This window comes from Apium graveolens, chromosome 3 (assembly GCF_009905375.1).
Source record: "Apium graveolens cultivar Ventura chromosome 3, ASM990537v1, whole genome shotgun sequence".
Classification (NCBI taxonomy): Eukaryota; Viridiplantae; Streptophyta; class Magnoliopsida; order Apiales; family Apiaceae; genus Apium; species Apium graveolens.
Window position 1 is genome coordinate 117048742 of NC_133649.1, and position 72089 is coordinate 117120830.

At 36.4% G+C, this 72089-nt stretch overlaps 1 non-coding gene across 1 annotated transcript; it reads right to left on the reverse strand.

The window, feature by feature from the left end:
- Window positions 1-31434: 31434 nt before the first annotated feature.
- On the reverse strand, window positions 31435-31541 carry LOC141716056 (small nucleolar RNA R71). Its single transcript, XR_012572788.1, has one exon. It is a non-coding gene; the product is annotated as a small nucleolar RNA R71 (small nucleolar RNA).
- Window positions 31542-72089: the final 40548 nt, after the last annotated feature.

Below are 72089 nucleotides of genomic sequence, written 5' to 3' on the forward strand. Positions count from 1 at the left end.
AGCAGCGAAGACTGAATCCCATCATGAAGGAGGTGGTGAAGAAAGAAATTTTGAAATGGCTAGATGCAGGCATCATTTATCCTATTTCTGACAGCTCGTGGGTGAGCCCCGTACAATATGTACCTAAGAAGGGAGGTATCACTGTGGTCGCAAATGAAAAGAATGAGCTCATCCCTACTCGAACAGTTATAGGATGGAGAGTATGCATGGATTATAGAAAATTGAACAAAGCCACAAGGAAGGATCACTTCCCTCTTCCATTGATTGATCAGATGCTTGACAGATTGGCGGGTCATGAGTATTTTTGTCTTCTGGATGGTTATTCAGGGTATAATCCGATTTGTATTGCACCAGAGGATCAGGAAAAGACTACCTTCACTTGTCCATTTGGCACGTTTGCTTTTCGCAGAGTTTCGTTTGGGTTATGTGGCGCACCGGCCACCTTTCAGAGATGTATGATGGCTATATTCTCTGACATGATTGGAAATAACGTCGAAGTGTTCATGGATGACTTCTCCGTCTTTGGACACTCATATGATGAATGTTTGAATAATCTGCGCGCCGTACTCAAAAGATGCATGGAAACTAATTTGGTGCTCAATTGGGAGAAATGTCATTTTATGGTGCGTGAAGGCATTATCCTTGGGCATAAGGTCTCTAGACAGGGTCTGGAGGTGGACAAGGCCAAGGTGGGAGTCATTGAAAATCTTCCCCCACCTAATTCTGTGAAAGGAATCCGTAGTTTTCTTTGTCATGCGGGTTTTTATCGGCGATTCATCAAGGACTTTTCAAAGATATCTAAGCCGTTGTGCAATTTGCTTGAGAAAGATGTGCCTTTCAAATTTGATTATGAATGTTTGGCAGCATTCGAGACTCTCAAGAAGAGTTTGATCACTGCACCAGTTATTATAGCACCAGATTGGACAGAACCGTTTGAGATGATGTGTGATGCAAGTGATTATGCGGTACATGCAGTTCTGGGACAGCACAAGAAAAATCTCTTCCATGTGGTCTACTATGCGAGTAAGACCTTAAATGATGCCCAATTGAACTACACCACTACTGAGAAGGAGCTTTTGGCTATAGTCTTTGGTTTTGAGAAATTTCGATCTTATCTGCTTGGTACGAAAGTAACAGTATTCACTGATCATGCAGCGATTCGTTATCTAGTTTCCAAGAAGGATTCGAAGCCGAGACTCATTCGTTGGGTGCTTTTACTTCAGGAATTTGAGTTAGAGATCAAAGATAGAAAAGGTACTGAGAATCAAGTAGCTGACCATCTCTCTAGGTTGGAGAATCCCGATTCTAATTCACAAGATAGGACGTTAATCAATGAATCTTTTCCGGATGAGCAGTTGTTTGCAATTTAGGAGGAAGAACCATGGTTTGCAGATATTGTAAACTATCTCGTCAGCAATATAATGCCTCCTAATTAGACATCCGCTCAAAAGAAGAAGTTTCTGTATGAGGTGAAGTGGTATATATGGGATGAACCATATTTGTTTAGACAGGGAGCTGACCAGATCATCAGGAGATGTATCCCGTTCTGTGAGACGGAGGGGATATTACGAGACTGCCATTCCACGATTTATGGTGGACACTATGGTGGTGAGAAAATGGTAGCTCGTATTCTGCAAGCAGGTTTTTTCTGGCCTACTTTGTTCAAGGATGCTCATCAGTTTGTTTTAAGGTGTGATCGTTGCCAAAGAGTGGGAAATTTGTCAAGGAAGGATGAAATGCCATTAAATGTGATGCTTGAAGTCGAGGTCTTTGATGTATGGGGAATCGATTTCATGGGGCCTTTTATCTCATCTTGCAATAATCAGTACATCTTGCTGGCAGTCGATTATGTCTCAAAATGGGTCGAAGTTAAAACTTTACCGACAAATGATGCAAAGGCAGTGCTAAATTTTCTTCATAAGCAAATTTTCACAAGGTTTGGAACACCTCGGGTAATCATAAGTGATGAAGGATCGCATTTTTGCAACCGTAAGTTCACTTCTATGATGCAGCGTTATAATATGAATCATCGAGTAGCTACTGCCTATCATCCGCAAACAAATGGTCAAGCGGAAGTGTCTAACAGAAAGATAAAGCGCATTCTAGAGAAGGTTGTTTGTCCGTCGAGGAAGGATTGGTCTTTAAAGCTCGATGAAGCTGTTTGGGCTTACAGAACAATATACAAAACTCCACTTGGAATGTCACCGTTTCAGTTGGTGTACGGTAAGGGATGTCATCTACCTGCGGAGCTTGAGCATAAGGCCTACGGGGCATTAAAGAAGTTGAACCTGGATTTAGATGCAGCTGGTAAGAAAAGAATGCTTCAGCTTAATGAACTTGATGAATTTCGACTGCAAGCGTACGAAAATAACAAAATATATAAGGAAAAGGTGAAGAGGTGGCACGATAGGAAGCTACATCCAAAGTTATTTGTGCCAGGGCAACAAGTTCTCTTATTCAACTCTCGGCTCCGACTTTTTCCTGGGAAGTTGAAATCAAGGTGGTCTGGACCTTTTATTGTCAAAACTGTGTTTCCATATGGAGCGGTGGAAATTTTTGAGAATGATCCGGACCAAGCATTCAAGGTTAACGGTCAGCGGTTGAAGCACTACTATGGGGGGCAAACCGAGAAGTGGTTAGTGCCATTTTGTTGACTACTTGAGAAGGGTACGAAACGTCAAGCTAATGACGAAAAAGAAGCGCTGCGTGGGAGGCAACCCATGAATTGTTGTTACAGGAACCCTTAGAAGTTAATAACCTATCCAAAAACACAAAAAAATCAGAAAACAGGGGCTAGAAAATTTTTTTTCCCAGTGACCCCCTGAGCGCCCGCTCAGCTTTGCTGAGCGCCCGCTCAGCTTTGCTGAGCGACCGCTCAGGGGTCGAGTACCAGAAATTTTTTTTACAGTTCAGAAAAAAAAAAACACACACAAAAAGAGTTTTAGCCCATAAACCCACGATTTGTTCCCACTACCCCATCATTTTACTCCTTAATTCCCAAACCCTAATCTAATCCACACCCTATATATACATACACCTATCCTACATATCTCCCACAAAACTTCCTACACTTAAACCCTCTCACAAACACCAAAAATCAGTTCTTACACACTTTTATTCACGAATCAATGGCACCCAAGAGAGCACGCACTATTGACAGCAGCAGCACAGTTCCTACTGCTGATTCATCGAGGGGTACTGCTGTAAGGCCTCGGTTAACTGACAGAGCTGCGGAGGAGGAGTACACTAGGCTGTTGGGGAAGCCGATTCTGAAGGAGAGGGGGTTTTTACCATCGGGGAGGGATGGTGAGTTGCTGCCCATGATTGCAGAGAAGGGGTGGATAGCTTTTTGTGAGTCGCCCGAAGCAGTATCGATGAGCGTTGTTCGCGAGTTCTACGCGAACGCGAAGGCCGAAAAGAATGGGTTTTCTGTGGTCCGTGGGCTGACGGTTGATTATCAACCTGCGGCGATTCGCCGTGTGATTGGACAGCGAGAAAGGAAGCCCGAGGAGGAGAACTGGAATGAAAAGACTGCTGAGGATTTTGACTTGGATTTGATTTGTGCGACTCTCTGTCGACCGGGCACAGTTTGGACCTGCAGAACCGGCACTAATGAATATCGTCACTTTCCGGTGATCGCCATGAACAGGTATGCCCGTGCATGGAATACATTTATTTGTGCTAATATTTTGCCTTCTTTGCATGCACACGAGGTCACAGTTGAGAGAGCACAGTTATTGTGGGGAATTATGAATGAGGAATACTATGTAGACCTTGGTGAGTTTATCTACCAAGGAATTCTGAAGTTTTTGAGGGGAGCAAAGCATATGAACATCCCTTATGCATCTACGGTTACGAAGCTATGCCGAGCAGTGGGAGTGAACTGGCCGACTCATGAGCAGTTGCAGTTGCCAGCAGCTTCGATTGATTCTGGCACTCTGAATGGGATGCAGGAGTGGACCGGTGGTGAGCCTGAGGAGCATGGGCTGGGTTATCATCTTCCAGGAGGGCGTCCAGCACGAGGTGCTACTATGGCTAGGCCAGGGCGTGATGAGGCTGGTTCTTCGAGAGCTCAGGAGGGTGCTGGGATGGTTGATGCCCAGTATAGGAGGCTTTCACGGCGGATGGATGCCATGTATGAGACGCAGAGCAGGTTTGCTCAGGAGCTCACCCTTGCGTTAGGGACTGCTTTTCGAGGCCTTGGAGCTGATATCCAGTGGCCAGTTTTTGGTGAGGACTCTGCATACCCGCCGCCTGATACTCCACCCACTGAGGGTGATGATGATGATGACTCCGAGTAGGTATACCCTGTGTTCCTTTCTACTACTTTCACTGAGGACAGTGAAGATTTTTAGTTTGGGGGTGGTAGTTAAGGAATATTGTGTGTGTGTCATTTAGTTGCATATTCATGATAGTTTAGTTCATATAGTTGCATAATTTATGCCATATAGTTTTTTTTTATGAATGTCATGTAGCTCATGCATTTACCATGATCTCGTTTGCAATGATTTATCGACTGAATTGTGATATTGATGCGAGTGTAGTGATAGCATTAAAGTGATATTAAGTTATGTAGGTTGATATGCATGCTAGAAACAATTGTAAGTCCACTAAGTCTTAGAGAATGCGTAAGGGCTAGATTGTTGTAGTGATTTGGTTGTTTTCAAGGGCAATCTACTTATTATGCTTATAATTCGATTATAGGTTCTTAGTGATAAAGACATGAAAAAGAAAAAAAATTTGGAGAAAAAAAATATGGAAGTTGTTGCTAGTTGTGGCTAGGCGTCAAATGGCTAGTAGCCAGCTCGCATATGGTGCGAGTAGTCTAGGGTTGAGCAAGATGGAGCGAAACGCACTTGCTCAGAAGTTAAAAAAAAAAATTGCATAATTGATCAAGAGTGGGCTCTTTGGTATTCGAGTTATTAAGTTCTTAGGGGACTTTGTGCCTAGTGACCTAAGGCTTTTAGAGTCTGGGATCCGCTAACCTAACGCTCGTTACATGGATATCATTGTATAAGTCTTTTGTGGACCTCACTCATTGCACGGTCAAATAAGCATTTGAGTTGTAAATAAAAAGCACGATTCCGTAGTAAGCTCCAGAGTTCTTGTAGTGTTGTATATCACTTTGTGCCTAGAATTTTTTATTCTTTGTATAATCGTAGGATTGCCTTGAGGATAGTCTAGTCATAGTAATTGGTCTAGTTCCGAAGCATATCTGTTAAGCATTTGCACACACCACGTTTCTGGCTGTATGTCCGTTTGCATGAGTTTATTGATCTTTAGTTGTCTAACTGCATTCGTTGAGATGTGACAATTTGGTTGGTTAATTGTAGTAAGGGGGATCGCTGCATTTTCATATAGATTGCATTCATGCATGTTTTTATTTGTTTTTGAGTCTGTGACGCTTGAGGACAAGCATCGATTTAAGTTTGGGGGTGTGATAAGTGGCATTTTATACCACTTAGAGCGTCTTAAAATGGCTTAAATTGGTGTCTTGAAATCAAGTATTTTGTGTATTTGATGCGTTTTTCTAGTGTTTATGCATTTCAGGGTTTTAGTTACATTTCGGGGGAGGAATCATCAAGAATAAGCCTTGGCATATGTTCACCATTGCGAGAGGAAAGAAACGGGAAGATTACGGCGAAGAAACGGAGCGAAATCAGAGTGTTTCCAGTAGAGGTCTGAGCGCCCGCTCAGCATTGCTGAGCGGCCGCGCAGTAAGCTGAGCGCCCGCTCAGCTATGCTGAGCGGCCGCGCAGGGTCGGGAAAAAAGGCAAATTATTTTAGGACTTCTACTTCTGTTTGGTTTCCACTTCTATGTAATCTGAGTTTTATGGGACTATTATATAAGTAGATTTGAGATGTTTTCACAAGTGTGGATTGAAGAAGATTGTGTTTTTACGCAAGGAGCGAAGGAGATAACGAAGAAGACCGATTTAGCACACCGCAATGAAGAGGAAGCATATATTCTTGTGATTCTTGTTTCGTTGTAACGTTGGATGCTAGTTTTCTTGCTTTGAACTTATTTACTCTTGTGACGTACTCTGTTTTAATATAATTAGTTTAGTTATTATTTTCTTATGTTTGTTATCATGATTTCATATGAACCCATGATGACGATAAGTGCTATTATGGGCTAATCGTGATCATGGGGTTGCAACGGATTTATTATGGAATTCTTTAGTTAATTGTTTAATACTTTAGTGTGTGATGATTGCATGATATCTAGTATTGGTTGTGCATATTCGTCTTATGTGCGTCGCGAACATATAAGATAGGGTGTTAATCTCTTGTGAAGCGACGGTGGATCTTGAGATTTAGAACTTGCCATGCTAGCATAGGTTCATGTACGTTGTGCATGATTAGTGGGTAACTCTAATAGTTTTATTTGCCCTATGTAATCAAAAGGAATAACTTGTGCTTAAATCGTTGTGTTGTCAATTTCTGTAGACATATGGGAACTCAACATAATTGATGACTATTCAACTTCTATCTTAATTGTGGATGCTTGGTAGAATGGTATTAGTACAATGAAAGTTGGCTTTTATCAGTTTCGTGTTATTCGATTAATATCATCACTGTCACATGCTAAAGGTAATAACAATGGCTATAGAAGGAAGTAATAATGAAGTTGTGATCTCATGAGTGTTTTATTATTGATAAATTGAAGTGTTAGTTTAGTGATTAATTAAGTAGTTAATTATAGTTAATATTTAATCAACAATTTTAAGTGTTAGTGTCTTAACATTGAGAAGTAATCATACATTGGTGAGTGAGTTTAATTAGACAATAATTTAGTCTGAGTCTCTGAGGGAACAAACTAGAAAGTATTCTATATTACTTGCGAACGCGTATACTTGCGTGAATATTAGCGCGTGTTTTCGCCCTAACATAACCTCTGTCACATATTTGACTCACACTGATCAGATTATGCTTAAGTCCAGCAACTAGAGTTAAATTTTCAATGATGACATTTCCAACTTTGATTTTGTCATATCCCAAGATTTTTCCTAAGTTGCCATCTCTATAAGAAACACTTGGGCCAGCCTTCTCCTCAAATTCTCATAGCAGGGATTTATAAGCAGTCATATGTCCTGAGCATCCACTGTCCAAGACTAGAGCATTCCTCTTGTCACCCTGCAATCAGTAATTTGAATCAGTTAGTGTTTTTAAGGACCCAGACTTGCTTGGATCCTTTGGCCTTTTTAAGTTTGTTAACATATGCAGCAGAAGACTTCATATTAGAGTTTATGTTAACATTCTTACTATCAGTATTTATACATGCAAAAAAAGATTTTACTTTAACTAAAGAGGGTTTCAGTTTAGAAAAATCATAATACAAACTGTGATACTCTTTACATGTATAAATAGAGTTCCAAACACTGCCACAATGAAAGCAAGGATTATGTGGTTTATATCTAGATGTTCTATTCCTAAACTCTGATTTAGAAGGAACAACTTCTATCTCTTTATTCTTCCTGCAAGAATTAGCAAGATGATTAATTCTACCATAGTTTGAACAGGTCTTTCTAGGTGTATTAGGTGGGGTTACATAGTTTCCATTCTTATTAACACCTACATTTCCATTTCTATTTTTCCAAGACCTTTTCCTCTTATCTTTCATGTGTAAATCCTTCAGCTTTTGCTTAAGCTGCTTCTGAGTCATTGAACCAATATTTACTGAGTTTATGTGAAATTGTTCACTCATTTCAGTAGTTAATTTTGATCTAGGTGCTGAGGTAGTATATTCCTCATGAATTGTCTTAACAAAATTAGCACTAGGATTAAATTTAATTGTCTTTATTTGAACCTTGTTCAATTTGACCTCGCTATCAGTTTTTATTGTTTCTGTTTTCTCAGTTTCTTTTCCACTTTTCTTATCATAATTAAATCTAGCTGAATATCCTAATCATGATCCCCAACAATCCTTTTCTAAGATTTCCTGAGTTGTCTTTCCTGAGTTAGTCCGAAATTTAATGACTTCTCTCTCTTTAGCTAGCTCCTTTTCTAGATAGGCTTCTCTCTCTTTAGCTAGCTCCTTTTCTAGATAAGCATGTTTTTCAAACAATTTTTCTTTAACATAAACATCATTATCTCTTTCTTTTTGAATTCTTAGCATGAAAAGCAACTCGATTTCTAGGTAATCATTCGTTTTCTTAAGCACAGAGTTTTCACTCTTAATTCTATTATTATCTAAGGTTTGATCCCTAACACTAACATGCAGAGTCTTAAGAAATAATCTTAATTTATAGATATCATCAGTATCAAATGCAAGAGTAGACCGAGGTACCTTTAATTTAGCATTATCGGTCTCAATATTAGCATTTTCTATGAGAGCATAATTGATCCCATCATCTGAGTCTGATAAATCATCCCAGTTTCTTTTTTTTGAGATTAAAGCTTGATTCTTCTCAGCTCGGGGTTTTCTGCAGTCAGCTGTAAAGTGTCCAATCCATCACAGTTGTAAAATCTCTCTTTTGACTTGTCAGATTTTCCAGATCTAGCTTCTTTCCAATTAGTATCTCTTATGTTGTTCCTCTTATCAGAGTTTGAGGAACTGGAACCTTTTTTGGAAAATCTTCTCCCTTTCTTGAAGTTTCTGTAGACCATCTTCTTGAAACTTTTAACCAGTAGGGCATCCATTTGATCAATATCTTCATTGTTGTTGTGATCACTATCAGTATCTTATTCAGTATCAGGATTTGAGTCATCATTAGAGTTTGATGATCCGGTATCTGACTTAGTAATCACGGCTTTCCTTTTGGAGTAGCTTTTCCTTCTAGCTTTCTCTTTTGGCTTCTCTTCAACTTTGAGTGTAACTGGTCTAGCTTTTGATTCTTTCCTCTTGCTTCTTTGCTCCATCTCTAGTTCATGAGTTTTTAGAACTCCATAGATCTCATCTAGAGGTGTCATGTCAAGTTGATAGTTATCCCTGATTGATGTGACTTTAAAGACCCACTTTTCAGGAAGATCAAGTAGGAACTTCAAGTTTGAGTCCTCCAAATCATATTCTTTATTGACAAGGGCTAAGTCATTCAGCAACTTCTGAAATCTATCATAGATCTCAGTTAGGGATTCATTGTCCCTCGAGTCAAAGTGCTCATATTCTTGAGTAAGTATTGTCCTCTTGTTCTTCTTGATAGCAGTTGTACCTTGACACTTTACTTCTAAAGCATCCCATATCTCTTTTACTGTTTTACATCCAATGACTCTATTGGACATAACACTATCAAGCTGTTGTGCAGGATATGTCTAACCTTAGCATCCTTCATGATAGACGAGATATTTTCAGGAGTATAGTCCTTCCTATCTTTGTCTATCATCTTCTCTGGTTCTCCTGCAACCGAAATAGCTACCTTCATTGGTTTATGAGGACCATCATTGTAATATCTGGGATATATCGTCTAATTATTTTGGTTAATAAATAAATATTATGCATGTTCACTATGTATTTTGTGAATTATTTGTTAAGTGGTATATGTGTTTGGGTGATTAAAAATAATATAAATTGAGTATTTTAATTTTTAAATGTCCAAAATAAAATATAGATAGTTGTCATATCTTTTTATTTATTTTTATGTTGATTTATGATTTTATAGAAAATTTATGGATTTATTAAATTCTTTTTCCGAGTATTTATAAATCATTTTATATAATCGGGAACCAGCCGAATTCACCCGTTTTTACGTTTTTATAACCCGAAAATCTTCCGAGAACTCCTTCCTAACCTAATTGCAATATTTCGAGCATTTTCCATGTTTTGACTTCTTCGATCGGGCGTACGGTTTGTCCTGTGCGGGTCCCGGCGCAATATTTTCGATACAAAATTTGTTCCGGTAAATCAATAAAACTCGTATATTCGATAAAAGGGATCATTTTATTAAACTATTGTAATTATCACCTCGTAATATGTGTAACCAGGCGCTGAGACCAAGATCGCGGTACAAATTGTACAGATATGGATAATTATCCTGAAACCGGTACCATTTTTGATCTGTTTTTATAAATAAACGTACTATTTTATATTTGGTATGATCCAACGGGGTACCAATATTCCGTAAATATAAATAGTCCTTACCGTATTTTATTTTGTACGGAAAATCATTTGCAACCAGTAATTGTATAATTTTACAGAGAAAAAACCCCAATTTCTTATAACGTTCTGAGAATCAAACTATAATTTTGAGGTGTTATTGAAATCTGCTGGGGAAAATCTAGTAAACAAAGAGAAGGATTTAAGGAGTACTATCAAATTCTTCAAGTTTCAGAACTGCAGAAATCAAGGTTTATTTTCTATATTTTTATTTATTTTCAAATTATTTTGATTAAAATTATGAATTTTTGTTCGGATGATTATTTGGATGATTTGATGGTTGCATGTTGTAGAGGTTTTCTTCCTGATGAATTTGATATATTATATGACTGATTTGTAGTTCAATAACATGTTCAAAATTCGGTTTAATTTTCGAAATTCAAAATTAGGGTTTATAACCCGTATGAATGTTTTTAATTGAAATTTGGGCCTTTTTGTTTTAGGGGTTATTAGATGTTTTTGTTGATTGTATCGTGTTCCTTGTCGAATTTACAATCGATTTATGTATATTACAACAACTCATGATTCTTGGTTTGCTCGAATCGAAGCAAACAAAGTTCACCGGAACCGGCGAACTTCTCGGCCAATTACCGGCCAACTTCGGGGTTGTTAGGACGATTTGATTGTTGGGTTGTGTTCCTGGTGATTAGGATAAGTGATCTGGAGCTTCTGGAGGTGTGAGGATCACGGGAACGCCGTCCCCAGCGAGACAGGGCGTTTTCTGGCGACGGGGTTGTAAAATTGCACTTTAATCCCTGTACTTTTGAAAACGATGAAGTTTGGTCCCACAACTTTCCAGGATTTGCAAAAATAGGATTATTTTTTATAAATTATTTAAAAATCATATTTTCTTTTATTTTAATTACATAAATTCATTTTTAATTATTAAAAATTCTAAAAATTATTATTATAATTCCAAAAAATTATTTTTAATTCAAAAATAAATTTGTATTAATTAGTTAATAATTAATTAGTTAATTGGTCAATTAATTCAAAAATTAATTGATTAATTGATTTAATTAATTATTAATTGATTTTAGTTAATTATTTAATTAGATTTAATTATTTATTTTTTATTTAAAAATTCCGAAAAAATAGTTTCGAGCTTTAAAATTTTATTCTAAATTGTTTTCACGGCTCGATAATTATTATAAAATTATTTTGAAGCCAGAATCGGCCAACCGAACCCTGTTTATTGTTTTAAAAATGGTTCAACGACCTGTTTAAATTCCGAAAAATATTTTAAAATCCATATTAAGTATCTGAAAAATCCTTTTAACATCAAACCTTCTTTGAAAAGTATTTTCAATCAAACATCTTACGTGTTATGTGTTATATGTGCATTGATTAACGTGTTAAATGTGTATGTGTACGTTATATGACTGTTTTGGTCGTATCTTTCAATCTGTAAATCGGATTTGGGTAAAACGAAGGGTAGATAAAAGCTTATATCGAGTAGAATCATATGAGTTAAGTATTGATAGATACTTATACTATATGAGTAGAAGAGGCAAGGTGTAGAAAAGGGAAGCAAGTAGTCGAGGAGTAAGAGGTTGTGATTGAAAGCTAATAGAGTGTAGCAAGCTAATACAAGGCAAGTGTTCTGAACTTTCTCGAGATATATTGTGAATAGTTGATAGTTCTGTTTTATATTGCAAGTGCTTTGAAGCACTGAACCCTAAACCTTATTTCCAGTTATTGATCTTTGAGCCGTAAACCTTATTCTTTCTGAACCATTGATTAATGAATACCCGAATACGAACCATATATATACGATACTACTCCACAAATAGATACAAACTAAATATTGAACACATGAACCAGGATTACTTACATACTCAAACCATTGTACCTTATACATTGAAAGACCAAATCCTTGTAACTCTGAACCTTTGATTCTTTTGTTATCCAATTCTTTCACCACCTGATATCCATTCTTTGTAATTGCCATATTGTTTCCTTGTAAAGATTGAAACCATCTCATGATTGGAAATCCAATGTTGTTTATGATTTTGTTTATTGCTTTACATTATTTATTATGTTATTGTGATAAAATTGGATTTTTTTATAAAATTATGGACCAGATTCGTGGTCAGACCAGATTGTTGGTCAAGTTAGGCCAATGTGTGCCTTGGATCCAGTAATTAGAGCAGAGTTGGTGCCTTGCTCAGGGTTAGTGCGTGACTGATTAGCAGCCTAACCTTGGTTTTTAAAATAAAAATCTAATATCCAATTCTAAATCATTATTCATTTTTCACTTGATACCTTAACTCATTTCACTTGATCATCATTTATTCTCAGTATTTTCAATGTGACTTACTGAGCTTGTTAGCTCATTTGTGCGATTTTGTTTATACTCTTTTCCAGTTAAGAAGGAACCGGTTGGTAGCAAGCACTACGTGAAAAACTGGAATAGACATCACACTTTTTACATCGGTTACAAAAAAACCAATGTAAAAACAATTTTTGACATCAGTTGCTCTCAAACCGATGTGAAACAGCATTATTCAAATCAGTTTCATGGCCGACCGTTGAATATAACTGCTTTTTAAAAAATTAAAAAAGACGGAACAAATTGTTCCTTTTTACAACTACAAAAACACGGGGGAAATTTTTACTTAAAAAAAAAATTATTTCCCCCCTTCTCTCTCACTGTTCTCCCTCCCCGACCTCTCTCTCTCGGTACACTCTCCCTCCCCGACTTCTCTCTCTCTCTCTCCATCTCCTTCTCCGTCTCTCACCTGTCAACTATCACCCTCCCCTCTCTTTCACCTCTACCCGTTACAAGCCCTAAAACAAAGTTAAACCCTCTAATTACAGATCGAGCAAGAAGGTTGACATGGAGCCCTGAGAAGTGTTCATACAACCCGAATCAAGCAAGTTTTATACAAATCGAGCTCTGTTTCACCGAAATCGAACCCTAATTTGTAAGTGTATTTTCAATTAAATTTGATTTTTTGGGACTTTTGATTGGTGTGTGTGTGTGTCTTACAGTCAGACTATTACTGAATTTGTGTATCTTTGTGAATTAATGTGTATGCACTATTTTTACTTGTGTGAAATGGGGCTTTGTTGATACATTTGTGCTAATGTTATTTAAAATGATTGTAATCCTCTTTCTTTTTTGATTGTATATCTTAAATTGTGTATGTATTTTAGTAATCCTCTTTCTTTTTTTTTATTGTCTATTTGTGCTGATATGGGGCTTTATAATTTTTTTATTTATATAAACTGTGCAATTTATGGAAGGAAGTTATGTTGTATATGAGCTTGTGTACAAGTTCACAAGCTTAATTAGATATTTGTTAAAAAGGTATAAAATTAGTGAAATACAGAAGAGATGTTAATGATTTTGAGGAGAACTAGTTGTAATTGTAATTTAGGTATTCATTAAAAAAGGTATAAAATTAGTGAAACGCAATGTAATTGTATATGGTATGATAGATTTATCATAATTTGTTAAATGGGTAACCATGATAATTTAATAACTGCCATTATCCGAATAAAATTATGCGTAGTTATTATATACTCAAGAAAATGATTAGGTGTTAGTAAACTATGAATTTTTATTTAATATTTGAAATTATGATCAGGTAGGTTATATGGATAAGTCATGAATATCTGCAAATAGGGATTCATTAGACTATGAAATTGGGGTTGAAAAGTTTTTGATATTTGCTGAAGAAAACTGTAAGGATCCTAAGATGATACCCTGTCCATGTGCACGTTGCTGCAATTTTAAGAAATTCTTGGTAAAAATCATTAGGGGGCATCTATATGAAAAGGGTTTTAGTTTAGGGTACGTCGATTGGATTTGGCATGGAGCTAAAGCTAGCTGTAGGTCATTGGTTGGTAGCACAATGCCACCTCCGTGTTCGGAAAATATTGAACAGAACATTGAAGAAAATTTTGCTGCATCACAGGTAGGTGATACCTGTGAAGCAGCATATAATAACTGGGGTAATTTGGATGGTGATTGTGATAAGGATTCAGAGGAGTTTAAGAGGTTTTTGGCCGATGCCGAGCAACCTTTGCTTGAAGGCAGCGATTCTAGTAAATTAGATTCGATGCTCAAGTTACATAACTGGAAAGCAAGATTTGGTATTAGTGATAGTGCGTTTACGGATTTACTTTCTTCCGTTGACTCCTTACTTCTTAAAGATCACGTTTTTCCAAGTAATGCATACACAGCTAAGAAAACCCTATCCGATTTAAGTCTTGAATATATTAAGATCCATGCATGTCCGAACGAATGCATTCTATATAGAGGTGTAAATTCTGATTTTGTCGAGTGTCCCAAGTGCCACATATCTCACTGGAAGTTAGGCAAGGATGGTAAAGTGAGAGTTAACGTCCCGGCTAAAGTTATGTGGTATTTCCAATCATTCCAAGATTTAAACGGATGTTTAAGTCGAATTCTACCACTGAGCTTCTGACTTGGCATGCTAACCAAAGAAGTTAAGATGGGCAGATGCGTCATCCAGCCGACTGTCCTTCATGGCGGAATGTCGATTATAAATGGCCAGAATTCGGTAATAAGCCGAGAAATCTTCAATTAGCCATGGAGGCAGATGGTATAAACCCCCATAAAAATGGCATGAACAATAGGTATAGCTGCTGGCCAGTAGTGTTGACAACATATAACCTTCCTCCGTGGTTGTGCATGAAAAGAAAGTTCTTGATGTTAACAATATTAGTGTCTGGTCCGCAAGAGCTAGGTAATAACATTGACGTCTTTTTGCAACCACTTATTGATGATCTCAAAAAGCTCTGGAAAGAAGGTGAACCAGATGTGTACGATGCTCATACAAAATCTTCTTTCACTTTGAGGGCAATATTAATGTGGACAATAAATGATTTTCCCGCTTATGGGAACTTGTCTGGTTGTGTCAACAAGGGTTATATGTGTTGTCCAGATTGTGGTGACGATACCGTAGCCAAGTATTTACCTCATACCAAGAAAATGTGTTTTCAAGGCCATCATCGATATTTACCTAGGAATCATCCTTATAGGAGGAAAAAGATGGCTTTTAATGGTGAGCAAGAGTTAGGAAATGCTCATCAAATCCTTTCTGGAGAAGAGGTGTTAAGGCAGCAGGAGCGAATTAAATTTGATTTCGGGAATGCAGTAAAGATGTCTAAAAAGGTCGACTGTCCATGGAAGAACAGTTTTCTTTGATTTAGAATATTGGAAGTTTTATCATGTTCGTTACTGTCTCGATATTATGCACGTCGAGAAAAATGTGTGCGATAATCTTATTTGGACACTCCTAAATATGAAATTTAAAACTAAAGGTAGCGAGGCCTCCTAACTTGATATGGTTGAACTAGGCATTAGGACATATTTGCTCCACAAAAAGTAGGAGCACGGAGAACGTACCTACCCCCTGCTGCTTATACTCTTTCAAAGGAAGAAAAAAGAAAACTGTTAAAGTCATTGTCATCAATGAAACTTCCCTATGGACATTCATCAAACATAAAAAATTGTGTCTCGATACCTGATATGAAGTTATTTGGGCTGAAGTCTCACGACTGTCACATACTACTTCAACAGCTGCTCCCAGTTGCAATTTGTGGAATTTTCCCAAAAAATGTCCGGGTTAGCATCATTAGGCTGTGTTTATTTTTCAATTCTTTGTGCACTAAAATTGTCGAGGTATCAAAATTGGATAAATTAAAGTCATATATAATATTAACCTTGTGCGAGCTGGAGAAAATATTCCCTCCCTCTTTTTCGATGTAATGATACATCTTACGGTTCATTTGGTTAGAGAATTGCGTTTGTGTGGTCTGGTTTTTTACAGATGGATGTATCCATTTGAACGGTTCAATAAGGTGCTGAAAAGTTATGTGCGAAACCATTTATATCCGGAAGGTTGTATAGCTAAGAGCTATCTCGGAGAAGAATCTGTAGAATTTTACAGGGAGTTTGTTCGGCAGAGTTGCACAGCTACGGGTCTTCCGAAGGACAAAGCCAAACTTGATGGCCCGTTATCTCCTGTAATTATAAAGTCAGTCGAAGAAAAAGAGCGAGATGAGGCACACCTATATGTTCTTCAAAACAACTCGGAAGTGTATCCATACATTACGTAAGTTAAATTAATTAACCCTTGTCTCAATCTTCTTTTAGCGAGTATTTATGGTATTTCCTTATCAATACTTTTATTTCTAGGATGCACAAGGAATTATTAGAAGAAACCTATCGAGGGAAAAAAAAGACCGTGCAATGGCTAATCGGAGAGCACAATCGGTTATTTTCTAGTTGGTTTAAAAAAAGGTTAGTGAAATGATAAGGAATGGAGAAGATGTTCCTGAAACGATAAGATGGCTTGCAGGAAAACCATCTTTTTCCGTATTGCTCGTTGATGGGGTTCGATATTTCACAAAAGACCGAGATAATGCGCGGGTGGTCCAAAACAATGATGTGTCTTTAGTTGCTAAGACTGTCCAAGTGAGTAGTGCCAAGGATTTAAATCCCGTGGAGTGCGATATGACATTTTATGGCATTATTGAAGAAATTTGGGAGTTGGATTACCGTGCATTTAAGGCTCCGCTGTTCTTGTGCAGATGGGAAGATAGCGATAGAGGTGTCAAGGTCGACGATCTCGGCTTCACACTTATGGACCTTAATCGACAAGGTCACAAAAATGATAAGTACGTATCGGTTGACCTGGTCAAGCAAGTTTTCTATGTCGACGATCCAGTCGATATTACCTGGTCAGTTGTATTAACTTCCACGAATCGAGATTACCATGAGGTGTATAACGACAACGATTTAGGGGACACAACACTGGAAAACCCTTCTTTCTGCTCTCAAATCCCTAAAGTAGATGTCCCAGTAGATGTAGATGATGATGTAGATGAGCCTAGTCTTGGAAATCAACGAGAGGATGTCGAGGGAATTTGGATTAGAAAATGATTACATTTTGAATTTTGATGTCGATGTATTTTTAATTAATTTCGATATTTGTATTATTGTGAGAGACAGAAGTATGCTTTTGGGACATGTTTAAAATTGTACTTTTGCTAAACCCTGGATAATTTGTCTGTGATTTTCAGTTGTTTCATAGTTACAATGCATTTTATATTTGTTATATTCGCGTTATTTCTATATAATTGTTTGCTCTTTATTTTTTTTTATGTTTTACTATAATGCATTTAGAATGCTTATTCCCACTGTTGATTATTATAAATAGCTAATTATGTACACCATGTATTTCAGGAATTGCAAGCACAAGAATGGGGAAGAAGTAACCCAGAACACTGATATCTAAAAAAGCAGTGACAGAGGAGGGCGGTGAGAAAAATGAAGAAAAGCAACTGGAAGTGAAGCAATTGACACCTAAAAAGCAAACTGATGTAAAGCAATTGACACCAGAAAAGCAACTAGATGTCGCACAGCCTACAGATGACCCTGGAAAAGATGGAAAAAAGGCAGACTGATGTTCCAAAAGAGACGGTTACAAGTACAAAATCTAGGAAAAGAAAAACTGGAGCAGCACGTGGTGTTTGTGCTATGCACAAGGTCGTGATAAAGAAAGCTCAAGGGCAAAAGTTCAAAATCAGATACAACAGAATCGGAATTCCCATTGGTGACACAAGGCACACCTTGCAGTCTTATATTGGCATGCTGGCGAGGACGATGTTGCCAATTGATCTTGAAAATTGGCTAACAGTGGATGAGGAGTTAAAAGCGAAGATATGGAGTGATGTGCAGGTAAAATAAATCATGTTTATTTTACCTAAATATTGTAACTTGTCTACTACATGAGTTTTTACCTTGTACATGGTTATTTTTCCCTCTCAGGATACTTTCAAAGTAGCTCTGGAAAGTGAGGGGTTGGTCTTAAAGTCAGCGGGTGCGAAGTGGAGACAATTCAAGTCTGAATTAACCAGAAAATTTGTGAAGCCGTATATTGGAAAGAAGAAGAAGCTAAGCAAGCCCCCTCCAAAATATGCGTATTTTGGCAAGGACTGTTGGAGAAGATTTTTGGCTGTGAGGATCGGTAAAAGCTGGGAGGTATATCTTCCATATTTATATCTTTCACATTTATCGTGGTATATTTGAATTAGTGTTGAATTTAATATATCTTGTGTGTAGGAGATTCGTAAAGTGCAAAGCGAGCGAGTTAGGGAGCGAAAATATCCACACAGAACCTCAAGGAAAGGATATATTGGTTATGAGGAAGATGAAGTACGGGTTTCTTTCTATCTCTGAAATTTAGTATAGTATTGCACTTATTTTTTTAAACATTTTTATTTCTTCATTTTTTAACAGATCAAAGCAGGGCAGCTGGCCCTTGAAGAATTACCTGATCGAGCAATTTTCTGGAAAAAAGCTCGTACGCCACCAGACGGAGTTATTGATGAAGAGCTGGCTAAGACATTTGAAAAAATTGTAAGTTCCAGATTTAATTGAACTTCTTTTAATTTTAGTTGCACCGTTTTTCAATTTAATTGCATTTTTAAATTCATATGCAGTTTTAAATTTAATTGTATCAATTTAATTGCATTTTTAATTGCATCTGTTTTCAATTTAATTGTATTTAAAAATTTAGTTGCATTTTTAATTTTAATTGCACTTCTTTTTAATTTTTTGTGCATTTCTTTTTAATTTTAATTACACTTCTTTTTAATTTCCTTGCACTGCTTTTTAATTTACTTGCTTTAATTTTAATTGTACATGTTTCCAATTTAATTGCATTTTTAAATTTAGTTTTAATTGCACTCCTGTTTAATTTGTTTAATTTTAACAGGCTACTTGAAAAGAAACGCAAGGGTGAGTTTGTACCGTCTGGAAGCGAGGATGTGCTTTCTGTTACACTGGAAATTCCTGAACATTCTGGTAGAGTTCGAGGAGTTGGAAGCTTTGTAAATCCATCGACGTACTTTAATTTACCGAAAGGGAAAGACAAGAAGAGCAGAGTGAGCAAAGCAGAGTTTGAACAAACAAAGAATGACTTTGGGAAAAGAAATGAGGATCTTATGTTGCAGATTGCTGAGCTGAAGAATGCGATGAAGGAAATGGCTAGTGCAGCCAAACTCCACTCACCGATGTTGTCTGATAAGGCAAGTTGTCGAGTAGAAGAAAAAGAAGGAGTTGCTGAAATGAAGCAAAAGTGTGGTCTTACTGCTGTACGTGAATTGATGGTTGAAAACAATAATGGTAATGGTGATGACTGTGTGAACATTAATCATTTTGACCCTCCACCCGGGAAAAAGGTAAAAAATTATTGTTCGTATATCTCTCAATATTTTTGCAATTGTTGCCAGACTTATTATTTGATAATGCTTATAAATGTAATTTAGGATCCGCGAAAGGGCGAGCTGACAGTGGATGTAATTGAAAACAAGGTAGCTTTTGGTATTGTATTCTCCGAGGATGGAATGTGTACGTTAGTACATGGAGTGCCTCTTGAGCCTGGATATGCTCGTGTCCAGGTAGACGGAACCATCAAGGAAGACGCCTTAGTTCCGGTACCAATAGCTGGTGAAATAGAGACAGTCCGCCAAGAGGTTGGCTCCCTTGTAGCATGGCCTAAAAATTTGATCATCTTCAGTCCCCCCACTGCTGAGGTATTTTCTTAAAAATTAGAGGATTATAAATGCATTTTCTAAAAACTGTTAAGGTTTATGGAATACTTGTTTATTTGTTTATTTATTTGTAGAAAAAGATGGAAGTGAAGCCAAGGAAAACAAAGATTGTCAATGCGTATCAGAAACTCTCGGCTGAGATGAAGAGTGTGAAACCTACTGACAATGTTCCTCGAAGGTTTATGTTGTTGTACAGACATGCCATGGTCATATTGAAAGAAAGTGGAGACTCGATACACATATCGTGTGGTGCTGAGGTGTTTGGAGTCGAAAAAGTCATTTTTTATTGCACGAGAATGTTATGGCCATGTTATAGTTTAAAATGATTGGTCAGGGCATAATATCTACATATATGGCGTATGTATTTTTTCCTTTTTATTTTTCCTTTTCAATTCATTAATATTGTTTTATTTTATTTTTTCGTGAGAACAAATTATGAAGAATATTTTATTTTTATTTGTAGGTATTTGTATACCGAGGTTCGTAAGAGAAAACTATCTGACATGTATGCTTTTGTTGATCCAGCGGCCACTTTTAAGCTCAATGATGATTTTGAAGCTTATATTGTCGAACGGATGAATACAGGAGATTCTCGCATATTCCTCATGCCTCATAATGAGAAGTAAGTTTTAGCATTTGCAAAATTATAAAAAATTATAAACTGTCTAAATATTTTATAATTTCTTGTTGATTTATTTAACATTAAACAGTTATCACTGGATTATGATTATGATTTGGGAATCGGAAATATTCATTCTCAACCCCTTGGCCCATCCGACAAATTTTCCAAAATTGGAAGCAGCATTAACGCGGTAGTGTTAATTGAAACTTTTTTTATATATATTTGCTGTCTATTTTTTTTAGAATTTTTTATTTATGTATACTGCATGTTTACTCTATACAGAGCGGTGAGATCTTATAAAGCTCCGAAAGGATTGGTAAAAAAAACCCCAAGATTAAGAACCTTAGCGTAAGTATTCATTTGGGCACATTTGACTGTAGTAGGGTTTTTTGTAAATTCTTTCTTTTTTGGGATTGATTGATTGTTAATTTTTTGTTGGATTAGGGATCCCCGAAACAACCGGGTGGATACGAGTGTGGGTACGTTATCATGTGTTACATGAAAGACATATTCAAAGATAAAGAAATGAAATTCATTACCAAGGTAATAAATGTACATTTAGTGCAACCTGCCAACACCTAGAATAAATGTACATTTATCAGGGCATATTTATATTTATAGTAAAGTATGCTAATTCGCTGTTTTTGCACTCTATAAATTTCACAGTGGGAAGCTAAGACTCGAAAGTGCTATACAAGGGAGGAACTTGATGAAGTGGGATTCGAGACTCTTCAATATGTCCAAGAGTTTGTTTAGTTTTCATGTTACTAGGGAACAATATTTAGTTTGATCAGTACATTATCATCTAGTTGGTCGTTCGTTCGTTTGGTTGGTCTTGTAATCTGCTTAAGTAGTCTGCTACCACGCTAGTACCGCGCTTTGCTGGAAATGACTTGCATAATTAGACTAGTTATGGCAGATCATGAATTGTGGATATTCGATCTGACTTGTTTAAATGATTGTTATAACTTTTGTTGGATGATTTGCAAGTTATTATATAACTTTTGTTGCATTTCCGTGCTTGTTTGGTGCTTGATATATAGCTAAAAAGCTTTTAGTATTTCAGTTTTGGTTTGCGATTAGTCAATTTCAGTTTTGATAGTTTTGGTTTGTGATTTGTTTGGTTTGTGATTGGTTTGCGATTGGTAATTTTTGGCTAGTTGAATATATGAATAATACACATCACTGAAAATGTAAAAACCGATGTCTATGCTAATCAAAAATAACAGGCATATTGTGTTCTTTTGTACCAAAAACTGATATATATACAACTCAATAACATCAGGCAAAGCTATTCCAACCTGATGTTAAATCAAATAAACAACGGTTTTGAACTGATGTCTTTGATTTTAACATAAATTATATACTTTAGACAACGGTTCAAAACCGATGTCTTTGACCTTAAGAAAAATTATATACTTTTTACATCGGTTACTAACTGATGTGTAAAATGTGTTTTAACATCGGTTGAATGAACAACCGTTGTAAAGTATAGACATCGGCTAAAAACCGATGTCTATGTTAATCTTTAACATCAGTTTTTAAACGGGGGTGATGTTAATAGTCTTAATAAACATCATTTTTTAGAAAAAAACTGATGCAATAGGTTATAATCACACTGTGTGTGATATCTTAAAATTGATTATAATCTCTTAGTTTGTAAAATTAAAATGCTGTTAGGTACTTATATAAGATAAAGGACATCAGTTTATTGCCAAAAACGATGTGGAAAGCTATGTTTTACATCGGCTAAAAACCAATGTCAAGGGGGGACCTTTCTCTACACCGACGAAGACATCGGTCAGGATTTTGTTTACATCGGCTAATAACCGATGTCTATTCCAGTTTTTCACGTAGTGAAGGATCCCTAATCCAGTGTGAGAGCTAGGATTCCAGGTTGATTGGAATAGGCTAGCTAACGGCTTTTGGAATAGTTTAAGTTTGTGTAGTTTGTAATAATGTTTAATATTCAGTTGTAAGTTTAAATAGTTGGAATTTGGGCGTTTGCAATATAAGTGTGTGTGTGTGGCTTGTGTGCATACTTTAACCTGTTGCGATCCGTGGTAGTTGGTAAGTAGGGTCACTGCATATTATTATTATCTTTATTATTGTTATAAGCAGGGTATAAATAACGTGTGTGTGTGTGGACCCCAAACTTCTGACCTGGGTTTGGAGGGCGCCACAGGTTTGGTATCAGAGCTACAGGTTATAAGTCACTGACACAAGCCTAGATTGATGGGAATGGGTAGAAGGTTAGGATTAGAAGTAAGGAAGTAGAAAGATAGAACGTCGAGAAGTTGAGTGCAACGGTATAACAGGTATTAGTATGATTCGCGCTGTGGTTCGAGATTCTTATTTTACGATATGATTTCAGATAGCAGCGATGGCCGACTCTTTCATCCCAGTACCAGCTGACCACTATGAGCCCTCAGTTGGAGGACCATCTTCAGATCCACGTCCTGTCACTCCGCCAGTGTTGGTTATTCTACCCCCAGCTGTGTTGCAGCCCATACCACGGGAGGCCATTCCATCTCCGGGCATGAGGCCACCTATCAGAGGACCTCCACCTGCTGATTCAGATTCTACTAGGCATTCAGTTATGGGTGCCCCATTCCATTCTACACTGCATCCTGTTCCTTATTACCAGTATGAGGCTCTTCTTCTCGAGCGTGATTCCCTGTAGGCACAGATTCGAGAGCTGCAGCATATAATCAGGACTACAGATGTTGATCATAGTATGAGGGATCTTTGAGAGGAGATCTATGTGACACGCAGGATTCTTGAGGCCAGACTACATGGAGCTACATTAGCTGGCCCTGATGCATTTATGGGATGGGCTAGGGAGGTGATGGAGGACCTCGAGAGACTTGGCGGACCAGAGTTTCCTTGGAGTTAAAGACAGAGATACAGAGATGGAGATGCTGAGCACTGTTGTTGTGGTTGTTTATTATGTATAGTAGTGTGTACTATGTATCAGTAGACTTTTGGGTTGTATTCATAGACTAGATCCGCTGACTAGTGAGTAGGTTTGTTGTACCCTTTTGCTTTGACTTCTGAAGCGTTTTTACGCTTGTACTACCTAAAACTTTTGATCTATATATATCAGTACCTTTTTTTTCCAGCATTGTCATTTACATTACTGCACCTGTTTTACTTTACTTTACTTATTGCACCAGTTATACCTCTTGTGATACCATGTATCCTAACCCCTTAACTGTTTATATTCTGTAAAGAAGCATGCAATTTACTTAATTCAACTGTTACAACTATTTTCAAAAAGAGATATTTCTGTTTTACAAAACTCTTCTTTTATGCAAAGAATTTGATTTAAAGGCTAACTAAGTTATTTGATTCTTTACAGAAAATGCCTCCCAGAAGAACTAACCTGTTCCAACACCCAGAATGAAGAAATCAACAACAACAACCAAGATAATACCAACCAGAATGCAAACCCAGGACCTATAGACCCAACAGTAGCCCAGATTCTTCAGATCTTGGCTCAACAAATAGTTCACCTGACTCAACAGCAACAAAGACAGACCAACCCCCAGTTAACTTTCAAAACTTTCAAGAGGTGAATCAACCGAAATTCAAGGGTTCCTTAGATCCAATTGAAGCGAATGTTTGGTTAAAGGAAATAGAGAAATCATTTGCCTTAGTCAAGGTAAAGGAAGAACAGAAGGTTGAGTTTGCAAGTTATTATTTGAAGAATGAGGCCACCTACTGGTGGGAAACTGTGAAGACATTGGAAGGTACAGATGCTATCACTTGGGAAAGGTTCAAAGAATTGTTTTTAGAAAAATATTTTCCCCAGTTTGTTCTGGACCAGACGGAGTTGAAGTTTTTGGAGCTAAAGCAAGGAAGTATGTCGGTAGCTAATAATGAAAGTAGTTTGAGGAATTGTCAAGATGTGTGCCATCATATGTGGATACTAACAGGAAGAAAGCTAAGAGATTTCATCAAGGTCTAAATCCATGGATCAAAGGGAAGGTAGCCATATTTGAATTGGATACCTATGCAGGAGTTGTACAAAAGTCCATGATTATAGAAATAGAGAGCGAGATGTCACAAAAAGAGAAGGAAAGTAAGAAAAGAAAGTTTGAAGGGAATGAAGGACAGTCACAACCAGGGAAGTTTCAAATTTTAAGAAGGGCAAGTTTCAGCCAGGAAGGAATTCTAATTTGAAAAAGTAGAATGCAGGCGACGGAGGTCAAGGCAACCGTCCAGCCAATGTGAATCAGCCAAATCAGTTGAGGCTAACTATTCCAGATTGTCAGGTATGTGGGAAGAAGCAAGGAGGAATTTGTAATAAGTTGAGTGTGGTTTGTTTCAAGTGTAATCATCGGTCTGGATTTTTTTTACATCGGCTAATAACCGATGTCTATTTCAGTTTTTCACGTAGTGAAGGATCCCTAATCCAGTGCGAGAGCTAGGATTCCAGGTTGATCGGAATAGCCTAGCTAACGGCTTTTGGAATAGTTTAAGTTTGTGTAGTTTGTAATAATGTTTAATATTCAGTTGTAAGTTTAAATAGTTGGGATTTGGGCGTTTGTAATATAAGTGTGTGTGTGTGGCTTGTGTGCATACTTTAACCTATTACGATCAGTGGTAGTTGGTAAGTAGGGTCACTACATATTATTATTATTATCTTTATTATTGTTATAAGCACGTTATAAATAAGGTGTGTGTGTGTGGACCCCAAACTTCTGACCCGGGTTTGGAGGGTGCCACAGGTTTGGTATCAGAGCTACAGGTTATAAGTCACTGACACAAGCCTAGATTGATGGGAATGGGTAGAAGGTTAGGATTAGAAGTAAGGAAGTAGAAAGATAGAACGTCGAGAAGTTGAGTGCAACAATATAACAGGTATTAGTATGATTCGCGCTGTGGTTCGAGATTCTTATTTTGCGATATGATTTCAGATAGCAGCGATGGCCGACTCTTTCATCCCAGTACCAGGTGACCACTATGAGCCCTCTATCGGAGGACCATCTTCAGATCCACATTCTGTTGTTCCGCCAGTGTTGGTTATTCTACCCCCAGCTGTGTTGCAGCCCATACCACTGGAGGCCATTCCACCTCCGAGCATGAGGCCACTTATCAGAGGACCTCCACCTGTTGATTCAGATTCTACTGGGCATTCAGTTACGGGTGCCCCATTCCAGTCTACACTGCATCCTGTTCCTTATTACCGGTATGAGGCTCTTCTTCTGGAGCGTGATTCCCTGTAGGCACAGATTCGAGAGCTGCTAGCATATAATCAGGACTACAGATGTTGATTGTAGTGTGAGGGATCTTCGAGAGGAGATCCATGTGACACGCAGTATTCTTGAGGCCAGACTGCATGGAGCTACACTAGCTGGCCCTGGTGCATTTATGGGATGGGCTAGGGAGGTGATGGAGGACCTCGAGAGGCTTGGCGGACCAGAGTTTCCTTGGAGTTAAAGACAGAGATACAGAGATGGAGATGTTGAGCAGTGTTGTTGTTGTTCTTTATTATGTATAGTAGTGTGTAGTATGTATCAGTAGACTTTTGGGTTGTATTCATAGACTAGATCCGCTGACTAGTGAGTAGGTTTGTTGTACCCTTTTGCTTTGAATTCTGAAGCTTTTTTACGCTTGTACTACCCAAAACTTTTGATCTATATATATCAGTACCTTTTTCTTTCCAACATTGTCATTTACATTACTGCACCTGTTTTACTTTACTTTACTTATTGCACCAGTTATACCTCTTGTGATACCATGTACCCTAACCCCTTAACTGTTTATATTCTGTAAAGAAACATGAAATTTACCTAGTTCAACTGTTACAACTATTTTCAAAAAGAGAAATTCTTGTTTTACAAAACTCTTCTTTTATGCAAAGAATTTGATTTAAAGGCTAACTAAGTTATTTGATTCTTTCCAGAAAATGCCTCCCAGAAGAAATAATCGTTCCAACACCCAGAATGAAGAAATCAACAACAACAACCAAGATAATACCAACCAGAATGCAAACCCAGGACCTATAGACCCAGCAGTAGCCCAGATTCTTCAAATCTTGGCTCAACAAATAGTTCACCTGACTCAACAGCAACAAAGACAGACCAACCCCCAGTTAACTTTCAAAACTTTCAAGAGGTGAATCAACCGGAATTCAAGGGTTCCTTAGATCCAATTGAAGCGAATGTTTGGTTAAAGGAAATAGAGAAGTCATTTGCCTTAGTCAAGGTAAAGGAAAAACAGAAGGTTGAGTTTGCAAGTTATTATTTGAAAAATGAGGCCACCTACTGGTGGGAAACTGTGAATACATTGGAAGGTACAGATGCTATCACTTGGGAAAGGTTCAAAGAATTGTTTTTAGAAAAATATTTTCCCCAGTTTGTTCTGGACCAGATGGAGTTGAAGTTTTTGGAGCTAAAGCAAGGAAGTATGTCGGTAGCTAATAATGAAAGTAGTTTGAGGAATTGTCAAGATTTGTGCCATCATATATGGATACTAACAGGAAGAAAGCTAAGAGATTTCATCAAGGTCTAAATCCATGGATCAGAGGGAAGGTAGCCATATTTAAATTGGATACCTATGCAAGAGTTGTACAGAAGTCCATGATTATAGAAATAGAGAGCGAGATGTCACAAAAAGAGAAGGAAAGTAAGAAAAGAAAGTTTGAAGGGAATGAAGGACAGTCACAACCAGGGAAGTTTCCAAATTTTAAGAAGAGCAAGTTTCAGCCAGGAAGGAATTCTAATTTCAAGAAGCAGAATGCAGGCGACGGAGGTCAAGGCAACCGTCCAGTCAATGTGAACCAGCCAAATCAGTTGAGGCTAACTTTTCCAGATTGTCAGGTATGTGGGAAGAAGCAAGGAGGAGTTTATAATAAGTTGAGTGTGGTTTGTTTCAAGTGTAATGAGAAAGGGCACTATTCGAGGGAGTGCCGCAACCAGCCAGCAAGAGAGCAAGTAAGCAAGGATCAGCCTACCCAAAATCCAACAGTTAAGGTTCCAGCCATTGGGTTTACATGTTTTAAATGTGGGAAGCCAGGATATATAGCCAGGGATTGCAAGACACCAGCCCCAGTCAATAATGCATTGAGGATTATGGGATTTACTCCAACAGTGAATGAGACTCCAAGGGCTAGAGTTTTTGATATGTCTGTGAAGGATGCTATTCAGGACACTGATATCGTGGCAGGTACGCTTAATGCGAATTTTTTATGTGCCAAAGTGTTAATAGATTCTGGAGCAACTCGATCGTTTATTTCTCAAGATTTTGTTAGTAAGTTAAATTATCCAGTTGAGTATTTAAATGAAATAATGAATAAGGAATTAGCAAATCAAGAACGTGTATCTGTTAATCAAGTTTATGGGAATTATGAAATTGAGATTTCTGGTAATAAGTTCTGTGTGGATTTGATACCATTTAATCTAGGAGAGTTTGACGTTATCTTAGGAATGGATTGGTTATCTAAGCACGATGCCCAGATAGACTGTCGTAATAAGAAGGTAATTGTAAAAACGCCTGATGAAAGGATAGTAACATTTAAGGGCCAGAAGCAAGCAAATAAGTTCTTAACGATGATCCAAGCTAAAAGGTTGCTACGACAAGGATGCGAGCATTTCATTGCATATGTAATTGATAGAAGTCAGGAGCCACCAAAACTTGAAGATATTCTGGTAGTCAATGAATTTCCAGACGTGTTTCCCGATGAGTTACCAGGACTTCCTCCAGATAGAGAAATTGGGTTTTGTAATCGACTTAGCACCTGGAACGGAACCATTATCCAAGGCCCCGTACAGAATGGTGCCCGTCGAAATGAAGGAATTAGCAAAATAATTACAAGAGTTGTTAGAGAAAGGAGTAATCAGACCTAGTGTATTCCCGTGGGGTGCACCGGTATTATTTGTCAAGAAGAAGGATGGGAGCATGAGACTGTGCATAGACTATCGAGAGCTCAACAAGCTTACAATCAAGAACAAGTATCCGTTACCTCAAATTGATGATTTGTTTGACCATTTGAAAGGAGCCAAGTACTTCTCCAAGATTGATTTGAAATCGGGATATCACCAACTAAAGATTAAGCTAGAGGATATACCAAAGACAGCTTTCAGAACAAGGTACGGACATTATGAATTTTTAGTGATGTCTTTTGGATTAACCAATGCCCCGACAACATTTATGGACCTGATGAATATAATTTTCAAGGAATACTTGGACAAGTTTGTTATTGTGTTTATAGATGATATTCTGATTTATTCAAAGACAGAAGAGGATCATGCAGAACATTTGAGGACAACTTTGGAGATTTTGAGGAAGAAAAAGTTATATGCTAAATTTTCGAAGTGTGAGTTTTGGCTACAGGAAGTTCAGTTCTTAGGACACATAGTCAGTAATGAAGGGATCAAAGTGGACCCGACAAAAATTGAAGCTATTACAAATGGGAAAAGGCCGAAAATACCGACAAAAGTAAGAAGTTTCTTGGGATTAGCAGGATATTATCGGCGATTTGTTCAAAATTTCTCGAGGATTGCGATACCATTGACAAAGCTTACACGGAAGCATGAAAAGTTTATATGGAACGACAAATATGAAGAAAGCTTTCAGGAATTGAAGCAAAGATTAATTACATCGCCTATAACGATGCTTCTCATAAAGAACTAGGATGTGTTCTGATGCAGCACGATAAGGTTATTGCATATGCGTCAAGGCAACTAAACCCACACGAACAAAAGTATCCTACTCATGATTTGGAGCTAGCAGCCATAGTATTCGCTTTGAAGATTTGGAGACATTATTTATATGGACAAAAATGTGAGATTTATACAGATCACAAAAGTTTGAAGTACATATTTACACAAAAAGAGCTTAATATGAGACAGAGAAGATGGTTAGAGTTGATTAAGGATTACGATTGCATGATTAACTGCCATCCCGACAAAGAAAATGTTGTGGCGGATGCGTTAAGTCGAAAAGAGAAGTTGAATGTGTTATCAGTACCCGAGGAGATATACAAGGAATTTCAGAAATTGGAATTGGAGATCAGAGTTTGTGATAAGTGGCATTTTATACCACTTAGAACGTCTTAGAACGGCTTGAATTGATGTCTTGAAATCAGGTATTTTGTGTATTTGATGCGTTTTTCTAGTGTTTTTGCATTTGAAGGTATAACTTGCGTATCTAGGAGGAATTCATCAGAAATAAGCCTAGGGAAGTGCTTGGCATTTGTTGTGGAAAGTTTGGGGAAGAACACAACAAAATCAGGAGCAGAATTCAGAATTTTCCAGAAGGTGCTTGGGCGCCCGCTCAGGATGCTGGGCGGCCGCTTAGGAGCTTGGGCACCCGCTCAGGAATCTGGGGCGGCCGCTCAAGGACGAGAATTTTAATACTTAATTTTATAATCCTTATTCTGATGGACTTCTGAGACGGCTAGTTCTTGTGGGCTTCTATATAAATAGTTCTCAGAGACGTTTCACAGAAGGGTGGTATCAAGCAAGGAGCAAGGAAAGAAGGAAGAAGACCGTTTTAGCACATCACAACGAAGAAGAAGAAACATACGTTTTCTTGTGATTCTTTTATTCAGTGTATCAATGGATGCTAGTTTTCTTTACTTTGAACCTTATTACTCTTGTGACGTCTGGTTTTAATAAGTATTTTTATTAGTTTATATTGTGTGTTATTATCATGTTTTCATATGAACCCATGGTGACGATGAGTTTTATCATAGGCTAATCGTGATCATGGGGTCATAACGGATTTACTATGGATTTCTTTAGTTAGTTGTTTAATACCTTAGTGTGTGATGATTGTATGATATCTAGCATAGGTTGCGCTTATTCGTCTTATGTGCGTCGCGAACATATAAGATAGTCTGTTAATCTCCTGTGAAGCGAAGGTGGATCTCGAGGTTTAGAACTTGCCATGCTAGCATAGGTTCATGTATGTGTATGCATGATTAGTGGGTAACTCTAACCGTTTTACTTGCCCAGTGTAATCAAAAGGAATAACTTGTGCTTAAATCGTTATGTTGTCAAATTCTGTAGACATATAGGGTCTCAATATAATTGATGCATATTCAACTTCTATCTTAATTGTGGATGTTTGGTAGAATGGTATTAGTACAACGAAAGTTGGCTTTTATCAGTTTCGTGTTGTTCGATTAATATCATCACTGTTACATGCTAAGGGTAATAACGATAACTATTGAAGGAAGTAGTAATGAAGTTATGATCACATGTGTGTTTAATATTGTTAATTCAAGTGTCAATTAGGTGTTTAATTCTCGTAGTTAATTGTAGTTAATAATTAATTAATCAAATCTAAGTGTTATTGTCTTGACATTGAGAAGTAATCATACATTGGTGAGTAAGTGTTAATTGAACATAATTAGTCTGAGTCTCTGTGAGAACGAACTAGAATTTATTCTATATTACTTGCGAACGCGTATACTTGCATGAATTATTAGCGCGTGTTTTGTGCCTAACAAGTTTTTGGCGCGCTACCGAGGACTCGACGTATTTGTTTAGTTTATGTACTTGCCATCAGTGATCATTAGGACTCATTGATTAAGACGTGTTACTTATTGTTTCCGGTTGTGTTTCAGGTATTCTAGCGAGCATTTATGCAAACACGTTCTCGCACTCGCAAGAGAACTTTAGATACGGCTGAGGAGAGAGACTCAGTTCTTGATATTCCGGAGAAGATAGATTTTAAAGATTCGGATAAAGAGAGTGAGCAGAAAGAACCAGTAATCATGGGTGATCGTATAGTTTCAGTAGCAGATCCAGCTCTTATGGAATTTTCTCGGCCTAAAATTGATGACATTCAGTCAAGCATCCTTCATCCGGCTATTCAGGCTAACACTTTTGAAATCAAGCCGGGCACTATTCAGATGGTGCAGAATTCTGTTTCTTTCGGAGGTGCTGCGACTGAAGACCCCAACATGCATATCAGGAATTTTGTCGAGATCTGTAGTACTTTTAAATATAATGGTGTGACTTACGAGGCTATCAAGCTGAGGCTTTTCCCATTCTCTCTGAGGGATAAAGCTAATGACCGGTTACATTCTGAGCTAGCTGGGTCTATCACTACTTGGCAAGACCTTGCGCAAAAGTTTCTGGTGAAGTTCTATCCAATGGCGAAGACTGCAGCTTTGAGGAGTGCTCTTACTCAGTTTACGCAGCAACCAACAGAATTTATGTGCGAAGCTTGGGAGCGCTACAAGGAGATGTTGAGAAAGTGTCCACATCATGGTATGTCTGACTGGATGGTGATCACTGGTTTCTATAATGGTTTGGGGGCCCAATCTCGGCCCATGCTCGATGCAGCAGCTGGAGGCGCCTTGTGGGCCAAAAGCTATACTGAGGCTTATAATCTTATTAAAACTATGGCTGCAAATAAGCATCAAAACCCAACTCAAAGGATGATATCTGGGAAGGTAGCAGGTATTCTGGAAGTCGATGCAGCTACAGATATTGCAGCGCAGCTCCAAGCGCTGTCTTTGAAGGTCGATTCTTTAGCCAACTATGGAGTCAATCAGATAGCTATGGTCTGTGAGCTTTGTGCAGGTTCTCATGCTACAAATCAGTGTTCTCTTGTTAATGAATCTATTCAGTATGTGAATAATTATCAGCGACCACAGCAGCCTGTACCAGCTACTTATCATCCTAACAACAGAAATCATCCCAATTTTAGCTGAAGTAATAATCAGAATGATGTTCAGTAACCATATCAGCAGCCTATCAGTAAGCAGTTTAATCCACCTGGATTCCAGCAACCACATCATTATGCTCAAAGGCAATCATATCCTCAACAAGGAGGTGCTGCTCTACCTTCTAGTGCTGATTTCGAGGAGCTCAAACTGTTGTGCAAAAGTCAGGCTATTTTTATCAAGACCTTGGAAAATCAAATCGGTCAATTAGCCAATGATGTGCTCAATCGTCAACCTGGCACACTTTCCAGTGATACCGAAGTGCCAGGCAGGAAGGAAGCTAAGGAGCAAGTAAAGGCTGTCACCTGAAGGTCTTGAAAAGTTGATGATGCTGAAAAAGAGAAAGATGGAGAAGATGAAGTTGTTGATGAAGAAGAGAAGCAAAAGGAGAAAGTGGAGGAACCAAGGAAGACTACTATTGAACACACTCTGCCTGAGGGTAATACATGGGAGAAACAACTATGTCCTCAACCACATTTCCCTAAGAGATTGCAACAACAAAAATTGGATAAGTAGTTCGGTAAGTTTCTGGAGGTGTTCAAGAAACTTCACATCAACATACCTTTCGCTGAGGCTCTGGAGCAAATTCCTAGTTATGCAAAATTCATGAAGAGTATTATTTCAAGGAAGGTGAAACTGGATGACCTTAAGACCGTTCCTCTAACGGAAGAGTGCAGTGCTGTGCTGCAACAAAATTACCTCCAAAGCTTAAAGATCCAGGTAGGTTCACCATTCCTTGCACCATTGGCAAGTTCTCTTTCGACAAGTGCCTGTGTGATTTAGGAGCAAGCATCAATCTGATGCCATTGTCTATCTTCAAAAAGTTGAATTTGCCCGATCCAAAGCCCACCTACATGTCTCTACAATTGGCTGATCGTTCTATTACATACCCACGAGGCATCGTGGAAGACGTGTTAGTAAAGGTGGATAAGCTCTTCTTCCCTGCAGACTTTGTCATTTTGGATTTTGAGGAAGATAAAAAGATTCTCATAATCTTGGGAAGATCTTTCTTGGCTACAGGCCGTACCTTGATAGATGTGCAGAAAGGTGAACTTACTATGAGGGTGCAGGATCAGGATGTGACATTCAATGTATTCAAGGCAATGAAATTCCCTACAAAACACGAGGAGAGCTTAAAGGTGGATTTGATTGATTCTGCGGTAACTTTAGAACTTGATCATATGCTAATGTCTGATGCCTTAGAGAAAGCCTTAGTGGGGGAATTTGACAGTGATGATGAGGATGGCAATGAGCAACTACAATATCTAAATGCTTCTCCTTGGAGGCGAAAGCTAGACATGCCATTTGAATCTCTTGGTACTACTGATCTCAAGAATGCTAAAGGAAAGCTCAAACCATCTATTGAGGAAGCACCTACTTTGGAGGTTAAACCATTGCCTGAACACTTGAGGTATGCTTTTTTAGTTGATGCATCTACTTTACCTGTTATTATTGCATCTGACCTTTCAGGTAGTGAGGAGGACAAGCTCTTGAGGATTTTGAGAGAATTCAAATTGGCCATCGGATGGACTATAGCAGATATAAAAGGGATAAACCCTTCGTACTGTATGCATAAAATTTTTCTAGAGGAAGGTAGTAAGCCGACTGTTGAGCAACAGCGGAGAATTAATCCTATCATGAAAGAAGTGGTGAAGAAAGAAATTCTGAAGTGGCTAGATGCAGGAATCATATATCCTATTTCTGACAGTTCTTTGGTGAGCCCCGTGCAATGTGTACCTAAAAAAGGAGGTATAACTATGGTAGCAAATGAGAAGAATGAGCTCATCCCCACTCGAACAGTCACAGGATGGAGGGTATACATGGATTACAGAAAGTTGAACAAAGCCACGAGAAAGGATCACTTCCCTCTTCCATTTATTGATCAGATGCTTGACAGGTTGGATGGTCATGAGTATTATTGTCTTCTTGGTGGCTATTCAGGGTATAATCAGATTTGCATTGCACCAGAAGATCAAGAAAAAACTACCTTCACTTGTCCATTTGGCACGTTTGCTTTTCGCAGAGTTTCATTTGGCTTATGTGGTGCACCTACCACTTTTCAGAGATGTATGATGGCTATATTCTCTGATATGATTGGAAACAATATCGAAGTGTTCATGGACGACTTCTCCGTCTTTGGACATTCATATGATGTATGTTTGAATAATCTTCGTTCGATGCTCAAAAGGTGTGTGGAAACTAATTTGGTGCTCAATTGGGAAAAATGTCACTTTATGGTGCGTGAAGGAATTTTTCTTGGGCATAAAGTCTCTATCAAGGGTCTTGAGGTGGACAAAGCCAAGGTGGGAGTCATTGAAAATCTTCCACCACCTATTTCTATGAAAGGAATCCGTAGTTTTCTTGGTCATGCGGGTTTTTATCGGCGTTTCATCAAGGACTTCTCGAAGATATCTAAGTCGTTGTGCAACTTGCTTGAGAAAGATGTGCCTTTCAAATTTGATGATGAATGCTTGGCGGCATTCGAGACTCTCAAGAAGAGTTTGATAACTGCACCATTTTTTACGGCACCTGATTGGACAAAACCTTTTGAGATGATGTGTGATGCGAGTGATTATGCAGTGGGAGCAGTTCTTGGGTAGCGCAAGAATAATCTTTTTCATGTGGTCTACTATGCTAGTAAGACTCTAAATGGAGCTCAAATGAAATACACCACTACTGAGAAGAAGCTCGTGGCTATAGTCTTTAGTTTTGAAAAATTTCGATCTTATCTGCTTGGGACAAAGGTGATAGTATTCACTGATCATGCTGCCATTTGCTATTTGGTCTCAAAGAAGGATTCGAAGCCTAGACTTATTCGTTGGGTGCTTTTGCTAAAGGAATTTGAGTTAGAGATCAAGGATCGAAAAGGTAATGAGAATCAAGTAGTTGACCATCTCTCTAGATTGGAGAATCCCGGTTCGACTTCATATGATAAGACATTGATCAATGAATCTTTTTCCGATGAGCAGTTGTTCGCAGTTCAGGAGGAATAGCCATGGTTCGCAGATATTGTGAACTATCTTGTTAGCAATATAATGCCTCCTAATATGAATACAGCTCAAAAGAAGAAGTTTCTGCATAAGGTGAAGTGGTACATGTGGGATGAACCATATTTCTTTAGACTGGGAGCTGACTAGATCATCAGGAGATGTATCCCATTCTGTGAAATGGAGGGGATATTACGAGATTGTCATTCCACAGTTTATGGTGGACATTATGGTGGTGAAAAGACGGCAGCTCGTATTTTGCAAGCAAGTTTTTTCTGGCCTACGTTGTTTAAAGATGTGCATCAGTTCGTTTTAAGGTGTGATCGTTGCCAAAGAGTGGGGAATCTTACTAGAAAGGATGAGATGCCTTTAAATATGATGCTTCAAGTCGAGGTCTTTGATGTTTGGGGAATCAATTTCATGGGACCATTTGTCTCATCCTGCAATAATCAATACATCTTGCTGGCAGTAGATTATGTCTCGAAATGGGTAGAAGTCAAGGCTCTACCGACGAATGATGCAAAGGTAGTGTTGAGTTTTCTCCATAAGTAGATATTCACAAGGTTTGGAACGCCACGGGTAATCATAAGTGATGAGGGGTCGCATTTCTGCAATCGTAAGTTCACTTCTATGATGCAGCGCTACAATGTGAATCATCGTGTTGATACTGCGTATCATCCGCAAATGAATGGTCAAGCTGAAGTGTCTAATAGAGAGATCAAGCGCATTCTGGAGAAAGTTGTTTATCCGTCAAGGAAAGATTGGTCTTTAAAGCTCGATGAAGCTGTTTGGGCTTATAGAACAACATACAAGACTCCACTTGGGATGTCCCCGTTTCAAGTTGTTTATGATAAGGGATGTCATTTACCTGCGGATCTTGAGCATAAGGCTTATTGGGCGTTGAAGAAGTTGAACCTTGATCTAGATGCAGCTGGGAAAAAGCGAATGCTTCAGTTAAATGAACTTGAAGAATTTCGACTTCAAGCGTACGAGAACAACAAAATGTACAAGGAAAAAGTAAAAAGGTGGCACGACAGGAAGCTATCTCCTAAGTCATTCATACCGGGGCAACAAGTTCTTTTATTTAACTCTTGTCTCTGACTTTTTCCTGAAAAGTTGAAATCAAGGTGGTCTGGATCTTTTATCGTCAAAACTGTGTTTCCATATGGAGCAGTGGAGATTTTTGAGAATGATCTGGACCAAACATTCAAGGTTAATGGTCATTAATTGAAGCATTACTATGGGGACACAACAAATTGATCAAAGTACTCTACGTCAAGCTAATGATGTAAAAGAAGTGCTTCTTGGGAGGCAACCCAAGACTTTAACCTTTAGGAAACTTTAGAAGTTAGTACCATATCCAAAAAACCCAAAAAAATCAAAAAAATTGGGCAGAAAAAAAGTTTTTCCAGAAACCCCGCTTGGAAGTCCTGGGCGGCCGCTCAGGACCCTTCTGCCAGAATTTTTTTTTGCCTTATAAAAAACCACAAGAAAATCAGAAAAACCTAAAAAACATAAAAACCCACGATTTCTCTCCCACAATTCCACATTTTCTCTCCCACAAACCCCACTCCTACTCTAATTTTAACCATAATTCCTACCCTATATATACACACAACTCCTCCATATACACTCCCATATACTTTCAACTTTAAAACTCTCTCCTACACTCAAAACACAACTCTTAAACACTTTTTATCAATTTCAATGGCACCTAAGAGATCCCGAACTATTGATAGCAGCAACACCATTCCTACTGTTGATTCTTCGAGGGGAACTGCTACGAGACCTCATTTGATGGATAAGACTGCTGAGGAGTATATTAGGCTTCTAACTAAGCCAATTTTGAAGGAGAGGGGATTTTTACCATCGGGGAGGGATGGTGAATTATTACCAATGATTGCGGAGAAAGGGTGGATTTCTTTTTGTGAGTCGCTGGAGGCGGTTCCAATGAGTGTGGTTCGCGAGTTTTATGCGAACGCCAAGGCTGAAAAGAATGGGTTTACTGTTGTACATGGGCTTACTGTGGATTATCAGCCGGAGGCGATTCGCCGTGTTATTGGGCAGTGAAAACGGAAGCCCACAGAGGAGAATTGGAATGAGAAGACCCCCGAGGATTTTGATTTGGATTTGATTGTGGCTACCCTCTGTCAGTCGGGCACGGTGTGGAAGTTTAAGACAGGATCTAATGAGTATCGTTCTTTTCCGGCGGTTGCGATGAATATTTATGCCCGTGCATGGAATGCCTTTATTTGTGCTAATATTTTGCCTACTTCGCATGCACATGAGGTTACAGTCGAGAGAGCAAGGTTGTTATGGGGGATCTTGAATGAGGAGTATTATGTGGACCTTGGTGAGTTCATCTACCAAGGGATTTTAAAGTTTTTGAGGGGGCGAAACACAACAACATCCCTTATGTATCTACTATCATGAAGCTGTGCAGAGCAGTGGGAGTTCATTGGACTTCTCACGAGCAGCTGCAGATGTCGGCCGCTCCTATTGACTCAGCGACTCTGAATGCGATGCAGGAGTGGACAGGTGGAGAGCCCGAGGAGCATGGTTTTGGATATCGTCTTCCCGGAGGACATCCAACAGCTCGTGCTACCATGGCTAGGCCCAGTCAGGTTCGTGATGAGGCAGGCTCTTCTAGAGCCCAGGAAGGTGCTGGGATGGCTGATTCCCAGTATAGGAGGCTGTCGAGGAGGATGGATATGATGTATGAGTCGTAGAGTAGGTTCGCTCAGGAGCTCACCCTTGCACTTGGGACTACTTTCAGAGGCCTTAGAGCTGACATCTAGTGGCCCATTTTTGGTGAGGACTCTGCTTATCCGCCTCTTGACACTCCACCCTCTGAGGGTGATGATGATGATTTCTCCGAGTAGGTATACCCTGTGTTCCTTTCTACTACCTTCACTGGGGACAGTGAATATTTTAAGTTTGGGGGTGGTAGTTAAGGAATATTTTTGTGTGTGTGTCATGTAGTTGCATATTTATGATAGTTTAGTTCATATAATTGCATATTTGCCATATAGAGTTTTTTTTATAGCTTTATTTATCATGTCATTTAGCTCATGCATATACCATGATCCCTTTTGCATTGCTTTCCCGATTGATTTGTGATATTGATGCAAGTGTAGTGATAGCATTAGAGTGATGATTGAGTCTTGTAGGTTGACATGCATGCAAGAAACACTTGTAATCTCACTAAGTCTTAGAGTATGCTTAAGGACTAGATTGTTGTCATGGTTCGATGGTTTTTGAGGTTAATCTATTGATTATGCTTAGAGTTTATGATAGGCTCTTAATGATAAAAGGCATGAAAAGAAAAAAATTGGAGTAAAAATTGGAATTCATTGCTAACTGTGGCTAGGCGTCAAATGGCTAGTAGCCGGCTCGTATTTTTATGCGAGTAGTCTAGGGTTGAGCAAGATGGAGCGAAACGTACTTGCTCAGAAATTTGAAAAAATAGAAAAAAAGAATAAAAAGGGGAAAGAAAAAAAATAAAGAGTTAATGCATAATTGATCACGAGTGGGCTCTTTGGTATTCGAGTTATTAAGTTCTTAGGTGACTTTGTGCCTAGTGACCTAAGGCTTTTATATTCTGGGATCCGCTAACCTAACGCTCGCTAAATGGATGCCACTGTATAAGTCTTTTGTGGACCTCACTCATTACACGGTCAAATAAGCATTTGTTGTTGTGTTGAATAAAAGCATGATCCGTAATAAGCTCCAGTGATCTTGAAGTGTTATAAGTCATTTTGTGCCTAGAATTTATTCTTCGTATAATCATGTGATTGCCTTGAGGATAATCGAGTTATGATAATTGATCTAGTTTCGAAGCATATCAGTTAAGCATCCGCACACACCACGTTTCTGCTTGTATGTTAGATTGCATGATTTGATTGATCTTTATTCGCCTAATTGCATTTATTGAGATGCCATGAGTTGGTTGGTTTAGTCATTGTGAGGGGGATCGCTGCATTTCATGTAGATTGCATTCATGCATGTTTTTGTTTTATTTTTGAGTCTGTGACGCTTGAGGACAAGCATCGATTTAAGTTTGGGGTGTGATAAGTGACATTTTATACCACTTAGAACGTCTTATAATGGCTTGAATTGATGTCTTGAAATAAGGTATTTTGTGTATTTGATGCGTTTTTCTAGTGTTTTTGCATTTCAGGGTATAACTTGTGTATGTAGGAAGAATTCATCAGAAATAAGCCTAGGGAAGGGCTTGGCATTGGTTGTGGAAAGTTGGGGGCAGAACGCAGCAAAATCAGGAGCAGAATTCAGAATTTTCTAGAAGGTGCTTGGGCGCCCGCACAGGATGCTGGTCGGCCGCTTGGGAGCTTGGGCGCCCGCTCAGGAATCTGGGGCGGCCGCTCAGGCACGAGAATTTTAATACTGAATTTTATAATCCTTATTTTGATGGAATTCTGAGACGGGTGGTTCTTGTGGGCTTTTATATAAGTAGTTCTCAGAGACGTTTCACAGAAGGGTGGTATCCAGCAAGGAGCAAGGAGAGAAGGAAGAAGACCGTTTTAGCACATCACAACGAAGAAGAGGAAGCATACGTTTTCTTGTGATTCTTTTATTCGTGGTATCAGTGGATGCTAGTTTTCTTTACTTTGAACCTTATTACTCTTGTGATGTCTGGTTTTAATAAGTATTTTTATTAGTTTATATTGTGTGTTATTATCATGTTTTCATATGAACCCATGGTAACGATGAGTTTTATCATGGGCTAATCGTGATCATGGGGTCATAACGGATTTACTATGGAATTCTTTAGTTAGTTATTTAATACCTTAGTGTATGATGATTGTATGATATCTAGCATAGGTTGCACTTATTCGTCTTATGTACGTCACGAACATATAAGATATTCTGTTAATCTCATGTGAAGTGACGATGGATCTCGAGGTTTAGAACTTGCCATGCTAGCATAGGTTCATGTATGTGTATGCATGATTAGTGGGTAATTCTAACCATTTTACTTGCCATGTGTAATCATAAGGAATAACTTGTGCTTAAATCGTTATGTTGTGAAATTCTGTAGACATATAGGGTCTCAACATAATTGATGCCTATTCAACTTCTATCTTAATTGTGGATGTTTGTTAGAATGGTATTAGTACAACGAAAGTTGGCTTTTATCAGTTTCATGTTGTTCGATTAATATCATCACCGTTACATGCTAAGGGTAATAACGATAACTATTGAAGGAAGTAGTAATGAAGTTATGATCTCATGTGTGTTTAATATTGTTAATTGAAGTGTCAATTAAGTGTTTAATTCTCGTAGTTAATTGTAGTTAATAATTAGTTAATCAAATCTAAGTGTTATTGTCGTGACATTGAGAAGTAATCATACATTGGTCAGTAAGTGTTAATTGAACATAATTAGTCTAAGTCTCTGTGGGAACGAACTAGAATTTATTCTATATTACTTGTGAACGCGTATACTTGCATGAATTATTAGCGCGTGTTTTGTGCCTAACAGTTTGCAAGCCTGATGAAGCAAAAATGTATAGTATGACTTTCCAGCCAGAGTTGTTAGAAAAGATAAGGAAGTGTCAAGAGGGGATAATGGATCTGGAAATCAACCATTTTGTAGGTGAAGAGTTGTGCACACAAAAGGACGATCAAGGTATTCTTAGGTTTTTTTCTAGAATTTGGATTCCACCAGTAACGGAGTTGAAGAATGAAATTTTACAGGAAGCTCATAATTCAAGGTATTCAATCCATCCAAGGAGTACAAAGATGTACAGAGATTTAAAGGAAAATTATTAGTGGCCAGATATGAAGAGGGAGATTGCAGAATGGGTTGGCAGATGTTATACATGTCAGAGAGTCAAGGCAGAGCACCAGAGACCAAGTGAATTATTGCAGCCATTAGAGATTTCAGAATGGAAGTGGGAGCACGTTGCCATGGATTTTATAGTCGGATTACCAAGGACAAAAGCCAATCCCGATGCCATTTGGGTTATAGTGGACAGACTTACCAAGTCAGCTCATTTTCTGCCTATAAATGAAAGATTTTCACTAGACAATTGGTCCATATGTACCTGAAAGAGATCGTAGTTCGTCATGGAGTTCCTATGTCTATCGTATCCGATCGAGATCCGAGATTTAATTCGAGATTTTGGGAAGAGTTTTCAAGAATAATTGGGAACGAGACTGAATATGAGTACGACATACCATCCACAGATGGACGGCTAAAGTGAACGAACAATCCAGACAATTGAAGACATGTTACGCGTTTGTGCTATTGATTTCAAAGGAAGTTAGGATGAACATTTATTCTTGGTAGAATTTTCTTACAACAACAGTTATAATGCTAGTATTGGGATGCCACCATATAAAGCTCTTTATGGATGCAAATGTCGATCTCCAGTATATTGGGAAGAAGTAGGAGAACGCAAGATACTTGAGCCTAAATTGGTGCAATAAATAAATGAAGTTGTTGAAGTTATCCAGAAGAGATTAATAGTAGCACAAGACCATCAGAGGAAGTATGAAGACCAATCAAGGAAAGATATGGAATTTGAAGAAGGAAATCTAGTATTACTGAAAGTGTCGTCGTGGAAGGGATTGACAAGATTTGGTAAGAAAGGAAAACTGGGCCCTAGATATGTCAGACCTTTTGAGATTCTAAAGCGTGTTGGCAAAGTAGCTTATGAGTTGGCGTTACCCCCGCACATGGAGCACATTCACAATGTTTTTCACGTATCGATGCTTAAGAAGTATAATTCCGACTCCAGGCATGTAATTGAATACGAGCCAATAGAACTTCAAGCAGATTTGTCATATGTAGAGAGTTCGATAGAGATTCTAGAAGAAAGAGAGAAAGTCTTAAGAAATAAAGTGGTAAAGTTAGTAAGAGTATTGTGGAGAAACCCAAAGGTTGAAGAGTCAACCTGGGAGTTAGAGAGTGTTATGAGAGAAAAGTACCCTCATTTGTTTTCTTAGGAGATTCTGAGGACGGAATCCTTTTAAGGGGGAAGGATGTAATATCTGGGATATATCATGTAATAATTTTGGTTAATAAATAAATATTATGCATGTTCAGTATGTATTCTGTGAATTATTTGTTAAGTGGTATATGTGTTTGGTTGATTAAAAATAATATAAATTGAGTATTTTATTTTTTATATGTCCAAAATAAAATATAGATAATTGTCATATATTTCTATTTATTTTTATGTTGATTTATGATTTTATAGAAAAATTTATGGATTTAATAAAAAAAAATTCCGAGTATTTTTAAATCATTTTATATAAAACTTCACCCGTTTTTACGTTTTTATAACCCGAAACTCTTCCGAGAACTCCTTCCTAACCCAATTGCAATATTCCGAGCATTTTCCATGTATTGACTTTTTCGATCCGGCGTACGGTTTGTCCTGTGCGGGTCCCAGCACAATATTTTCGATACAAAATTTGTTTCGGTAAATCAATAAAACTCATATTTTCGATAAACGGGATCTTTTTATTAAACTATTATAATTATCACCTCATAATACGTGTAACGAGGCGCTGAGACCAAGACCGCAATACAAATTGTATAGATTTGGATAATTATCCCAAAACCGGTACCGTTTTGAATCTGTTTTTATAAATAAATGTACTATTTTATATCCGGTATGATCCAACGGGGTGCCAATATTCCGTAAATATAAATTGCCCTTATCGAATTTTATTTTGTACAGAAAGTCATTTGCAGCTAGTAATTATATAATTTTACAGAGAAAAACCCTAATTTCTTATAACCTTCTGAGAATCAAACTATAATTTTGAGGTGTTATTGAAATCTGCTCGGGAAGTTCTAGTAACCAAAATGAAGGATTTAAGAAGTACTATCAGTTTCTTCAAGTTTCAGAACTGCAGAAATCAAGGTTTACTTTCTATACTTTTATTTATTTTCGAATTATTTTGATTAAAATTATGAATTTTTGTTCGGATGATTGTTTGGAGGATTTGATGATTGCATGTTGTAGAGCTTTTCTTCCTCATGATTTTGATATATTATATGACTGATTTGGAGTTCAATAACATGTTCAAAATTGGGTTTAATTTTCGAAATTCAAAATTAGGGTTTATAACCTGTACGAATGTTTTTAATTGAAATTTGGGGCTTTTTGTTCTAGGGGTTATTAGATGCTTTTGTTGATTGTATCGTGTTACTTGTTGAATTTGTAATCGATTCATGTATATTACAAAAACTGACGATTCTTGGTTTGCTCGAATCGAAGAAAACAAAGTTCGCTGGAAGTGGCGAACTTCTCAGCCAATTTCCGGCCAACTCCGGGGTTATTAAAACGATTTGATTGTTGGGATGTGTTCCTGGTTATTAGGAGAAGTGATCTGGAGCTTGTGGAGGTGTGAGGATCCCGGGAACGCCGTTTCCGGCGAGACAGGGCGTTTTCCGGCGACGGGGTTGTAAAATTGCACTTTAGTCCCTATATTTTTGAAAATGATGAAGTTTGGTTCTTGAACTTTCCAGAATTTGCATAAATAGGATTGCTGTTTATAAATTATTTAAAAATCATATTTTATATTTATTTTAATTACATAAATTCATTTTTAATTATTAAAATTCTAAAAATTATTATTTTAATTCCAAAAAATTATTTTTAATTCAAAAATAAATCTGAATTAATTAGTTAATTATTTTTAGTTAATAATTAATTAGTTAATTGGTCAATTAATTCAAAAATTAATTGATTAATTGATTTAATTAATTATTAATTAATTTTAATTAATTATTTAATTAGATTTAATTATTTATTTTTGATTTAAAAATTCCGAAAAATAGTTTCGCGCTTTAAAATATTATTCAAAATTGTTTTCAAGGCTTGATAATTATTATAACATTATTTTGAAGCTAGAATCGGCCAACCAAACCATGTTTCTTGTTTCAAAAATGGATCAACGACCCATTTAAATTCCAAAAAATATTTAAAACTCCATATTATATATCTGAAAGATCCTTTTAACATCAAACCTTCTTTGAAAAGTATTTTCAATCAAACATCTTACGTGTTATGTGTTATATATGCATTGATTAACGTGTTAAATGCGTATGTGTATTATATGACTGTTTTGATCGTATCTTCCAATCTGTAAATCAGATTTGGGTAAAATGAAGGGTAGATAGAAGCTTATATCGAGTAGAATCATATGAGTTGAGTATTGAAAGATACTTATGCTATGTGAGCAGAAGAGGCAAGGCATAAGAAAGGGAAGCAAGTAGTCGAGGAGTAAGAGGTTGTGATTGAAAGCTAGTAGAGTTTAGCAAGCTAATACAAGGCAAGTGTTCTGAACTTTCTCTACATATACTGTGAATAGTTGATAGTTCTATTTTATATTGCAAGTGCTTTGAAACACTGAACCCTAAACCTTGATTCCAGTTATTGATCTTTAAGCCGTAAACCTTATTCTTTCTGAACTATTGATTATTGAATACCCGAATACGAACCACAGATGTACGATACTACTCCAAAAATACATACAAACTAAATACTGAACACTGAACCAGGATTACTTACATACTCAAACCATTGTACCTTATACATTGAAAGACCAAATTCTTGTAACTCTGAAACTTTGATTCTTTTGTTATCCAATTCTTTCACCACCTAATAGCCATTCTTTGTAATTGCCATATTGTTTCCTTGTGAAGATTGAAACCATCCTATGATTGGAAATCCAATGTTGTTTATGATTCTGTTTATTGCTTTACATTGTTTATTCTGTTATTGTGATAGAATTGGATTGTTTTATAAAATTATGGACCAGATTCGTGGTCAGACCATATTGGTGGTCAAGTTAGGCCAATGTGTGCCTTGGATCCGGTAATTAGAGCAGAGCTTTGTGCCTTGCTCGGGGTTAGTGCGTGACTGATCAGCAGGCTATCCTTGGTTTTTAAAATGAAAATCTAATATCCAATTCTAAATCATTATTCATTTTTCACTTGATACCTTAACTCATTTCACTTGATCATTATTTATTCTCAGTATTGTCAATGTGACTTACTGAGCTAGTTAGCTCATTTGTGCAATTTTGTTTATACTCTTTTCCAGTTAAGAAGGAACCGGTTGGTAGCAAGGATCCCCAATCCAGTACGAGAGCTAGGATTCCAGGTGGATCGGAATAAGCTAGATAACGGCTTTTGGAATAGTTTAAGTTTGTGTAGTTTGTAATAATGTTTAATATTCAGTTGTAAGTTTAAATAGTTGGGATTTGGGCGTTTGTAATATAAGTGTGTGTGTGTGTGGCTTGTGTGCATACTTTAACCTGTTGCGGTCCGTGGTAGTTGGTAAGTAGGATCACTGCATATTATTATTATCTTTATTATTGTTATAAGCAGGTTATAAATAATGTATGTGTGTATGGACCCCAAACTTCTGACCCGGGATTGGTGGGCACCACAATCATAGATCCTTCTTAAGTATTCAGGATCTGTGGCTTCTAAACACATGGCCATCCTGACTTTGCAGATTGGATATTCATGCACTTTCAGAATGAGCACCTTGATTGCTTCATACCTACTCATGTTAGTTCTTATCTGTGATATGACTGGGGGTTATGTCTTTGGATCCAGATTATGTGTTTCTTCTTCTCCCTTGTCTGACATGGTTGATCAATCTTCAGATCTTAAACTGTTTGTACGTTAACAACAAACTCTAATACTAATTGTTTGGCCCTTAATCAACTGTAGAGGGGGGGGGGGTGAATACAGTTAATATAATCAACTAGACAAAGCTTCAACATAATCAATAGTTTTTATATTAAGCTTATAAAAACTTATTACAAAAGTACTCTCTCGAAAGGATGAACAAATATCCTTGAGAGCTGCTAGGTTATGCGAACGATATAACAATATCACAATGCTTATATCATGAACCTAATATGTGCTTTATATAGAGCACAACTACCAATGTATAAGGAATCCTATTCTATTAACAACAAGGAAACCTATACTATTGCTTTTGCGATAAAGTACTCCACTGACTTGAGTTGCCATTTCCTTTTCCTCTTCAAAGATTAACTGATGTGATAAATATTGATTTCATCATTCGTTGACATCATCATCTATCGATATCGTTATCCGTCAAATAACAATATCCGTCAAATAACAACATCCATCGAATATCAACATCCGTCAATGTCATCATCATCGGTCGATGCTTATAATCATCCGTTGATGCTTATCACCATCATCTGTCGATGTTAGTAATTACCATCTGTAGATGCTTCTGATAGTTTCTGTTTGATATCATCAATTGCTCCTAACAGTGGCATATTGAATGCAGCATAATAAGGATTTTGTGCAAATGGCATATTAACAAATTGTGCATTTAAATTCTGTGCAGGCATAATAGGCATGACATCCATTCGTAGTAATGTGGACATGTTGGAAAGTGAGGGAGGTGTAGACATGGGTGCAGGCTTAGCAGATTTGCAATTAACAGACAAATAATTTACACCACCACATTTAACACAGATTTTTCTAGGTGCATACTCAGGTGTATAGTTGTTATGTTTTTTAATTCCTAATTTCCCATTCCTGTTGTTCTTCCTTTTAGAATCTTCCTTAACCTCAATTTTCTCCAATCTGTCACTCAACTGCTTTATTACAAGATGCCCCATATTTACTCTTTTATTCTGCTTGGCTTGACTTGATTATCCTGTAACAAAGTTTTTAGAAACTGATCCATATTTCTCATTTAGTTTAGCTAGATTGGATTTGCTAATAGGCTTCTTTTCTATCGACGGATGTGGTTCCTTATCTTTCGAAGGATAATCCTTTTTGACTGTCAACGGATAAACTTCATCATCCGTTGACTCCACATCCGTTGATACACCTTCTACCAACTCAGGATCCAGTTTCTCCTTGCTCTTTTTCCAGGCTTCTTCACTGAATGATTCTATTCCTTGAACTTTAGAAATATGGTTTTTTCTACATCTCTTGAAGACTTCCAAGATTTGATTACCTCTTGCTCTCATTCAAGCTGCTTTCTCAAAATCTCCTCTTACTTCAAAGATTCAGTCAATTCATCTTTTGCAATCTTACACTCTATCTTCAGCTTCTCAAACTCAACGAATTGAGTTTCTAACACAACATTTCTCTCACTTAAGAACAGATTGTTATCTTTAATACTTGTGTTTTCTTCAGTGAGTTATTTAAGTGTAACACGTAAATGATACAATTATGTTGACATGTCATTCATAACATCATTAAACTCATCTTTAGAAAGGTGTGCTAGATTAGTAGTGATTACCTGATTGCTTGAAGAACTGATTTCTGCCTCATCTGATTTAGCCATAGGGCTAGGTGGACATAGCATGGTTCTTCATCTTCCCTATTTGCTGTCCAATCATTTTCTTGAGTTAGGAAAGCCCTTTCCTTCTGTTTGAGAAATTCAAAGTATTTCTTCTTATAGTCAACTGGATCAAACTTCTTTTTCTTAGAATTGGGCTTTCTGCATTCATTAGCAAAATGACCACTCAAGGCATATTTGAAACACTTGAATTTTGATTTATCCACCATGTTTCTATTTGGCTTGGTTTCTCCAAAATTCTTTTTAAATTTGAGCTTGGAAAATCTTCTTGATAAAAAAGCCAGATGTTCATCTATGTCCTCCATTTCATCCTGACTAGGATGATCTTCATCCTCGGCCATTAGCCCATTTCCTTTGCCTTCATAAACCCTTGAGTTTGATGCAGATTCCACAACTTCGACCTTTATCTCTTTCACTCTCTCTTGTTCAGCTACCAATGCAATAGATCCTCCCTTCTTTCTTCTTTTCTCTAACTGCTCATCTTGTTCCAACTCAAGCTCATAAGTTTTTAGAATTCCATAAAGTCTTTCCAAAGTGAACTCCTTATAATCTTTAGAGTTTCTAAGAGAAACAGTCATAGGTTTCCAGTCTTTTAATAGAGATCTGGGGAATTTCATGTTAGAATCTTTTGTCTGATAAACTCTTCCATGTAGATTCAGTGCATTTAGTAGTTTTTGAAATCTACTAAAAATATCGCTCAAAGATTCATTGTCTTCATAATGAAAGTGCTCATACTGCTGGATTAGAAGTTGCATCTTGTTTTCCCTCACTTGTTCAGTTCTATTGCATATGATTTGAATTGTATCCCAAATATCCTTAGCAGATTTACAGTTGATAACATTGTCAAACATATTGCTATCAAGACCATTAAACAAACTATTCATAACCTTTTTATCTTTGTGCACTTGCTCAATATCTTCATCTATCCACTAAAATTGTGGCTTCGAATGATTTGCTCATTGCCTACAGCTCCATCAGTGTCTGTAATAGCTCTTCGAGGAACATGAGGACCTTTCTCGATACAATCAACATACCTTTCATCTTGAGAGAGGAGATGAAGGTGCATTTTTCACCTTCCAGTGGTGATAGTTGTCTGTATCCAGAAAAGGGATCTTCACTCCAACATCCTTCCTGCTCATGATGTTAGTTGTTTTCATCTTTAAACTCTTAGTGTGTCAAGAGCTTGCTCTGATACTAATTGTTATTCCCGAACAATCTAACAACAGAATTACAGAAGGAGGGTTGAATGGAATTCTTGTTTCTTTTGGATTTTTTAAAACTACTAATGAATATATATATATATATATATATCCAACAGTGTTTGAATAAGCTTGTTGCGGATAAGAAATATTCAAGTATTCAATCACAAAGTAAATAAACAATAATGTTTAAAAACTTTCTTGTGGATTGATTTTTCCACCAGATATATTTATATATATATAGAAGATCTCTATGATGTAAAAGCACACAGCTGCTTACAAGAGTTCTTACAAACTTAACTTGAGAGTTCTAAAGATACAGCTTATAAATTCTCTCTTGTTCTTGCTTGTATTGACTGTGTCAATGGATCGATAGATATTTTTAACTCTTGCTACTCTTGGTTTATATATCACAAAGTTATATGTGTGATAAGACATAATATACGTCTATTATCTAGGTCTAATCACATGTTCCTCCATTTTTTTGTCCCATGCAATCCAGATAGATATATCATCTTTGAGCGTCCCTGTTTTACATGAAAATGGAAATGCTTCTTGATCTTTATAAGCCTGATTACAGGATACCACATTCCATTTGTGTACAATCAACCCATATGATTGTCAAGTCGCTTTCAACTGCTCTTCAGATCTGATTGTTCTTTTAGACTTCAGCATTCTCCGTTGAGTCTATTATGAATCATCCATTGAAGGTGGCTTGAGTCATCCGTTGAGGGCTTTGCAAATTATCCGTTGATAGTGTTTCCTTAGCATTTGATACTCTTTCACTTATGCAGAATTACAATGCATCATCTATTTACAATTAGCAAGCCTATTCTGCATATCTTGCTAGTAGTCAACATGACTTGGAATTTCTAACAACTTCTAAACTTCTAAGATATTGAAGTGTACAGGAATGTGCTACAGACTTATTTAGAAATAAGCTACTCCATCACTCTGATGGTTACAAAATCATTTAACTTGTCTACTTAGAGTGTTTTATAGAGTTATCATCAAGCCTATAACATATTCCTAACGATGTTTACTTGATTTCTGCATTTAGATAATTTTGACATCATCAGTTAGAACTTATACATATTTACATATGCACAAGTTAGAGGGGATTGTTAGATATAATTGTGATATCAAAAGATATATTATCAAGACTTAATATCAGGATTTACTAAAGGTGACGTCATCAATACTTGTCCATCAGTATGTAATATCCCATAATTTTTAGAATAATAATAATTATTATTATAGGATATTCAAAAATAGGATTAAAATTAGATAAGGACTAGGATTTAAAATTGAATTAGAATAATGGGCCTAAAATTTGGATCATATTCTAATATGGATACTTGTAAGTTAAGATATAGGGTTTTGTATCGTTATAAATATAAATCATTCGTCTTTTCCGTCCTAATTATTAAAATTCGTAGGGCTCTTCTCAGCATAAAAATCAGCAGTTTTTTAATATTCGTAGAAAATGCATCGTAAGTCGGAATTCGTTGATTCTGGACTTTTCGGAAAGGCCTTATTGTTCTCTACAATTTTCGTGTTTTGTGTTTTACAAGATAACTTCGTTTAGATGGACTAAAAGAGTAAATCCAAATTTGGTCAGGTTTTAAGGTAAGTTTTCGATCGATCTTGCTAGATTTTCAAAATTTTGTGATACATGTATATTTGATTATCAAAACTTGGGCTGAGTGATTATATATTTAATTGTATTATGTCTTAAGTTATATGTATTGTTGTGTATATATGGTGTCTACATAATAATTTTGGATCTTTGATTTGTGTCATAGTTTGTGAAAATATCGAATAAGAACTTATGACATCAGTCACCAGATTGTAGTGAGAGTTTTTCGAAAATTTAGGACCGTTATCACCGGGTTGTAGTGGTCCTGGCATGGATTCTGGATTTTGAATTATTGTTGTTTACGTGTTATGTGTATCGAATAAGAATATGTATCGAAAGTGTTTATTTCATATATCGTATCGTATAGATTATCGTATTTTGTTATATGTGTATAAGTTGCTTGGCCTTCTAGTTAGATCGATTGGTTTCTTACTGGGCTTTGAAGCTCATTCTTTTAATATTTCAGGTTTTTTCTAAGAATTCGAGTTGGATAACATTGGAATTCGAGGACTTAATATTAGAGTATATTGACTTTTGGACTTCCATTAGCTGCGCTTTTGTAATAGTTAACCTTTGTAATAGATTTTGGATTAGTAAATTGTATTTTTTTTAGTTTCGATTTAGAATTAATAGTCCGGAAGTGCGGGCTGTTACAGTTGGTGTTAAAAGCAGGCTGTCTTTCAGAGTGTATTAGTTATGGGACTAGTACATTCCCTAGGATTCGATCTTGTGGACCATAGTTAAGTTTGACCAATAGGATATTAGGGGGTAGAAGTATAAGATTGTTGTGAATTTGGAGACCAAATTCTTTTTAAGGAGGATAGTATGTAATATCCCGTAATTTTTAGAATAATAATAATAATAAAATATTGAAAAAAAGGATTAAAACTAGGTAAGGACTAGGATTTAAAACTGAATTAGACTAATGAGCCTAAAATTTGGATCATATTCTAATATGGATAACTTGTACGCTAAGATATAGGGTTTTCTATCGTTATAAATACATCTCATTCGTCTTCCCCGTCCTAATTATTAAAATTCGTAGGGCTCTTCTCAGCATAAAAATCAGCAGTTTTGTAATATATGTAGAAAATTCATTGTAAATCGAAATTCATTGATTTTGGACTTTTCGGAAATGTCTTTTCGTTCTCTTACAACTTTCGCGTTTCGTATTTTTCAAGATAACGTTGTTTAGCTGGTCTAAAAGAGTAAATTCAGATCTGGTCAGGTTTTAAGGTAAGTTTTTGATCGATCTTGCAAGATTTTCAAAATTGTGTGATATATTTATATTTGATTATCAAAACTTTGGCTGAGTGATTATATATTTAAGATGTCTTAAGTTATATGTATTGTTGTGTATGTGTGGTGTCTAAACTATAATTTTTAATATTTAATTTATGCCATGGATTGTGAAAATATCGAATAAGAACTTAGGACCGTAGTCACCGGATTATAGTGACATTTTTTCAAAAATTTAGGATCGTTATTACTGGGTTGCAGTGGTCGTGGCATGGATTATGGATTTTGAATTATTGTTTTTTTGTGTTATGTGTATCGTATGTATTGAATAAAAATAAGAATAAGAATGTGTATCGAAAGTATTTATTTCGTATATCATATCGTATAGATTATTGTATTTGGTTATATATGTATAAGTTGCTTGGTCTGCTAGTTGGATCGATTGGTTTCTTTTGGGGCTTCCCAGCTCATTCTTTTAATATTTCGAGTTTTTTCTAAGAGTTCGAGTTGGATAGAAATGGAATTCGAGGACTTAGTATTGGAGTAGATTGACTTTTGGACTTTCGTTAGCTGCGCTTTTGTAATAGTTAACCTTTGTAATAGATTTTGGTTTAGTAAATTGTATTTTGTTTTAGTTTCAGTTTAGAATTAATAGTCCGGAAGTGCGGGCTATTACACAGTACTTGATGATCAACATTTGATGTCATCAGAATTTAGTCACATCAGTAGATATTCAAGAAGGAAAAGGAAAGCAGAAATTTAAGGCGGTGAAGGACTTTATCTCAGAAACAATCATACATGGATATGTATTAGGTTTCCTTATTGTAATAGAACATGATTCCTTATTGATTGTGTTATTCCCAAACAATCTAACAAGTAGAATTACAAAATGGGTGTTGAATATAATTCTTGGTTTTTTTTAATCTTTTCAAACTTCTTGAAAATATAAATATAACTGTGTATGAATAAGATAAGTGCGGATAAGAAACATTCAAGTATTCAAATACAAAGTAAATAAAAAAGGATGTTTAAAAACTTTCTGGTGGATTGTTATTTCCACCAGAGATATATATAAATTTAGAAGATCTCTGTGATGCAAAAAGCACACAGCTGCTTACAAGTAACTTTACAAAGAGAGAACTAAGAAATTCTTAACAGGTTATGCCTTATCTATTTCTCAGTTCTTTCGATCGATATTTTTCTACTTGCTACTCTTATATTAACAAGTTACATATGAAAGGGAAAAACTAATAAAACAAACATATCTAAGTCTAATCACATGTTTCTTCATTTCTCCATCCAGCATCTTTGTATTTCTTCAAGTTAGCATGGAAATGGAAATGCTTCTTGATCTTCATAATCCTGATTATAGGCTGCCATATTCCTTTTGTATACAATCAACCCATGTGACTGTCAAGTCACTATCAACTCATGTTTTAATTTGTCATCCGTCGAGACTCTTTTGGATCATCCGTCGAAACTCTATTGAATCATCCGCCGAGACTATTTTGGATCATCCGTCAAAACTCTATTGAATCATCCGTCGAGACTCTATTAGATCATCCATCAAATGTGACTTGTGTCATCCATCGAAGCCTTGTAGAAACATCCGTTGAAAGTATTTCCATAGCAGTTGACTCAATTTCACTTATGCAAAAATACAAGGTATCTAGTATATACAATTAGCCAGCCTATTTTATATATCATTCTTATAGTCAACATGACTTGGAATATCCTACAACTTCTAATCCTTCAAGACATTATAATATACAGGAATGTGCTACAAATACTTATTAAAACATAAGCTACTCTCTCAACAGATGACAAGTAAGATTATCCATTGAGAGCTACAAATTCACTTAATTAAATCTACTGAGGTGTTTTGGTAAAATATCATCAAGTCTACAACATATTCCTAACAATCTCCCCATATTTATGTCTACTAGAATTATAGGCATAAATTTAGAGGGACTTAATGATAACAAAACACCCTATACAAAAACATCATTTAATAGCAGATAAAATGATAAGTGCTGTAATTTTATTTGAAAGTTGACAAAAGAAAGTTCACAAAAGTCTTATAAGGTTTGTTCAAGGTGCTCCTCTAGTCTGAGAAAACTAATCTTTTCTCCTTGAATATCTAGTCTTCTTTCCCAATTTTTCATTGTTCTCTTTAATATGGTATTGGAGTTGTTTGCCAATCTCATATTCATCTTCATTAGATTGATCCAACATCTACTGGATTTCCTTGAGAGTTTCATTGCTTGAAATATTTAGCTGGTCTTCTAGTCTGAAAAATCTTCTGGTGTTTTTTTCATCCTTGAATTTCATTAACCAATATGGCCTCAAGTTTACTCTATTCCCAGTGTACAGAATGGTTAAGACTCTTGGTAGTGCACTTGGGTCTCTCCAGCTTTATCTTATTTGTTCAATTTTGTTGAGTATCTCCTTTTTAGCAACCATGTTGAATCCAAAGGTTTTCTTGATTACAGAGAATACTTTTACTAAGACATAATATCTTTCATTGAGAATTCTGTGAAGAGGCCAAGTAAATTCCTTTCCACCCTTGTATCTGAACACAAGTCTTTCTGGGAGTCTGTTATGGGCATCAATAACTCTCACTTCATCCAGCTCATCCAGGTAAATATTGATGTCTGAAAACTCTTTAATGTCACAAATAAAGAGTTGCTCTCCTTTATTGACTGTAGGTTTGGGTTTGGATAGGGTTTTGGATTTGAATGGGATAGACTTGACTAGCTTGCTTGGTATATTCTTTCTTCTTTTAAAGGAGGTTGGTATTGGGATGTTTAGCTCAGGAATCGATAGGCTTTCCCAGTATATTGGTTCATCCTTAGGAATTATTGGTTCACCATGAAAATTCACCTCATGATTGACCTTGATTTCAGCTTGCTCCATTATGGGCAAGGTTGGTTGATTTGCAGTAGTAGACTGGGTTGGCAGGTTCTTCCTTTTTTTCTTCAAATACCAGCTTCCTCTTTGCTCTTTCCTTTCTATATCCCTTTCCTTGTTTCTGCTTTGGTTCTTCCAGCTTCTCAGTTATAGTAATAGTGGCAGGCTTCTCAGCTTCTGATTTGGTGGAAAGCTTCTCAGCTTGTTTCTTAGCTTCTGAGGCAGCCTGCCTTTTTTATTCTTGATCCTCAACTTTCCTTCTTTCTTGGCTTCTCCAAATTGAGCATGTCCAGCCATCACACAAATTAATTTTCCATTTTTGTAGATTTTAGCTATTCTTTTCTTCAAGATTGAATGTCTTGGATCCTTATGATTGGCAATAGAGTGACCAAGCAGCTTCTTTTCATATGGATGAGGAGTTTCATAGACTAGGTCCAAAGGATTCTTGCCAGAATGGTTTGATGAATGATTCTTGGGCTTCAGGATCACAATGGCCTTTTGATGTCTTCTAGCTGAGGTTTGACCTCTCTCCATATTCCTCAAGCTCATTTCACTTATTGGGATTTGTCTCAGTTGGGTGAAGTGCTTCGCAGATTTGTCTTATTTTTCAACTGGACCAAAAACCTTTTCAATTCTCTCATCAATTTTCTTCATTTTTTCCTTCAGCTTGAGTTCAGCTGCTGAAATGCTGATCAAATTAATACTGTCTAGTACTGGTGGCTTTGAGAAAGTAATGGCTAAAACAATTACTTTGCTGACTTGTATGTGCACATCCTTCTCCCCCTTACTAACTTGAATAATTGCATCCTTCTGCTCCCTTTTGTTATCATCAAGTAGAGCAGGGTTGGAAGTTTGAGCAGCCATTAGTTGTTGTAGCAGTTGAGTTTGAGTTTGTTGATAAGAAAGAATTTGAGTGACTGAGTCCTCCACTTTTGAAAGCCTTAAACCCAAGTCCTCAACTTTTCAACTAAATTCATGTTCCTTCCTGAGATTCTATTTTAAGTAGGTCATGCTAGAATTAGGCATTTTGGCATCCAACCTCTTGTTGATATTCTCCTTGACTTGCTCAATCTCCAGCTTCAGTTCATCTACACTTTGATTATATTGGAGAGCTTGAATTTTGTACAACTGTAGAGACTTGAGATGGGCTTGTAGAAGACTCTTGGTGCTGGTGTTATTGGTGGCTTGAATTGAAGCTTGGGTTTGATGAATTAGTTTGAACAAGGTGGATTGAAGGCGGAGATACTTGCAATCCTTTAAAAACATCCAAGCTGGAGTTTCAGTTTCTCCCCCTATGTCCCTGCCTATATCTTCAGCATCCTCTCCAAGAGAGTCATCTCCAATAGAACCACCAGAAGCACCAGAAGGATAGTCAAGATCATCACCAGCTATAGAAGGTAGTGAATTGATTGCATCCTTGGCTCTTAGCATAGAAGCTATAGTGTGAACCAAGTTCAGTGTCTTCTCAACATCCTCATTGCCCTGTTCAGCTAGAATCTGATATGCTGGAACATGATGAGTAAATGCTTCATCATCAAAGGAGACAAAATCTAAAATAGCTTGATATTCTTGCTGAAATAGTTGCTCCTTTTCTGCATCATTGCACATCCCTTAACTCACTAACAATGGGATATTCCCATTATGTTGTACCTGCTATTCTCTCATGATCTCTCTTTTCTTACATTAAGGGGGCTTTTATACTTTCTCAGAAATAAACAAGTAAAAATTAAAAAGTACAATAAAGTACCCAACGGAATATGTTTAAAATAGCCATTTAAAAATGAAATAAACTGTATAAATTCTAGAAATTATCCATCAAAATATACTTACATACTGTGAGTAAATTCGACGAATAAGAAATAGAATTAACTGCTATAATTAAAGCAATTCGACGAATGAAGATTAAACAAATATCCATCGAGATAAAAAGTATCCAGAAAAATATTTGATTTTTCAACAGATAGTAAAATTCAACGGATATTCATTTTTAACGGATAATGAACATCCGTCGAGATGTAAATTTTGACTTATATAAAAATTTCATCTTTTTAGGAAAATCAAATTAAATTCTGGCTGCATTACAAATTGCTTGGACATCAAAATGATTTAGGAATAATTAAGCATACCTAACTCACTTACCAACCTAGTGAAAGTTGACTCATCAAGTGGCTTGGTAAAGATGTCTGCAAGTTGCTTCTCACTTGGAACAAAATGAAGTTTCACAGTACTATTTATGACATGTTCTCGAATGAAGTGGTACTTGATGTCAATGTGCTTTGTCCTTGAATGTTGCACAGGATTTTCAGTAATGACAATGGCACTTGTTTTGTCACAAAAAATTGGGATCTTGTCCACATGTAGACCATAGTTCAATAATTGATTTTCAGCAATATATTCAGCCTCAACTGTAGAAGTAGAGACTAAATTTTGTTTCTTACTACCAGGACACTAGCTTGTTTCCTAGAAATTGACAGGTTCATGTTGTACTTTTTCTATTAATTTTATAACCTGCATAATCTGTATCTGAAGAACCAGTTAGATCAAAACCAGAATCTCTATGATACCAAATTCTAAGTTTTGGTGTTCCTTTGAGATATCTGAAAATTTTCTTAATATCTACTAAATGAGATTTTATAGGATCAGCTTGAAATCTAGAACAAAGATAAGTAGCAAACATTATATGTGTCCTACTAGCTGTTAAATATAAAAGTGAGCCAACTATGCCTCTATAACTAGAAATGTCCGCAGACTTTTCAGTAGTGTTCAATTCTAGTTTAGTGGCAGTGGTCATAAGAGTTTTTGCAGATGTGTAATCCATTAAGTCAAACTTCTTCAAAAGAATATAAATATATTTGGTTTGACTAATGAATATTCCATCACTAAATTTCTTAACTTGTAAACCAGGAAATTAAGTTAGGTCTCACATCATGCTCATTTCATATTCACTTCGCATCAATTTGGCAAACTTTTTGCAAAGTTTCTCATCTGTAGAGCCAAATATAATATCCTCTACATAGATCTGAACAAGTATGCTAGAGCCATTAATATTTCTAAAGAATATAGTTTTGTCAACAATACCTCTTGTGAAGTCATTTTCTAAAAGAAACTTTGATAAAGTGTCATACCAGGCTCTAGGTGCTTGCTTCAAACCATACAGTGCTTTCAAAAGATAGTAGACATAATCAGAAAAGTTGGGGTCTTCAAAACTAGGAGGCTGACTGACATAGACTTCCTCCTCCAAATCTCCATTCAGAAATGCACTTTTAATATCCATTTGATAGACCTTGATTGGCATGGGTTGTATAGGCTAGAGAGATTCTGATGGCTTCAAGTCTTGCAACAAGAGAAAAGGTCTCATCAAAATCTATTCCTTATTGTTGACAATAGCCCTTAGCAACCAATCTAGCTTTATTCCTGACTACTATGCCATTTTTATGTATCTTATTTCTTAATACCCATTTGGTGTCAATAGTATTCTTCCCTTTAGGTTTGGGCACTAGCTTCCATACTTAATTCCTTTCAAATTGGTTTAGCTCTTCTTGCATAGCTAAAACCGAATCAGGATCCAACAAAGCTTCTTCTACCTTCTTTGGCTCTTCCTGAGACAAGAAGATGCTCTATAGACATTCTTCTTGAATTACTTTCCTAGTTTGCACTCTTGAAGCTGCATCACCAATAATTAGTTCAAATGGGTTATCTCTAGTCCATTTTCTCTGTTATGGTAGATTAGCTCTAAATGAAGAGGCCACAAAGTTGTCTTGATGTGTGACTGAGTTTTGATTAAAAGAAACTCCCCCTGAGTTTGTGGATCTTTGACTTGAAGTTGGAGTCCTTTCAGAGTCAGACTTTCTGCATTCACTTGCAAAATGACCACTCAAGTCACATTTGAGACATTTGAATTTCGATTTATCCATCATGTTTCTATTTGTCTTGGATGCTCCAAAATTCTTTTTGAATTTGAGCTTGGAAAACCAACTTGAAATGAAAGCTAGATGTTCATCTATATCCTCCATTTCATCCTAACTGATATGATCTTCATGTTCATCCACTAGCCCTTTTCCTTGGCCTTCACAAACCCTAGAGTTTGGTGTAGATTCCACAGCTTTAACTTTCATCTATTTCACTCTTTCTTGATCAGCCACCAAAGCTATAGATCATCCCTTTTTTCTTCCTTTCTCTATCTGCTAATCTTGTTCCAAATCAAGCTCATAAGTTTTTAGAATGCCACATAGTCTCTCCAAAGTAGATTCCTTGTTATCTTGAGAATTTCTGAGAGAGACAGTCATAGGCTTCCATTCCTTTGGTAGAGATCTAAGGAATTTTAGGTTTGAATCTTTTATCTGATAGACTCTTCCATGCAGCTTTAGTGCATTTAGTAGTTTTTGAAATCTACTAAAGATGTCACTCAAAGATTCACCGTCTTCATAATGAAAGTGCTCATACTGTTGAATTAGAAGTTGCATTTTTTCCATCACTTGTTCAGTTCCATCACATATGATTTGAATTGTATCCCAAATATCCTTAGCAGTTCTGCAATTGATGACATTGTCAAACATATCTCTATCAAGACCATTAAACAGAATGTTCATAGCCTTCTTGTCTTTGTGCTTTTCCTCAATGTCTTCATCTGTCCATTCTGACTGTGGCTTTGGAACACTTTGCTCATTGCCTAAAGCCCCTTCAGTGTCTATAGAAGCTCTTCGAGGAACATGGGGGCCTTTCTCAATGCAATAAACATATCGTTCATCTTGAGAGAGATGATGCATTTGCATTTTCACCTTCCAATGGCGATAGTTATCTTTATCCAAGAAGGGAATCTTCACTCCAACATCCTTCATGCTCATATTGTTAGTTTCTTTGATTTTTAATCTCTTAGTGTGTCAAGAGCTTACTCTGATACCAATTGTGTTATTCCCTAATAATACAACAAGAATTACAAAAGGGGGGTTGAATGTAGTTCTAGCTCCTTTTTCAGATTTTAAAACAGTTCTTACTTAATACATATAACAGTGTTTGATTTGCTAAGGTGCGGAATTGAAAGATACTTGAAATCAAAAATACTAAGTAATAAAACACAGGCTTTAAAACTTTCTGGTGGATTTGAATGCATCCACTAGATATATATATATATATCAGTTTGAGAAATCTGTGTAGCTTAAAATGGCTCACAGCTGCTTTACAAGTAGAACAAACAAACTACAGAGAATATCTTGACAAATACAGCTTTTTCTATCTCTCTTTAAAATGTGTTTTCTTAGTTTAATGTTCTACTAGCTACACTTGGTTTATATATCACCAAGTTTATATAATAATAAGACAAGATAATAAAACAAAACATATCTACTCTAACTCCATGCTGCTTCACTACTCTATTCCAGCATCTTTGAATATCTTCACAATTGCATGGAAATGGTAATGCTTCTTTGTTCTCAAATTCCTGCTTAACAGGCTGCCACATTCCTTTTGTTAACACCCAACACATTTGACTGTGTTGTCACTGTCAACAGATATTTAAATTTGATCATCCGTTGGGTACATGTTTGTCATCCATCGGGAAGCTTTGTTGATCATCCGTCGGGTAGCTTTATTGATCATTCGTCGGGTAGCTATTTGTCACTTGACTCCATTTCACTTATACAGAATTACAAGACATCTCATATTTACAATTAATCAACCTATTCTGCATATCCACTAGTAGTCAACATGACTCATATACTCCTATAGAATCTACACAAAGTTGTTTGCAGAAATGTGCTACAATTCTTATTTATTACATAAGCTACTCACTCGATGGATGTTAATCGGTCATCCGTTGGGACTGTAAGGTTTATCCGTCAGGAATATATTAGATCATCCGTCGAGTGCTACAAATTTCACTCAGTTAAATCTACTAAGGTATTTTGTTTAGTTTATCATCAAGTTCACAACATATTCCTAACAATATCCCCCAATTTATGTCTACTGGAATTGTAACCATAAATTAAAAGAAACTTGATGATAACAAAACATCCTAAAGATACAGATTGAAAGGTAGTAGATAAAACTGATAAGTGCTACAAAATTTACTGAAAATTGAACAAAGCAAAGTTTACAAAGAGTTGCTCATAATCATTATCAAGATGCTCCTCTAGTCTGAGAAGATATATCTATTTCCTTGATTATCTGGATTTCTTCCCAAGCATCATGTTGTTATCTTCTATAAGATTTTGGAGTTGTCTATGAAATTCAAGTTCATCAGCTTCAGATAAATTCAACATTTCTTGCATTTCCAGTAGAGTCTCATTGTTAGAGATACTCAACTGGTCCTCCAATATGAAGAATCTTCTACTCCCTTATCATCCTGAATTCCATCAGCCAATAAGACCTCAAATGCACTCTCTTTCCTGTGAATGGAATTCATAGAGTTTTTGGAAGTGCATCTTTGGCTTTATTACTCCTTAGCTCTTCTATCCTTTTTAAAACCAGTTTCCTTGCATTTACATTGAACCCAAAGTTCTTCTTGAAGGATGAAAAGACTTTTATCAGAACAGATTGGCTTTCTTTAAGAATCATGTGAAGTGGCCATGTGATCTCTTTCCCTCCCTTGTATTTCAACACCAGCCTTTCAGGAAGATGTTTATGAGCATCAATCCCTCTTACTTCTTCCAATTCATCTAAGTAGAGGTTTATGTCAGAGAACTCCTTGATGTCACATATGTATAACAGATCTCCCTTGTTGACTGTAGATTGAGATTTGGTTAGGGTCTTGGATCTCAGAATCACAGGCTTTACTTTCTTGATTGCTCTAGTCTTTGTCTTATTTGGCTTGTTGAAGATAGAAAAATTCAGCTCAGGAATTGGCAGATTATCCCAGTCTACTGGCTCATTCTTTGGAATTATGGGCTCACCATGAATATTCTTGGTTAGATCCACCACCTTGAATTCTTCAAATACCACTGAGGGTTTTGTTGTCTGAGTTGAAGTTGTAGACTTTTTGGGAATGTAGTCTTCCATTTCCTCATCACTGAAGTCCAATTTTCTTTTAGAGGGAAGCTTGTATTTGAATCTTCTTTTCTATTATGGTGCATCTTGCACTTTCTGATCTTGAGGTTCAGCAATTACAGATGGTTGTGCAGAAATCTCTGTTGTAGTCTTTACAGCTTGAAGTTTGACCAAGATAGAAGCTTGCTCCTTCTTTTATTTGAGCTTCTTAGCATCTAAGGCAACCTTCTTCTTTTTTTGCCTGATTATTTCCTTCTCTTCCTTCTAAGCTTCCACAAACAGAGGGTGTCCATCCACCACACAAATTTCTTTACCATTTCTGTAGATTTTGGCAATTCTTCTTTTAAGTGCTAAATCAGTAGGATCTTTGAAAACTGTAATTGACCTAGCCAACAGCTTCTTCTCATCTGGCCTAGGTGTCTCAAACACAGTATCCATAAGATTTTTGTCTGAAAACTTTGAGTAGTTTCTTTTAAGCTTCAGGACCATATTTACTTTTGGAGATTTTATGCAGGATGTTTGACCCTTTTCCAGATAATTCAAACTCATTTTATTCACAGAAATCTGCTTAACTTGAGTGTGATGATTGAATATTTTGTCTGGTTTCTTTATTGGTCCAAATTAATGTTGAATTTCTGTATCTATTTCCTCCATTTTTCTTTTAGTTCCTTCTCAGCTGCTGCTACATCAATCTTTAGTAGTTTGTCATTTATTTCCAGTTTTGCTGCTGCCAGATTGATGATGTCAATAATGTCCATGGATGGTGGCCTAGTAAAAGCAATTGTTGGTACAATTACTTTGCTGACTTGAATGTTGAGCTATTTCTCCCCCTCACTTGATGAGCCTTTCTCCCCCTTTTTGTTAGCATCAAGTTGTTGAGTGGAAGGGAGTTGAGCACCCACCAACTGTTGGAGCAGAGCAGTCTGAGTTTCTTGATTAGAAAGTATCTTGGCAATTGACTTCTCCACATCAAATAATCTAGAGTCCATGGCCTCAACCTTTTCATTGAGATCAGCTTCCTTCCTCAGATCCTGAGCTATCTCAGTCATGGTGGTTCCAGGAAGTCTAGCATCCAACCTTGCTATGAAATCCTGTTTTACTTCAGAAACTTCTTGCTTTATTACATCCACACTTTGACTGTGTTGTAGAGCTTGAATCTTGTGCAGATGAAGAGCTTCAAGATGTGCTGTAAGTAGTCTCTTTGTGTTGGCATTTGTAGATGCTTGAATGGCTGTTTGGGTGTCATGAATGAGCTTGAATAGTGTGGATTGGAGATGTGAGTAGGAACATTCTTTAGTTAGCATCCCGGCAGAAATATCTGCATCTCCCCCTATGCTCATGTTGTCTTCCTCATCATCCCCACCAGCATCCCCAAATGAGTCTTCAGCCAGTTAAAAATCACTGCTAGTAGTTGAAGGCATAACAGTAATTGCATCCTTTGCTCTTTGTAGAGATTGAGTAGTGTGCACTAAGTTGAGCATCTTTTCAGCCTCCTCATTGCCCTGTACAGCTAGAGTTTGATAAGCTGTAACAGGATGAGTAAATGTCTCAGCATCCAGGGAGATAGAATCTATGACAGCTTGATATTCTTGCTGAAATAATCTCTCCCTTTCTACATCACTGGCATTGATTGACTCACTAGCAATGGTGTCCACCCTTATCTCTCCTGTACCTGCATGGGTTCACTTATTTTCTCTCCTTTTGCCTGGGAGCTGTAACACCCCCATATCCGGGGTCAGGATTGGGTGTCACTAAACAACTTTAAACAATATAAACCTGTATATTATAACAAATATACATATAACCCCTCATTATTCCGCATCGCTTACAGGTTATAGTATGAAATAAGAATCTAACCTTTTAAAATTACAATATCTAAATACAATTTTATTACCTCTTTACTAACTTCCTCGTATTGATCACTCCGACACCTCCAAATCCCCTTCAGCTCGAATCTCTTCACCCTTGCTGTCTATTGAAAGCTATTCACTTTTGCCCTTATTTGATACTGAAAGAAATAGGATTTCACAAAGCAAGAGTGAGCCAAAAATGTACGGCAAGTATCATAAATGGTTTCCAGGTATTAGATCAAAGAAACTTCTGGAAATGATTATTTTTTAAATGATTTCAAAACATCGTTATTTATTTAAAACAGTTGAGCGAATAAAACATCGGCCCTCATTGGCCTTCAATCATAAATCACCTTTTTCTATAAAATAACAGTGAACGTTTCACTATTTCATCTCTTTGAATCAAATATTTGGTTGATTTTGTAATCATATACTTTTCAAGAAGGAATGTCGTTAATGACGATCAACAATAAATTAGAATGGACACTAGAAACCAACATATGCACTATAACCTGTAGATCAGTCAGGATATAGTGCGGATCTATACCCAACTGCATAGACCCAACCAACATATGGGGTACCCAGGTAACTATGGCCTAATAATTAAGGGACCAACCATCCAGTCCATGGAGAATTTTGATGTCAAATCATTTTGATTTCAAAACATCCCAATTCAGGGTTCACAAATAACCCTGAACAATAGGTATTTGCTCAAAACATCAATCGATAATTAAGGAACAAGATCAAAGAGGTACTTGCATAAATAAGAGTAATTGCAGCGAAATATAAAAATACATTTAACTATTCTGAACTTAGAATAGGAACGAAGAAATATTTACAGTATTTTAGAAGAATAGGTTAGGAATACTTGCCTCAATTGATAAACCTCTGATCTTTAACTATCTACCATATCACTCAGTCCTAATATATCTGCATTTTTATTGACATACCACTTGACCTTTCTTATCATTCACCATTCCAGGTTTATCTCTATTCTGAGTCTAGAGGCGTTCGTTTCGTATTAAACGGACGAACGGTCTATTTAATACGAATTTTCGAACATTTTTCGGAATTAAAACGGTCTCCGAATCATTTTATAATTAAATAATAGGGTTTGAATACCCGAATATGACTTTAAAATAATTTTATAATAATTATCGAGCCTTGAAAATAATTGAAAATAATATTTTAAAACTCAAAACTATTTTTCGGAATTTTTAAATGAAAAGAAATAATTAAATCTAATTAAATAATCAATTAAAATTAATTAATAACTAATTAAATCAATAAATCAATTAATATTTTATTTAATTGATCAATTAAATAATTAATTATTAACTAAGATTAATTAATTAATGAATGAAAATTTATTTTTGAAAAAAAATAATTTTTAAAATTAAAATAATGATTTTTGGAATTGAAAATGATTTTTTTATTTATTTTTAAAAAGAAATCTGCAAAAACAGATTTACAATTGGGGTTTAGGGTTTTTGTGGATGAAAAGCGGGTCAGGGGATGGGTTAGAACCGAGTCAGAATTTGGGTTAACGGATCAGAAAACGGGTCGTCAGGAACTCTCACCGGAAAACGGAGAAGACGACCGGAAAATTTATCCGGTCGCCTCCTGTCCGCTCCGGCGACTGCCCTAGGACCAACATGAGTTTATTTTCTCCCGGTTTTTCGTCCAAATCCTCTTAAATTCTCACCAAATCCTAGAAATAGCCATAAAAATAATCAACTATCGATCAATCGGTCAAATCGATCAACCCCGAAGCTTCATTCCGGCGAAAATCCGGTATAGGCCAACCTGGAACCAAACAAGTCGATACATATCTCAGAATAAAGCTCTAATTACGTAAAATCCGATACAGTCATTCATAACACCAAGCATTTAACACACAAACTAGAAATTTGAATCAAAATAATAAAAAATCCATAAACTCGGTTCAGTACTTTGGGCAATCGTTTGGTGAAACTAAACATATGGATCGATTGTAAATCACATCAGGAAGCTATTCCAATCATCCAAATCAATCAATAACCCCTAAATCAAAAACGCCCAAATTCAAATTAAGAACATCCATACTCCTTATAAACCCTATTTTAATAATTCAAGAATCAAACATCAATTTGAAAATGACCAGGAAGAAATTATCTACAAGATTAATCCATCAAATCACATCAACAACATCAAGAACAAAAAATTCCGATTTTAATCAATAAATAATTCAAAATTAATTAATTAAATAAGAAATTTACCTCGATTTCTGCACCAAAATAGTTGATTGATTCAGAAAGAACTTTTCGAGAGTTTCGATTTGATATATGGCACGCCCGAATCGGAGTTCCATAACGCCTTCGTTTGTGCGTTTGATTATCAATAACACGGTGTTTTTAGGGTTTTCTCTGTATTTTATCGGTTTCCACTGATTAATTATGATTATACGAATAAAATGAAATAATAAAAGGGCTTTTTATATTTATGGAATATTGGTTCGTTTTGGATCATATTGGATTGATAAATTAGTTACTTAGCCGCTAAGTAACCGCAAAAACGATCCGATTTGAAACCTGTATTGGATAATTATCCAAACCAGGCTTTTTATAAAACACTTTATACGAAAATAATGTAATATCATCCCGTCTTTTGAGAATACGGGGTTTGTTGATTTATTGCAATGATTATCGTATCGAAAATTTTGCGACGAGCCGCGCACCGGTCAAACCGTAATCCGGATCGAAAAATTCAAAGTACGGAAAATGTCCGGAATTACCAGGTTAGGTTAGGAAGGAGTTTTGGGAAGAGTTTCGGGTTATAAAATGTAAAAACGGTTGAAGGTGGATGATTCCCGGCTTTATAAAACATTTTTATAATTATTCAGAAAATAATTAATAAATTCATAAATCAATATAAAATCATATAACACTCCAAAAATTACCAGAAAAAAAACATTAATTATCTATATTTTATTATGGACATAATAAAATTAACATACTTATACTTTATCACATATACATTCACATATCAACACCAATCATCAGATAATTTACCAAAAAACACATAATAATCACTTAACAATTATTTATTGATAAAATAATTACACGATATTTCCCGAATGTTACATCCTTCCCCCCTTAAAAGCATTTTGTCCTCAGAATCTCACTAAGGAATAAATACTGATACTTTTCAAGCATCTCACATTCATTCTCTCAGGTGAATCTTTCAACCTTACAACTTTTCATAAACTTTAACTTACATTATCAATCATTCCTCTACAGTCTCTCACTAACCTCATATTTTATTAGTTGCTCAAATAACTCAACTCAAATCTCCATCTTTTATATATAATTGAGCTAAATTACACTTTGGGGGTATATACATATAAACACCCTATGAATCCGCTATACGGGTGGCGGTAAAGCCAACTCACTTCCACTTATCCTACGTATTGGACCAGCATAACTTATATTAATTCTCTTTTCTTCCTAATTCTAGTAATTCGTGCAAATGAACGTATCCCATAATTACCGATTGTTGAATTTCATTCCCACATGTCTTTTTGTTTAATCAACCTAGTTCGTAATCGCTTCCAATTGCATTCAAAGTTCTTTCATCGTTTTCTTAATCTTCTTGTACATCTGTGAATGGTATACTGAAACTATGACGTATTCGATTTCTAACATTCTCGAAATTACTTCAGAATTAATATTCAACGAGAAAATCTTGACTGGATATGATTGACGCACAAACGTATCATCATACCTTAATTCATTGAATCATAATCGAATAGAGAAAATTTATTAACCTGGAGGTAGCACCCGCATATCCTAACGCATATTATCATTTATTTTAGTTCCAAGGAGTTCTCATACAAAACTAATTGCAATGCTCTCCCTTAACGTCTAGTCACATATAACATCTATTCTTTTCTTTATGTCATATTATCAAAAAATCTTCTTTGACATCTATGTTTTGTATGACATTTACTTACATGTCCATCTATTTCCATTCTTATGCCATGTCAATCAATACCTTCGTTTAAATTTCCATATTTAATCGCAGTCTCCAAATGAATTTCCTATCTCTAAATATAGGCGTCTCCCTCCATGCCTTACATTAGCTCTGGCATCATGATGTTCATTTTCTTATATTCTGGACAATCTTATAAAATTTCTTTATCATCCTTTTGATTCCACTCTCCTTTCTAGGCAAGTTTCCCGTTCTCATGACTCATTGTCTTCTCTTAACATAAGTGATTCCTTTTTTCTAACTGTGCTGATTTGGTTATTATTAGATAAGCCATTTTGTGGCTACTACTGGAATGAAAGCTTTCTATAATTATTTGGACCCATTGACAACTACTTTCCTAACCTTACTTACCCAATCATTAATCGCACAACTTTTATTTTTAATTCACCCCAACTAATCTCTGTCACATCTTTGGCTTCTTCGCATTAAAGAGATGTTTCAGATTATTGAGGTCTATGCCTACTATACATCGTCTTTCATGCATAATCAAGACATCTCCTTCTTTAGTTCACATGCCAACATTGTCAGCTTGTATCAAATACTTGTATTCGCGAGTTCTCTAGTATTTTGGAATAATTTTTATTACATCGTCATTCTATATCGGCATACCTTCAATCGAATAAAACCTTATTACAGATGATAACATCTCTTTGATCATCTAACAACATCCATATTGATGTAGTTATTAATTTCTCCTTCATTCTCTTTCTTTCTTCTCTTGGCTCTTATCTCGAACCTTTAGTTCTTGAAAATGTTCTTTTCAATTGTATGTGCAAATAATGTTTTAATTCTCTTATCTATTACAAAGGCATATTTATCCAATTAAAGCCTCGCACACTTGCAGTAACATTGTACTAATTCCGCTAAACTTCTGAATTCTACTGGTGTCCTTACTTCCTCCAAATTTCTCATTGTTTTGACTTCGGATCTGAAAATCACATCAGAATTTGACTTAATCTAATTGGAATTGATTTCCATGTAACTGACCATAAGTTGGTAAAATTAACCAATTAACTCTTTTAATTGATCAATTGAACCAAGTGATGAGTAGCAAAATGAAATCGAAGACCAATTATATAAAGTCAATTTTGCTATAGCAACTTCTTTCAAGAACCGAGATCGCAATCCTTTGGAGTATCAACAGGAATAGTAATAACACACGGAAGTATACTTTTTCCTTTAAAAGTAGGGTATTTCTAAAAATTTGGGCAGCATCTCCTCTATATTATGGACTACCAGTCGAACTCAGGCCGACACCAACAATCAATCAAACAACCAACCAACCAAATCAATCCACCACCATGAACTCGTCATTCCACCACACTTCAAAACATATCATACTGATATCTGTTCATAAATCCGTTCTAAAGATTTTTTTTAATCTTATCTTCCACGGCTCATACCTGTATATGGATGCTTTTAAGAACCTATACTGCATCTTTCCACTGATCAACGAATCCTCTACCCTTGAGAATATATGCTTCTTCTCATTAGTTAACTTGTCTAACTTCGGATTACCAACATGTGGTTTCAAACAACATTACCATAATATAAGAGAATTCATTTAATTTCAAAGCGTCACTTCTTAAGAAATTTCGCAATTGGATTCCCTTTTCTTCATTTCCACTTATATCTGTTTATACCGAACCTTCATAGCTGGCTCAGCTATGAGCGTCAAATTTACCAAAGCTCACTTACTTGAGTTGAACATCCTAAAAATTCCTTGAAGAACACGCTCAAAATTTATTTGTAACTAGAATTTCTTCGATCATCAATCTTCATGACAAGTATATCCCACATGATTGAGGTATGCTTCATCTTCTTACGTATTAATCGCTTGTCTGGGTCAATATTGAGAATTCCTTTATCTACTTCTATTGTCCCATTAATCGTTTGCCTCGTCTGATGTACGTAACTTTACTTTCTTATTTCTATGGTTAATTTACCTCATACGATTTGCTAACTACTCCAATTCACGTTCAAAATCTCAAACTTGGAACGTATCACGCATATAGATTTCCGCTTCTGATTTGATGTCTTCGTAACAACCACGCTATTGGCACAGTAATTCTTCTTTGAATGAAAATGTTCACCATTTATTGGCTTGTAATTATTCATATTTAACATGTAATTCCATCTGCTACACGGGGTCATTTCACTTCTTTTAGAACGCACAAAGAGTAGAATTTACACAAGAAGAGAATTTGTGTATATGATTTTGATTGAAAACCTTTTGTAAAGAATAAGAGTACAAGAAAATAATCGGAAGAATCTATAAATTAATTAATAAGTCATAAATTGAAGAGGAAAGAATGAATGATGATTTATATATGAATGAGACAACCATAATTGTACTCAAGATGGCCAGTCTTTCATACTATATGGCATACAGCACATGATTAGGTGGCATTGTTAGGGCAAAAACACGCGCTAATATTCACGCAAGTATACGCGTTCGCAAGTAATATAGAATATTTTCTAGTTCGTTCCCTCAGAGACTCAGACTAAATTATTGTCTAATTAAACTCACTCACCAATGTATGATTACTTCTCAATGTTAAGATAATAACACTTAAAATTGTTGATTAAATATTAACTATAATTAACTACTTAATTAACCACTTAACTAACACTTCAATTTATCAATAATAAAACACTCATGAGATCACAACTTCATTATTACTTCCTTCTATAGCCATTGTTATTACCTTTAGCATGTGACAGTGATGATATTAATCGAATAACACGAAACTGATAAAAGCCAACTTTCATTGTACTAATACCATTCTACCAAGCATCCACAATTAAGATAGAAGTCGAATAGTCATCAATTATGTTGAGTTCCTATATGTCTACAGAAATTGACAACACAACGATTTAAGCTCAAGTTATTCCTTTTGATTACATAGGGCAAATAAAACTGTTAGAGTTACCCACTAATCATGCTCAACGTACATGAACCTATGCTAGCATGGCAAGTTCTAAATCTCAAGATCCACCGTCGCTTCACAAGAGATTAACACCCTATCTTATATGTTCGCGACGCACATAAGATGAATACGCACAACCAATACTAGATATCAAGCAATCATCACACACTAAACTATTAAACAATTAACTAAAGAATTCCATAATAAATCCGTTGCAACCCCATGATCACGATTAACCCATAATAGAACTTATCGCCATCATGGGTTCATATGAAATCATGATAAACAAACACAAGAAAATAATAACTAAACTAATTATATTAAAACAGAGTATGTCACAAGAGTAAATAAGTCAAAGCAAGAAAACTAGCATCCAACGTTACAACGAAACAAGAATCACAAGAAAATATGCTTCCTCTTCGTTGCGGTGTGCTAAATCGGTCTTCTTCCTTATCTCCTTCGCTTCTTGCGTAAAACACAATCTAAAACATAATCCCCTTAATACTCTCTGTGAAAACGTCTCAAATCTACCTATATAATAGTCCCATAAAACTCAGATTACATAGAAGTTGGAAGCCAAACAGAAGTAGAAGTCTAAAATAATTTATCTTTTTCCCCGACCCTGCGCGGCCGCTCAGCATAGCTGCGCGGGCGCGCAGGTTGCTGCGCGGCCGCTCAGCATTGCTGCGTGGGCGCGCAGGCCTCTACTGGAAAAATCCAGGTTTGCTCCGTTTCTTCGCCATAATCTGCCCATTCCTTTCCTCTCGCAATGGTGAACACATGCCAAGGCTTATTCTTGATGATTCCTCCCCCGAAATGCAACTAATACCCTGAAATGCATAAACACTAGAAAAACGCATCAAATACACAAAATACTTGATTTCAAGACACCAATTTAAGCCATTTTAAGACGTTCTAAGTGGTATAAAATGCCACTTATCAGGCATCCCACTAGACTCTTTTCATTTCGACAAAGCGTCACACCATAATATTGCTTGTCTCGATCAAAAAGAAATATTCTGAGAAGAGAAATAATTTGAAAGGGATACAATAAATTTTCTTTTCTTCTTGTCTCATATATTTATTACTAAAAGAAGCTCACACGTATTCAAGAATTAAGAAGAGTATATGCAGTCATGGAAAAGAATGACATCGTTGGTCGCAATCTACGTTTCTCTTATGCTTGCTTTCAGGGCTCGTTCGAGTAACAGATCTCAAATGCACGTCAGATGATAGATTCAGAATGTGTTCTGGAAATACCTTTAACGTTTTAACAATATGAGCATAATTGTCTTCTCATTGGATTTGTCGTCATCACTTCTTGCTTCATCCATGCCATGTTAGTCTGGTATTTTTAACGTCATACTTCCATGTTTGATACTTTAATAATTTGACCATAATCGCGTTCTTACGGAATTTATAATCATAATTTCTAATTTTTCTATGTCGCGTAGCGTAATCATTAATCCTACAATGCCTCGACTCTGTCGATAGAAATATCATTCCTTTTCAATCGTCTGGAAGATTCCTCCATTTTCTTTAATCATCCTCGAGCTTCTTTTGGTGTAACGAACCCATTTTAAACTTTAATAATTCCGGAAATTGAGTAAATAACGTTTCCGCACGTTGATTTGATTGTTGATATTATTAACACAGGTTTGTACTCTCCTTCCGAGGAAATTTTAAACCTCTCCGTATTAGCGGCTCTACTTGGCTCTCCGACTTAACAATACTGAGTTGATCAAATATTTTTCCGGGTAATCTAATACTTATAACAACAAGAACTCAAGCAGTAATTTGACAACCAAAATTTTAAAACTCATTTTGTGTAAAGATCTTTTAGAAATTCTGTTAAGAAAGTCTTTTTAAAAAACTTGTTTTAGAATTTTGAAAATCAAACATCTGGTCGTCTTTACTATATGAGTTGGTTGCTGTTCTCTTTAACCACAACAAGGTACCTAATTGAAAAAAATGACCACCTAAG